Source organism: Amphiura filiformis, unplaced genomic scaffold (genome assembly GCF_039555335.1).
Source record: "Amphiura filiformis unplaced genomic scaffold, Afil_fr2py scaffold_31, whole genome shotgun sequence".
In the NCBI taxonomy this organism is placed as follows: domain Eukaryota; kingdom Metazoa; phylum Echinodermata; class Ophiuroidea; order Amphilepidida; family Amphiuridae; genus Amphiura; species Amphiura filiformis.
This window is the reverse complement of record NW_027305495.1, coordinates 65763-126710: the sequence shown is the minus strand read 5'-3', so window position 1 is coordinate 126710 and position 60948 is coordinate 65763. Positions and strand designations below refer to the sequence as shown.

The 60948-nt window shown below is 36.5% G+C and overlaps 1 protein-coding gene across 1 annotated transcript; it reads left to right on the top strand.

Annotated features, from left to right (window-relative positions):
* The first annotated feature begins 244 nt into the window (after window positions 1-244).
* LOC140143888 (ATP-binding cassette sub-family C member 5-like) lies at window positions 245-57242 on the top strand. The gene is given in 27 exon segments (XM_072165718.1): window positions 245-541; window positions 4118-4298; window positions 6138-6284; window positions 16387-16534; window positions 17642-17875; window positions 18816-18989; window positions 19966-20031; window positions 20033-20114; window positions 20815-20963; window positions 21732-21839; window positions 23289-23553; window positions 23556-23581; window positions 24881-25150; window positions 25470-25679; window positions 26177-26432; window positions 27367-27551; window positions 28332-28472; window positions 38758-38887; window positions 41870-42152; window positions 43690-43876; window positions 44831-44920; window positions 45417-45606; window positions 46149-46308; window positions 47495-47573; window positions 49297-49410; window positions 55278-55442; window positions 56464-57242. Coding segments are annotated over 26 exon segments (4164 nt in total). The 5' UTR covers window positions 245-541; window positions 4118-4125; the 3' UTR covers window positions 56596-57242.
* Window positions 57243-60948: the final 3706 nt, after the last annotated feature.

Genomic DNA, 60948 nt, shown 5'->3' with positions numbered 1-60948 from the left:
AATCACTACGCAAATCAGTGATCTAAAGTTTTGGCGTTGAAAACATTTTTTAATAAAAAACTCAATCTGCAAAGATAACCAAAATTGAAGCTTAAATGAAAATTCAGTCTTTAATTAAAACAGGGATGATGTAAAAAAGTGAAAAATATTGTCACTCGGGTAGAAAATGCCGGGTAAAATAGTTGATTTTTACGTGCTTTTGGTGGTCTACGCCCATAAGAGCATATACGTTTACTCCAGATTGCTAGTGCTGTTGTGTGTTGATCTGGTGGCGGTACCTGTTTAATTTGTTCTCTCAATCACACAGTGCCAATGACATTGACCTTGCCTTTGGCTTAAGGTATATACAGTACCAGCAGCATCTACCTGGATGTACATGTATGTGAATCATGTGATAATAAAGGAACATTTCATCGTTTATCGGTATAGGGCCTATCCCTGATTAATTATAATTAGCCAATCGATCTTGCTGACCCTGCTCTGACTACTCGGGCTCTGCTGCATGCACAGCACTATCACTATCGGTACATAGGTAACTCAGGTAAGCTTAAAAATTTAAGTTCAAAACATGTTAAACCTGATGAGCTCTGATACGACCATGCCGTCACAGATACTGTGATGCCGTGGTCTCCCCGTTTTTAAAGGGCTGTGCAGAAATTATGACCCCTGGGAGGGTAAGCATGGTAAACTCATGAGTAATCTTTATTTAACATTATGACATCTGATTATACCATACTGATTCGGGCCTAGTACAAATGTAAATGTCAGTATGTTATCAAAAGGATAGGACCGAAGGCATGCAGGCAGGTCTAGGTATTAGGGGTGACAATAATTAGCAGGTAAACTATATGATTTACCCATATGATATTGGCAACATTTCGCTTTTCTTTGTTTTGCCCCCAGGTTGGTTTTACCTCGCATTTAAGGAGTATTTCGTGATCCTAGCATCCTCTTTTTATGACATTTTTCAGTACATATCCACGAAAAAAGCCTATTCCCAAAATTTCAGTTGATTCCGATTTTGCGTAATGCATGATTATGTGTATTACTCTGCTCCATAGACAATGCGTTGTAATTTCGTTCTGGTGCACCAGAACGAAATTCAAATTTCACGATATCTTTGCAAAACGAATTAATCTGCAAGAAATATTTTGTGCATATACATTATGTAGCCAGAGGTTTCCAGTGATATAAAAATCTCAACTTTTTTTGAGAAAAGTGGGGGATGAGGTTGTGGATCACGAAATACCCCTTTAAATTAAATTTAACAAATTTTTCAATTACGGTATATTTCTTTTGGAAATTAAAGGGTCCACAATGTACAAGTATTTTGCCAGATTGATGATGACATGATCCGGGGGCTCACTCATGTAAAGGTGGTACAGATGTGCAGTGGTCAAGGGTCCCTTTTTCAAGCTCTCCAACAGTTCATTATTCACATTTCATTGACTCATAAACTCTGAAAAATTTTAGCTCTTGATGTTGAGCTCAACTTTGGAGAAAAAATAGAATATTTATGCTAAAAAGCCTATTGGTCCAATTTTAGCTCCAAGCTTAATCTGGCCCGATTTTAGTACACAGACCCCCACAAAAATCTTGAAATTTCAGTTCATCAAGCCTATTTTGCCCAAAAATCAGTTCTTATTTAAAGTAAAGTTCAGCACTATTACTGTATTAAATACTGTGTGCAATAATTCAGTGACTGTTCCCATTATACTCTTGATTTTACTGGGAAACCAACCAGCATTGTTAAATTACCCAATGTCATTTAAACCATGTATATTAAATGCTGATGAATGTAAAGATTATAAGATAACTTTTGTATTGATGATCAAACAACCATTGTTATTGAATGGTTTTGAACCCTATTCATTCAGGGCCTATCCCACAACCTATTCATTCATCTCATTCTCAATCCCATCATCCTGTCTCAACTGTCTCTATAACCATGCTGTTTCAAGTGCTAACAATTCATCTCAACAAACCACTCCATCTATTCAGTCTCCATCAATAACTATTGACCATTGTACTAATTGTACTTGACCATTGTACTTGAAACTGGACCTTTGTCTAATCAAATGCTTGTAACTTTGCTTCTTGTTAAAAATTGAAGTCACATTGGATTCAATGTGGTGTCAAAATGTGCATGATTAGATCTATGAAAAAACAAATTTACCCCAATATTGTTCAGTTTGGAAATTGTGATTATTTTTTCAAGTGTAATGATACTTTATTGGCGCAGTATAATTCTCATGTAAATAATATACCAAATAATATTCATAACAATTTTTCAATTATTAATTTGTCTAAAGCTGATCATTTTTGTGGCACCTGTTCTCGTAAAATTAGAGCATCTCAGATTCTCAGCCTATTGTTTCTTGTACAATGTATACATTGTTCTCAGTCTTCATTTTCATATTTTATTGTGTACATATTGATCACAACTCTAGTGCCTCTTATTGGTGTAAGTCTTGCTTCTTTAGAACTTGTCTATATGAACTTCCTTTTGTGAAGAACCATTTATTGGCTTTATAATTGTAATGTATCTTAGGCTGTAGGCAGACGTTTTATTAGACGTAAAATATTTGATGTAACATATCTTCGTTATTTAATCTATTGCCATTCTATTTCCTGTAATGTTTAAGTTCTAACGAATGTTTGATGACGTAAAATCGATAATATATTTCTACCAAATATTATACGTAACATAATATCGATTTTACGTTATCAAACATTTGTTAGAACTTAAACATTACTGGAAATAGAATGGGACGTACTAGATTAAATAACGTAATATGTTACCGTACATCAAATATTATACGTCTAATACTCGTAATCTGCATACAATTGCTCACTTCAACATGCAATGCCTGCGCTACAAAGTTGATCACTTAAGGATTTTGCTTAATCAGAATCAAATTGAAGCCCATTACAATGTAAATACTGTATTTATGTAACTTTTGCTTCCATGCACTGCTTTTATTTTTATTAACTTCTATTATTATATTGTGTGCTGTAAATTGTCACTCAGGGCCCCCTTCATGGAACAGACTTAATTCCTTTTACATTGTGTAATCTCTGTGCCAATTTGGATTCACTATTAAGCTTGAATGAGTTCAAGAATGCCCTATAGTTTTGTATGTATTTAAGGGGTGGGGTATGAACATTTGGACAGTATTTATTGTGGGACATTAGAGCACATCAGACATTTTGATTTGCATTCTGAATATGAAGAATGTCCTTCTGATATCAAATAATTTTGATTTTTTGAAATTCGCAATTTGATATTTAACAGTACTTGAAGTAAACTTTATAAATCTGATGATTTATACTTAAAGTGTATGTAGGTGGGATGAAAAGCCGAGGATCAATTGAAAATTTTGACCTTTCGTATTGAAGATATGGATTTTTTTCCCAAAACACCAAAAAAAGGTCTTTTGGGGAAAAAAATCCATATCTTCAATATAAAAGGTCAAAATTTTCAATTGATCGTCGGCTTTTCCTCCCAGCTACATACACTTTAAGAATATATCATTAGATTTATAAAATTTATTTAGAGGACTGTTATATCAAAAATTTGAAAAATATCAAATTTTAATAATTTGTCATAAAATTTGTATTATATCGTGAATTTCAAAAAACGAAAATTATTTGATATCAGAAAGACATGCTTCGTATTCAGAATGCAATTCGATACGTCTGAGGTGCTCTCATGTCCCACAAAAAATACTGTCGAAATGCCATAAACGCTCATTCTAGATCCCTTAAGTCATTAATAAGGAACTTATTATAGTCCTCCTCATTAATTTGTTAATTTGAACTTGTTCTATACATTTCCATGTTTGTATTATTGCATATTCTTATAATGTTATTTGTGTATGTTATATGTTATCAGGGCTTCCAGGGAGACCAGTACTTTTGTATTGATCATTGATGGAATTTTCCTGAATAAATAATGAATAAATAATAATAACCCCAACCAAAATTTAAGTTGAGTGCACCCACAGGGACATGATAAGCCATCACAACCCGACTTCATGCTTACGCCATAAAGTGTGCTAAATCAGGCAGAGCGAATGATCTATGTTGACCATACGCATTATATTATATTTTGCAGTGCAAACAATGAATTCAACCAAGCCAATGCGCCTAAATGATGACACCAATCATGACGATGACAACCATGGAAACAGAAGAGATTCAAATGGATCATATCAGGAAGCTACACATGCTGTGTATAACCCAACTTATACCAAAATCAATTCGCCCAAGAAAAAGAAAAGGAAAACAGATACAAGGTATGGCAGACTTATACAAGTATTGGGACCCGCCATGAGTATGGGTATGGGTCCTGAGCCATGAGTACGGGTACAGGTACGGGTCCCAGGCCATGGGTACGGGTCCCTAGCCATGAGTATGGGTACGGGTCCGAACCCAAAATAGGGTGCGAGTACGGGTACGGAATTTATCATGGTATACGGAAATTGGGACTCGAGTAAGGGTACGGGTATAGGTCCCAGTATGGGTATGGGTATACGGGCCATGAGTATGGGTATGGAAATTGGGACTCAAATACTTATATGGTCCCATTATGGGTATATGGGTACAAACAAAGCTTATAATTTGAAATTCACCACAAAAGACAATTACTTGAAGTGTTTAAACATAATAAATAATAAAAATAGAAGTTGGTGATAAAGAAATCGATAGAAGATGGAGATAAAGAATACCTGAAGGACAATCTTCTAAAATCTTTTCAATAAAAAAAAAAGCTGGAATTAGGGACGACCTCCAAAGAAATTTGAGGTCGTTGCACAGTTCCATCTCGACATTTTTCATTGAAAATAAAAAAATAGTTATCAATAGTCAACCAACATAATAGTCTATCTATTTTGGAAATAATAATAATGCTTATTTAAGTTTTAAAGGGATCGGATAGCAAAATTTGCAGTTTTGTGGGACCTGAGAGCACATCAGACACACCAAATTGCTTTCTGAAATGTCCTTCTGATATCAAATAATTTTGATTTTTTGAAAATTGGCATATCTATACATGTACAGTGTCTGTTGTATTTCTCTGTATTTTCCACCCAAGCCGGTAAGCATGGCATTTGGCAATGGCCAATTCTGAATTATATTGACCCAATTTCCCAACTACATTATTATGCTTTTTTAAATTTTTTATAATGATGCCCACTGTTTTGTAGGCAAAATAATTTACTGGGTGTGCATTTTGGGGCAATGGGCAAGTTGAATTTACTGGGTCTGCAAAATAATTTACTGGGTGGGCAAATGCCCATCCAGTTTCCTGTTATTTATCTCACTGGTTGTAGGCCAAGTCAAAATGAAATTAGAATTTGGTGTCGCGGAAATGGAAACAAATCTGTACCCACACAGAAGTCTTTTACCTAAAGCTTCCAAAGAAGGGTCTGAAGTTATCAATATGTCGGTGACTGGAGTTAATTAATATGTTTAAATATGGATGTAAAATTGGACAAATAAAGAAGCAAAATGCTTGGCTGTACATATTCATTTATACCCATCGTTCTGATCTCTGTATAATTTGTGAACCTGATGTAGGCATATTTTATAAAGCTGAGTACTATTATTTTGTGTCACTTTATTTTTGGCAGAAGGTTATTTCTAATGTTTATCTTTTGTTGAGTAAGCAGATAGATGATGTAAATAAAGTTTTAGATATGAACCTCAATGCCTAACTGTTAACATTACTACGTATACAATACATCTCCGATGTGTTGACTGTTGATTTTACAAGATACAGACATTTGTTCTAAGTTCATAAATGCCTGATGCATCTTATGTAATGTGCAAGAATAACAACTAATATATCTTTATACTAGATTGTAAAATTTCTGAAATGTAGGCTATATATTGATATGTTTTGTTTGCTTCAGTAAAACAAATGCAATACAAAGATTGTACAGCTGTACGGAGTTCCAATTACTTAAAATTAAAGCCAAAAAAGTAACTTTAATACAATTGAAACATTTCCATAAGAAAATAGATTTTTTACTGTGTGGGAGATTAAGGTCACATCTTCCATAGGGTGTGTATGGATTTCAACTGGAATAATTAAAATGTGTACGGTAATATCTTTATCAATTTGAATGTTGCAGGCCTCCAATAGACAGAGCTAACTGGTTGTCAGTCCTCACTTTTTCATGGGTTACTCCACTATTTATCAAGGCATGGAAAGGAACCCTGAAGACTGAGGATCTAACAGTTCCTTCTCGTAAAGACTCAGCCAAGAAGAACAGTCACAGGTTTGTAAAACATAATTTATTTTATTGTGAAATAATACAAATTTCAAACCTGCCTCCAGAAGACATGAGTGCATCATATACATGTAAAAGCACAAAGTTGAAGTGATATTGATTTCAAGACTCATTTGCTTTTTACTTGTTCCATACAATGTATGTATCATGTCTTAACTGGAGGCAGATTTGAACTAATGACCTTTCGTGAAATGGTCATAATACATGTAATTTGTTTTAGAATTGAACAGCCTAAGTCATAGACTCAAACATGTACTTTCGAAGTTCTTGGTACATGTGGGTTGGTGGTAGGCAGGGCCGGATTTACCATAGGGCCAGATGGGCCCGGGCCCAGGGCCCCCAAATTTTTGGGGCCCCCAAAATTACCCTGTACAATGTGCATCTTCCATTTTAGCCGAAAATGCTTTGTTTTCCCCTAAAATAGCCTACAAAAATTGCAGCTTTAATTTGGGCTAAAATAGCCTATACCGGTAATTAAAATTTTTCGAGCGCTTCGCGCGCAAATGTCCTAGTTAGATCTTGAGTTAGCCACTTGAGTGCACATGCCTTCCTCACAGTGCGTTTGGGGCCTACAAATTTTGTCCTGGCCCAGGGCCCCCAAATAGGTAAATCCTGCCCTGGTGGTAGGGGAACCTTGTGTATTCCTGGATGGTCTTTGTGCTACAATCATGCTGAATGGGTCAAAATATTTCAACATGGATCCAAATTGTTGCAAAGGTACTCAAAAAAACATACAAATTAAATGAAGAAATGTGCCATGATTGACAAACCACCGGCACTCAATGAGCTTTATTAAGTTATGCATCAGATAATTGTATGGAGGAGAGTGAGTGTGTATTGTGAACGATTTTGATTTATTTCAACCCATTGTCATCCTTTTTGTTCCATTCTTATCCCTTTTCCAACCATTTCCTTCCTTTTCCATCAGTTTACACCAGTTTCCATATGTTTAGATCCCGGCCCCTGCACTTTGTGCATCCGCTGGTATTCATGCTCGTCGAAAATTTCACGAAATAAGAGGTGTTTTCAGATGAAGAAACGCGATTCGCGAAACACACAAAAACGGGATGTTTTTTTCAAACCATGTATTCGCAAAATTGAAAAAAAAATGTATTTTCATCGAAATATCACTTCTCTTGCTTTTACCAGAGAAGAGGTAATATTTTATTATATCTTCTGTGGTTTTACAAAAGTATTGCAGTTTCACAATTTTCCGTTTGGCGCATATCCGGTGTGCACCCGGCCAAGTGATTGAAGTTCATACATTTAGCCATGGGACCTGTGAGCCAACCCTACGCGTTTTTGCCAGAAAAGGGTATATTAGACTTATCGTTCGCGTTTGATCGAAAATAGGGGTATTGTCGAAGGGCAAATAATTCGCAAAATCGCTAAAAAGAGGGGTGTTTTTCCCCTGAAAACTTCGCGAAATGAGATGCAAAAGGGGTGTTTTTAAAGTTCACCGACAAGCATGAATAACTGCGGATGCATGGAGTGCGAGGACGGGTTTCGATACAATACAAGATTTACAAATACCCATTAATGCATATTTGTTGTTTCCGCTTTCTGTATTCAGGGTTTAGAAATTATACATGTATAATGACAATTTAATACTATCCTTTAAAAAATATGAACATTAACATTTTATTAATTATGCAATGAGATGATATTTATATGTTACAATACAATGAAATTATACAGCAAAAAGGTTACTTACACCAATAAAATTATATGGTCTTATGACTCATATAGTTAGAAATAACAGCTACAATTGTTGGGTGGGGGCTATGCTGACTAGACTCAGGGGATGAGGCTGTTGGATTGGGTCACAGACCTTTAATAGCCCTGATCGTAAAAACATAGCCTTTACTCAGTGCAAAACAATTAAGGGCGTCATCTCAACATAAATGTGTCTTTGTATTGTGTACTTCAAATAGGTACCATTAGAACTCATCTCCCATCAAAACTGAGACTGACAGTGGTGTAGGTGCTTGTGGTGCCCAGGGCTAAGGATACTTAATGACGCTCCCCCATTCTTGAAACAATTGCACACGGAACGCACGGAAATTTGCACCAATAGGGTCGACCACTAATTAATTTTGGTTATAATTAAAAGGGCATTTTGTGATCCACAGCATCATCCCCCCCCCCACTTTTCTCAAAAAAAAGTTGAGATTTTTATATCACTGGAAACCTCTGACTACATAATGTTTATGTACAAAACATTTCTTGAAGATTAATTCGTCTAGCAAAGATATCCTGAAATTTGAATTTCGTTCTGTATACCAGAACGAAATTACAACACATTGTTTATGGAGCAGTGTAATACACATAATCATGCATAACTAGCAAACGGAAAATTGGAATCAACTGAATTTTGGGAATAAATAAGATTTTTTCGCTGATATCTACTGAAAAAAGAGGATGCTAGGAATAGGATCATCGGACTTAAATTGATCTCTCAAATGATTTTTTGCTGAAATGTGTGTGAAGCGCGCAAAAATTTGACTTTCATCGCTTGGAGAAATCTTTTTTTCCCGCATTGGTTTTGGGCTTTGTGATATACCGTATTTAGTCAAATGAACGCCCCGGGTGTTACATTTTCCCAAAGGGGCATTTATTTAAGGTCAATTTTAGAACGATAATTCCTGTTAAAATCATTAGGTAAACTTAAAATTCACGCTAAAATGACGAACTATGAACTAGAAACACGGACTTCTGCTTCACTTCCGGGTTTCCAATCAAGATTTTCGCCAAAAAGTGACGCTATTATCGACCATGTGAACAACTTGGTAAGCTTACTACACAAGATAGCATGGAAATATCGACATTTTTTAAACATCTTGGTTGAAAAAAGTGGTGGGGGCATTTATTTGAGGGGGGGGGGCGACTATTTGACGAAATACGGTAGTATTTTTTTTTTTTTTTTTTTATCTATACTAGACTAGAAGTGTACATCTCATATCAAAACCGCTGCAACAATGCAACTCAAAAATTTTGAAGCGTATTGTAATGGTATTTATAAGCCTCAATCTAAGATTGAAAACAGAACATGAAAAATCGGACCATGCCTCTTTAAGGTCTGAGACTACTCCCCATTCCAGAAAAATACAGAACTAATCTTTTTGGATTAAAAAAAATATGATCCTGTTTTGCCAAATGAAATATACATATAGCTAAATCATAATCCTTTAGTTTGTCCTAACTTGCAATAAAAGTCAAATTTTCATATTTTTGCAATTTGAAGGATAATGGTCCAGAAACATTCAATTTTGCACGTGTTCTTACAATTGTAGTCACAAAATTGTAAGACTTGGCACAAGTTTAAGCATGGAAAATGTGTTTTCCAAAAATTAGAATGCATAACTTATATAGTCTTTGTTCAAGTCTTTGGGCTTGATTGTCACAAAATACGAAAAAGGTCGAAAAACGCCCTAAAAGTGCATGTTTTTGGCCCTTATTTCCAAAAATTGACCAAAAAATTTGACTTTTATTGCCAGTTAGGACTAACTTTAAAGGATTAGGATTTAACTATGTTTCATTTGGCAAAACAGAATATTATTTTTCTAATCCAAAAAAATTGGTTAGAATTTTTCTGGAATGGGGAGTAGTATATAGATCTTGTTAAAGTAGATTTGTCTCCAGCTTTGACATGAAAATTTCCCAAGGTAGAGATAGATTTTAATTAAATTGCATTTTGTTGCAAAACAACTGGGATCAATGGGAATACAAAAGTACACTGGAATAAGTGATTAACATCACTGTCAGTGTTCAAAATAAGCACTTATGATCCTAGCTCTTCTCCTCACTGGGGACAAGTATATGAGCTATGTACTTATCTCCTGGACAACTACTTTATTTACCTCCAAAATTATGATTTACGACGTATAAAATATAAAACTTGACGTTAGATGTTGACTTTTGACTTCATGTTTGATTGTAATTTGTATCCTTTTATAAAGCGAGATCTATATATTAGTAAAAATTTTGACTACTTATTTTTGAGTGTGTATAGTCAAAAGGAATCAGAAAATGTATAGTTTGACCTATCTAGGACGTACTGTTCTTGAGTTATAAAGGTCACATTTTTGGCTCCATGGGGTCAAAAACATCAGTGCTCCAATTTTGCTAAAGAGGTGTCAAATTGTTTGTTTTGATAAATCACTTCAAATAAGGATAGGATTGCACCATCTTGGATATTTCATTACATAGGTACAGCAAAATAGGTCATGGTCAATTAGGACTCAATGGGACTATCATGATGACCATTATGACTATTAAAGTCAGCTGAGGATGCCAGGAAAAGTTTTGATTGTGTATTTGTTGTTTTAGGTTGGCCTGTATTGGGACAAATGATGTGACCATGGGAAATCCATGGTCTAGAGTCTAGACAAAAGATTAATCTATTGTTTGTGTCTATAACAAATTATGCCCAGTGTAGGGCAGAAAGATAAAGTGCAAGGAGAGTTTATTTGATGCCATTGACCTTGAGTGCTTGACCTCATATCATAATAAAGGACTGGCACTATGGACCACACTGGCCTCATCACAATGGCATAGTTCACTAACCTCAATTAAATAATCATAATGCAAAGTTTGACCTCAAGTTGTAGAGTATGATCGAGTTTTGTACCCAAATTTTAAAATGTCATTCAATGAATGTACAGATGTATTGTGCCCCTGATAGATGAGCATGTTGTGGATCCTACTGTCTGTCCTACACCACATTTCGCCATAATATATTCTAGAAACGCTTGCTGTTAGAATAAGAAAATTTTTAATTGTAATTATTGGACAGGTCACGGCGACCCTGTGACCTTTCCGGAAAAAGCCGAGTGGCAGGTTTTTCAAATAAATATTTTCTGTGTAAAAACTGTACCATCAGATAGGTAATGGAATATATGAATATTAACTGTACATCTATCACAACAATTTTTGATAACAACTTTGCGTCACAATTGATCTAGTATAGAAGGTAGATAATTTATTTCAATCTTATATACGCCATTTTTTTGGAATTAAGTGAAAATTAATTCTGTAAAAACTGTATTTTTTAATGTAATTTTCACATTAGACCCGACAAAAGATTACCGTTTTGTTGTTATGATAATCTAATCTTTTGATTTTGTAAATAAAATTAGGGGTCTAATGTGGATTTAGGATGCAAACTGGAACAATCCAATGCCTTGTCAAAATCATTTGCTTCAAAATGGAGTTCGGATGCACTTCGTAATACAACTTCCGCCACTGCGGAAACCACATGCACAGCAGAGCACATGGCCGATATCAAAATCGATTTTATGTATTGTGTATGTAGGCCTATTCATAGGACCCTCGTATTAATTGTCTCTATGCGCTTGAGAATTCAACAATATAAATAATGGTAGCTTTATTATAATACACATTAATGTTTTAAGCAGATAAAATTCCAAAATATGATGCAGTAATGAAGTTGCGATTTATTAATATTATATGTATAAATTTTCACGATGACACTATCAAGTTCTTCGTGGTCGAGCGGTCTAAGGCGCTGGACGTATGGTATACGTGATACTAGCCAAAGCGGTGAGACGTGAGTTCGAACCCGCCTCTGCCAAACTTTAAAAGAATTAAAATTAAAATTTTACTTTTTAAAAATTTCATATTGGGGAAATGTGACTGGGAGAATTTATGTATGGCGTGGAGTGGTGTGTGTCTGTCCAATTACAAAATAGAGAGTCGGTTTTTATTATTTATTTGAAAAAATATAAGGCCCCCTATGGGTTAGAAAAAAGTCATGAAAGAAAACGTTCTAGTGGACCTCGGACCTAACAAGATTTTTTGGTAACATTTTGAAAAAAATTTCCTTCATGTCGACTTTTATTCAATTTTGACTATATTTCAACAATAAAATGGGACCATACAATTACCCTGTGGAAGACACCACATAGTGCAAATTTCAAATAGGGTTACCTGAATGGATGACTGCATTTACAGTCTACATGTACACCCCCTGTGTGGAAGATTAAGGTCCCCCCTTTGCATGCCAAATTTTTGGGATCACAATTTACAATCCTTAAATGGTCTTGATACATGTTGTGAGCGCAGCGAGCAGGAAAATTTGCATATTTAAGCTTTTCTGTACCGTTTTCCTAAGCCTTTTTGAGCATGTTTTATTTAAAAGGCGCCCCATGAATGTGTGCCAAAAATCACTCCCCCCCCCCCTCTCGGCTTGCCAAAAATTGCTTCCCCCTCTTTGGGCTCACCAAATATTTCTCCCACCCCCCAAATTTTACCCTCCCACCAGAGGCAGGGCTCATAATTATTGCACAGCCCCTAACACACTCAATACCTACATACTTGTTTGCAAAAATTATGAAATTTTGGGGTTTGATTTTGCTCCTTATTTTGTCAATAGACCTTTTTCCCAGACGTCTCCAATCAATCGATATTGGGTGCAGCATTTGAGTCATCTGGACTTGGTCTTGGACCTCAAAAATCTTGTTCTCAAAAAAAAATCAATTAATTAGGGGCTGTGCAATAATTATGAGCCCCCCCGGGGGGTAAAATTTCCAAACGGCTCGCCAAAAATCGCTTGCCCCCCCCCCCTCTCGGCCCGCCAAAAATCGCTTGCCCCCCTCTCGGCCCGCCAAAAATTCTTTGCCCCCCTTGAACATGCCAAATTTTTGGGATCCCATATTGCAAACCTTTTTGGTCTAGATGTATGTTGCGAGCGCAGCGAGCAGGAAAATTTTCATATTTAAGCGTTTCCGTACTGTTTTCCTAAGCCTTTTTAGAGCGTTTTATTAAAAAGGCACTCCATGAATGCGTGCCAAAAATTTCTTGCCCCCCCTCTCGGCTTGCCAAAAATGGCTTGCCCCCCCTTTCAGCTCGCCAAAAATTTCTTCCCCCCCCAATTTTACCCTCCCACCAGGGGCAGGGCTCATAATTATTGCACAGCCCCTAACGCACTCAATACCTACATACTTGTTTGCAAAAATTATGAAATTTTGGGGTTTGATTTTCCTCCTTATTTTTGCCAATAGACCTTTTTCCCCAGACGTCTCCAATCAATGGATATTGGGAGCAGCATTTGAGTCATCTAGACTTGGTCTTGGACCTCAAAAATCTTGTTCTCAAAAAAAATATCAATTGATTATCTATTGTTGTTCATCACTATAAATTTTAATGAATGTTGAAACTCACAATCACTCATATATACGCCCAACATGAATGTGTACTGTACTGCCAATCTTTTATATTTTGACTGTATTACATTTAAATGGCTTTACTTATTAGTGAGAATTCATGCGTAAAATTGAAGAAAAATATACGCCCTAAATAATATATAAAATGGCAAAATAATGCAGTATTAATACCATTATCACTCACAAATAATATTGATTTAAAAAAATAGAAAATTCTTCTGTAATGTATGCTGAGGTCATGAGATGATGAAAAATATTTTTATATATATTTGCCTGCATATTCATAAATATGTACAGGGTGTCACTGAAAGAACTGTATCGTCGGAAACTGACGCATAAACATATTTGATGCATAAACCAAACATAACAAATAAACTGATGTGGTTAAGGGGTACTACATGTACACCCTGCCCAATTTTGTGCCTATTTTTGCATTTTTCTCAAAATTATAGCACATTGGGGACAAGTAAGATATTATAGGGGCAAGGACTACAACTTCTGCACTGGAAATTTAATTTCAGCACAGGCAACAGTTGTGGAGTTACAGTCAAAAATGAGGGGAAACCAATATTTGATCAATAAATCAATAACTACTTGCCTTGAGTTGCTGAATTTTCAGTACAGTAGTTGTAGTCCTTGCCCCTATAATATACATCTCTTACTTGTCACCAATGTGCTGTAATTTTTGTGAAAAATGCAAAAATAGGCACAAAATTGGGCAGGGGTGTAGTACCCCCTTAAGGAATATATCATAGTTCTCACATACTTCGGCAATTGACGTATCACTCTATTTTGTTTCTGAAATGAAATAATTTTACGAAACTTCCTCATTTTCAATCCGTTCCAGAGATGTATTACCAACCCTTTTTTCCGGGGGCGGGGTTACATATAAATCAAAATGCAAATAATTAAAAGCAATAGTGAGTTAAGGGATAGGTGAGTTACCGAGAGTTAGTGGACAAGGGTTAAAATGCGAGTTGGTGGATAAGGCTGAAAGCGAGTTAGTGGAAGGCGAGTTAGTTGACAAGATGGAGTTAATGAGTCCGAAGCTTGCCATTTTTTAAAATCCATTTTCCGTGTTGTAATCCGTGTTGTAAAATTTGTAAATCCGTGTCATGAATAAAGCTTAAAATGTATAAACAATGATATTAATGTCATAATAAAGTGTTCAATATCGCGATCAATATGCTCTGATTGGAATATTCTCACGATAATAGGCCGACTATTACAATGTTTGGAGCTATATAGGGGGTTCATGTCTTGGTAATATACCTTTATTTCAGTATTATTAAACAGCATTTTTCATCATAAAAATTGACACACACAACTCAAGATTGTTTTTAACATTTATTTTCTCTTATCTTTTAACAATTTTTGTCACGTCATACAAAAATGTCATTTTCCGTGTTGTACCTCTGATTCTGTGATTTTGTCCGTTTTCTGTAAAACGGAAAACTTCGGACTCTAAGTTAATGTACAAGGGGAAAAGAGGAGGGTTAATGCATCCAGATGAATTGTACAGATAAAAAAAATCTGCCAGGGATCGCTACATGGACGCTTCTGCAATGACCAGTGAAGTATGAACATCCCCAAGGTTTTAATCTCACTGCATAAAGGGCCAGAAGGCACTTAAAAATAGCCCCTGGCAATCCTGCATGCTGAAGTTGAGGAGTTGAAATTACTTCCTTTAATTTGGTGTGTAATTTAATTGTGGAAATTGTTCTGGTATAATGCATGGGTCTAGTGTTTCTATTGAGTAACATGAATGTTTTAAGGGTATACGATGATTCAGATTCAGATTTTATTGACAAATACCAAATATAAAGGTGTAGTCAAATACAAAGAACATAAACATAAAATACATATTAAAATTAACTTTGTATACTAATGTATTGTTGGTCGAAAATTGCATTGCTCAATTCATAGCGAGCGTGTAGAAGAATTCAAATATCACAGATATACTTTTGTAGGTCCTGTTGTTCTTGAGTTATGTTTTAAAGAGGGCTGAAACAACGACACTTTTGTCAAACGTACATAACTCATTAACAACAATAAATTAAGCAAGTTTTCAAAGTATATGATTTGTAGAATGAACTTCAAAAGTGTTATTTTTCAATAATATATTAATTCAGATAATGAAAATAGATTTTTTGGCTGCTTCGACCAACAATACCTCGTATAACCTTAAGCTCGCGAAACAGTGGTTGTTGTGTCTTTTTTAAACACACATTTTGGACTGGTTGTACTCAATAAACAGTTTTAACATTTCATCACGTCAGTGCAAAAATGATGTAAGAGACACTTATTTTGGGCAAAATTAAGTTATTAATGGACTGTGGAGTATGAAAATATAGGTAATCTGCTCATTTTAAGCTATTTTACATAATTAAAATGTTAAAAACGATAAATAAGTAAATTTTGAAACAACAAAATGCTTCTCTTGCAAAATCACTTATTTACAACGTTATTGTGCTGACTATTTATTTTCCTTTGTTGTGTTCACGATTTTAATCATAGCTCAGACAGTTGGTATTGTTTTTGTATAATTTATTCGCTGTCGTAGTGCATGTTAGAATATGACCATTGCTAGGTCAACTGGCTTACGCTTTCTTTGTTACGAACCAGTGATCGAATTGATCACAACACAAAGCCTACATGTATGGCATATCAAAATCGGAACAGGTGTATGAGCCCAGGCTTGAACCAGTAACTAATGGTTATTAACATGCACTATGGCAGCGAATAACTAGCAAAAGGGAATTTTACATATTCAGCTGCTGCATTCAAAGTATTCTGAAACAGATCAGAAAAAGGAATCGTATGGGATCAAAAAGACAATGAAGGACATCATGGAATATCATCAAGACACTGATTTGTGTAGATTGCTTTTGTTCATTTCATTTTAGGCTTGAGACAAGATGGGCTCATTTACTAAGCAAGCATGGGAGTGAAGATGCGTCACTGTTCAGTGCGTTGTTATATGTCATGCGAAGCGATGTCATCCTTAGTACAATTGCTGTTATCATAGGATTCAGTTCAGCTATGGTCTCTGCCGTGAGTACTCTGTGTGTGTGTGTGTGTGTGTGTTTTTCTGTTTCCTTTTGTTTTTATGTTATCATCCAAATGGTTGCCTGCCTGGCTGTTTGTTTGGCTGGCTGTCCGGATCGAGGCAAATTCATTAATCCACTGTGCAGCTCCAACGCAAAACAATCAACTTCAAACTTGGTATGGTTATAGGATATGGTGCCCTGATGTGCTGTATAGTTTTGTGTCATGTTATTTGCATATTAATGAATACCAATGAGCTTATATACATATTTTGCCTACATTTTCATTAATCCACTCTGCAGCTTAAACTGATGGGGATTCCATAAGACCTACAGAGAGCTCTGTGACCGTATGTTTTTCGGTGGTAAAAATATGCAAATCTTAAGCAGCTAATTTGCATTATTTATGCAAAAATCATTGCAAATTGACAGCAGAGTTTGTGGACAGATTATCTCAAGATCTGTCAGTCGTATGGTTGCGAAACCTGGCGGCAGGAAAGATACACACCTGTTGATCACCTGATTAGTTTTTCTATGCACATTTAGTTTTGAATTTGCATAATTTATGTGGAACTCTACTACAATTATGGTTGGAAATGTGATAAAATCAACCTTGTGGACAAATTATCACCTGATCGCGTAACATGTACGCGTTACCTTGCGTTTGCGTTTACGCTATTCAACTGTGGTTTCATCACAGATTAACAACGCTTGGCTCCTGTACAAAGGTATAGGAAGAGTTGTTGAAGTCACAGATGTAGATGACGTCAAACAAGAAGATGTTGTGGCGCCCCCTCGGTTCCGGGGGGTCAGGAGGTTGTCCCAAACAGGGTCGATGGCTAATGCTATGCAGCGCTGCCTGCCACAAAGGGTTACAGAGCCCTTGATTGGTTCATTACATGAGTGAATGACCTGAGTAACCAATCAAAAATACTTTTAATTACTTTGTTAATTTTAGCAATTTTAAGTAATGCCCTTCTATCTCTGATTGGCTCAATACATGATATAGGCCTCTGTGCAACCAATCAAAATAGTTCTTATAGCTAGGCCAGTCATTCGATCAGTATTACACATGACCATAGGTTTAAACTTGTTGTCAATACATTTATTTCAGACTGTCGTAATGCGTAGACTCATAGCCTTCACACAATCACCTGAGCCCGACTTCGTTTACGGCTCCTTATTAGTCGTAGCATTCGTGTGTCTCCAAGTTACAGCGGCTACTACTACCGGTTGGTCTTTCTATGTGGGTACCCGTGTGGGTGGAAGGGCACGGGCAGCTTTGGTGGCGATGGTTTATCATAAGATTGCACGACTGCGGAGTTTGAAGGGTAAATCTGTCGGTGAGGTAAGCTATCAGATATTGTTGTTGGGCAGGAAAAACGTCCTGTGTGTTTGTGGCCCCTGAACATGTTTAAAACAAAAATGCCAAGAGGTTACATAGGAGGTTTTGCTTTAAAGATCAGGGGCCAATGACACAGGAGGTTTTTCCTGCCTAACGCACAAAAATATGATGGTGTAAGTTTTGATTAATGTAACAGGTTTGGGGGAGCGGGGGATTCAGTATGCCACCCCAAAGATACATATACCCTGTTTTTTTCTTGTTTTTTATTCAGATGGAAACACCCATTTAGGTAACACCATTTAAAATTCATACTCCCTGTGTGAAAGTCATGTCTTCCATAGGGGGGTTATGGAAATGGAATTCAATTGGAATAGCTCATTTGTTTGTTCATAGCAGTCGAATTGATAAAGCTTTTGACTACGATGCGAGAGGTTGCGGGTTCAAACCTTGGAAGTGGTTTAGTATACTCTCATGGAAAAATTTTGGCTTGAAATTCCCCTGAACAAGAAGCTTACTGTTAATTGTCTTGTTGTAACCCATACGAAACTTGGAGAGCTGATCCTGGCTGCGAAGGCCAATTGTTGAATGTCTAGGGTGTGCGCTTCTAAGCAGCAAAGTCCCCGAGTTGTTGTTAAATGGTTTATGGAATGATGTGGGGCTGTAGTGGTCAGGGACAACCTGCAAAGTGTGCTGAAGCTTGAGGATCAACATCTAGGCATTGTGCCTGCATGTACATGTAGGGTACTATTAGACATGAAAATTTTCAGCATTCTAGCTGATTTCAGCATTTTTTGTTATTGTTTTCAGTGTTTTCAGCCTATTTCTGAATCAAATTCACAGAAAATGTTTAAAAAATGCTTTTCAGTGTTTGTTTTCAAGACCAGTTTCCATGCCTGCACTTATAAATCATTGCACTTTTATGTTCTTTTTTTTACCATTTCAGCTCATTAATCTGTGTACAAACGACAGCCAAAGAGTGTTTGATCTCGGCATGTATCTACCTCTGGGGATCAGTGGCCCTTTTGTATGTGTGTTTGGTCTTATTGCCTCTGGTGTAATCCTTGGATGGACAGGGCTTCTTGGGACAATATGCTTTCTCATGTTCTATCCGCTGCAGGTAAGACTAGGATCAACAACATGCTCATCTACGAGGGCACAGTTCTTTAACCCTAATACATTTGCACATTCATTGAATGACCATTGACAATTTGGGTACAAAAACTCATACTCTGCAACTTGAGGTCAAATTTTGCACCATGATTGTTTAATTGAGGTTATTGAACTATGCGATTGGGATGAGGCCATTGTGGTTCATAGTGTAAGGGATGGCTTCAAAACCCAACCATCGGTTCACCGCTGGCACCCTGGCACAGCCAGAATTTAATTGTCTGCTATTATTCCAAACAGAAACCAGACCAAGTTACCATGGTAACCGGTGTTTGGGTTTTGAGCTTTCCACAAGTGGAACAAATTGTCTCATAAGATACAAAATATTTGCACAACTAAGTGGACTATAGTCTAGTATTAAACAAATATTACCAGTATGATCTGGTAACAGTTGACTGTCTGACTTGCATCTTCAAAAAAGCATAAATCGGGGGCACATTTACATAAGGCCATGAGAATGAAAGTTATAAATTTGCTTCCACCGCTTGCATGCTCCAAATCATTATTTACATAAAATGACTCTCCATCACTCAATCTTTTTTGGCGGGCCGAGACAGGGGGCAAGCGATTTTTGGCAGGCCGAGAGGGGGGAGAGGGCAAGCGATTTTTAGCGGGCCATTCGGATCTAGTGGATTTGACCTACCATCATGGTGATTTCTGCCATGAAGATATTGGTGCGATGACACTGTGATGCTATACTGTACCCCTTCACTCTTGTAGTTCATAAGCTGCTGTGAACTACTGATTGGCCCATGTGGTTCTCTTTTAGTGCCTTGGGCTCAGGCCTAGGTGCCTTTAAGTTCTTGACCTGTGTCACTCCTCATAGGCTATTTTTCATGCACTCCAGCATTATATAAAGAAAAAAAATGAGTCGAATTGTTTTAATACTTTGTTAATTGGTTTGTTTTGTGTTTATTGATATACAGGGGTTCTTGGTCCAACTGATAACTCGCTACCGTCAAGACTGCATTAAAATCACAGATAAGCGTGTATCGTCTCATGAGTGAAGTTATCACTTGCATTAAGCTTATCAAGATGTACGCTTGGGAGATTCCATTCTCAAAGCAAATAGGAGGTAAGATCACAACCCTATAAACTATGGTAGCTAACTTCCGTCAACACTGCATTAAAATCACAGATAAACATGTACATCTCATGAGTGAAGTTTCACTTGTATAAGCTTATCAAGATGTACGCTTGGGAGATTCCATTTGCAAAGCAAATAGGAGGTAAGATTACAACCCCATAACTATGATCATTATATTTTTTAAATACCAAGTTGCATGGTGTAAGAGGTATCTGTCTGATTTTATTATCTATTTATTTCTGAGTTTTAAGGCCATGTCCACATGATGATATAAATATCACTACTCTTAAACGCTGTAAGGTAATAACTCAATTTTGGCAAAATGTCAGTCGATCGAGGGTGGGGTGGCCTTTTGGGGGGTGGCCTTTGTAGGCGTGAGCCCTCCCCCCCCCCGGGTCAACGCACACCTATAATCTTCTTTTTTTTTTTGCTCTTCACCTTTTCAAACCATCGAATAAACAAATTGGGTCAACCTTTTCGGGTTGTTGATGAAAGGGCGGCAAAATTTAGCTTTTTTTGCAGCCCCCAGGGTAGGAGCAGCCACAGTACGCTACTGATACTATAATAGTAACGTCGGACACCGCTGAAGGAATTTACTGTTCTTCAATTAATAAGTTTGTGGTTTGATTTGTATAGTAATGCGACAATAATGATTGTAATACAAAATTACTGTTCCTTCAATTTTCAGCTATACGCGATGAAGAACGTAGTGTCCTGGAGAAGGCTGGCTATGTACAAGGCATAAGCACTGGTACATTACCTGTTGTACCTATCATCAGTGCAACATTTACCATCATCCTTCATACAGGATTGGGTTATGACATCGATGTACCACAGGTTTGTTTGTTTGTTTGTTTGCATATTTATGTGTTACTTGGCCACAATTAAGAAGACCTCATGCTTCGTACATGTACCATTGATTTTAGCATGTGCAATGCAAAGCAGAAATGATGTTCATGTACCTCAGAATTCCATCTATAAGCTAATATGCCTCTAAATGAGGTTTTTTTTTACAAAAGAGACAAAAGGGCACTAAAACATTACAATAGATTGGTCTTACAATAATACATGTTTGCACATCCAGTGTGAGCCACCTGAATACAGTTGCTCAAACTCCAAATAATGATTTTGTGGAGGGTGTCTGCCTTTTGTATTTTTGGTCAAAAAAACCCTCATTTAGTGTCATATATGCATGAAGACGGAATTCTATGGTATACTACATACTCTGGCTTTCAGAAAAGGATGGCGCGCTCTTGCTCGGATAGACACAAGCACCCTGTTAATGATTGACATAGAGTTGTTAATTTGCTTTAATATGGTGGGAAGAATGGGCTATTCTATTTGAAATCCACCCTTATGGAAGACATGTCCTTAATCTCATATATGGAGTGTTCATTTCAAGTCGAGTCTTATTTAAGTAACCCCATTTGAAATTCACATTCCCTGTTCGGAAGATTAAAGTCATGTGTAGCATAGGGGGTGTATGAATTTCTACTGGAATAGCCCAATGTGCTGAGGCCCTGTGGGTTCGGGTATAGTGTTAATGCTATTATCACCAAGATTTGAATTCTGATTCAAAATTCTCTTTTTATTGATTCGTTATAGGCTTTCACATACTTGGCATTGTTGAATGCTATCCGTATCGTTATTGTCGGAGCACCTTTTGCTGCCAAGGCAATGGCAGAAACACAGGTGGCCATGCCACGGGTGAAGGTGAGTATTGAGAGAGTAATAATAATAATAACAGTGGTGGCACCAGGAATTTTTTTTCGGGGTGAATTTCAAGGGGGATTCGCAAATTTTGCTCAAAATTGCAGGAAAAAAGGTAAAAATTTGGGTTATTTTCCTCAAAAATATGGCAGGCAAGAAAAATATTTTTTGGGAAAATGCCCCTTGCCCCCCTCCCCGTAGCGCCGCCACTGGTAAACGATATGAGGTTTGTTTTTACTATCCTCTACCATCTGATGGATAACAGGCAGGTCCAATATTTTGAGTAGTGGTGCGCTTGATAAGCACTTCGATAAAATATTGGACCTGCCTGCCATCTAACACAGAGTAGGGGATAGTAAAAACAAAAATTCATATTGTTTATTCTCATTCTTTGAGGATAATTTGTGTCTTGTGTAATTTGTGTGTTTGCCCACTTAGTGCTTAGCGTGCATTGTTGGCACAACACTTTTCATGCAGAACGCGAGAATCAAAGTTAACGCGTACATGGCATGATTATTCAGAGGTACACTATTTGCCCTCCATGAGCTTCACGCAAACATGGCAGAGTCGGTACTCTGGTTTTATCCATTGGCTAATTTGGAATTTCATGCGTATCTGGAAAAATTTCTCAATGAATGGGCTTTTGCATCCTTTAAGCACCAAGACTGGTTACGCAACTAAGTAATGGAATCATCTGTAATAGGGATGCAAGTCAATGAGAGGATTGGGCAATTCCATTTAAAATTCACTTTCCCCCTGTGCAAGATTTTGGAAATATCTTCCATAGGGGGAGTATGAATTTCAAATTGAATTAACACATTAGCAGCTCATATTTGAAACTCACCCTCCCTTAGTGTAAAATTCAGGTTGAATCTTTCTCAGAGGGTGTATGAATTTCAAATGGAGCTGCCCAAATGTGTTCATTCCATTTGAAAATCATACTCCCCTGTGGAAGATATTTCCAAAATCTTCCACAGTGGTAGTGTGGATTTTAAATGGAATAGAGCATTTTGTGTATAAGGTGTTGCTTTATATGTGTTTAAATCTCTGAATGGGCTCTCTCCCCAGTATATAAATAACTGCCTCACTGTGAAAAGATCATCATAAAGGGTACTGAAAACCTGCTATATAGGCAGATAGTATTTCCTTCTTGGTGCCGCTAGGTGGATAGCAATTCCCTTTTTACAAGAAGGGTGCTGGGGATAGAGTCTTTTCAGTGGCAACTCCATGCTTGTGGAACCCCTTACCATTACTAACACAATGCAAAGAAGCACTCACTTCAAATCGAATTTTTTTTCAGGCTCATTGCAAAATAATCCGGCGGTACACTATTTTGCCCCCATGATTGACACCCAATAATATGGTAGAGTCCTGCTCTTGGGTCTAGTCTGTTTGACTTTGTTATACCTTGACATTTGACATTGTGATTTTGTTATTCATCTTATTGTGCAGGAATTATTGCTAATGGAAGAAATGGAGCCCATTCAAAACAAGCCTAACAACCCAGAGAATGCCATAGAAATCAGCAACGCCACATTTGCATGGGATAAAGAAAGTACTGACTCTTCAGAGTCCAACAATGCAAGTTCAGAGAAACAGCAGCTGGAGGAAGGGAAAGATAATCAGCAACAGCAGACAAATGGAGAAATGGAGCTACAGCAGACAAATGGAGAAATGGAGATTTTGCTCGATGACAACTCACATTTAGTCACATGTCTTTTGATATGAATTTGGTTGTTAAAAAGGTGTGTATATTATTGGGTGATGATATTGTATGTTAGTCTCCTCAGCAGCCAGTTTAATTCCACTCCCTGAACAAAAAAAGTCTACCAATGGCAAATTATAATGCAGTTTGTGATTGGCTAAGAGGGCGACTATACCAACCAGTGAACAATATGCCAGATCATTTATGTCTTCGTGGCTGCTCCTCATAATTCTTCCGCCCTTTTTTCTTTAATAATTCTTTTGCCACCCCTTCATATTCCGCCGCCTCTTCTTGTTTGCCGCGCTCTGCTTTTACCCCAGGGGCTCGCGCCCCCAAAGCCACACCCCAAAAAAATATGTGCTTGTAATTAAGTTGACTACTGTATGTAAATCATGTTTTAGCCGATTGTTTAAGCTGAAAAAAATTATTTCAAGTATCGTATTTCCTCGAATAGTAGCCCTACCTCAAATAAACGCCCCCACCACTTTTTTCAACCAAGATGTTTCAAAAATGCGGATATTTCCATGCTATCTTGTGTAGTAAGCTTACCAAGTTGCTCACATGGTCGATAATAGCAGCAATGATCGGCGAAAATCGGAAACCCGGAAGTGAACCAAAAGTCAGTGTTTCTAGTTCATAGTTCGTCATTTTAACGTGACTTTTAAGCTTAGCTAATGATTTTAACGGGAATTGTCGTGCTAAAAATGACTCTAATAAACACCCCCGTTTGGAAAATGCAATGCCCCCAGGGGCGTTTATTCGAGGAAATACGGTATATGAAATGTGTTTCACAGGTATGAAATTAGTTTTGCAACCCCAAATTTGGAAGTTTAAATGAACATCCTTGATGTCAATTTTGAGCTTTAAAATAGCCTTTCCTACAACTATGCTACATGCCAAAACCATAGCGGCTCCCTGGTCCGCAAGTCGCTTGATGCGCCCCTCGCTTTGCTCTAATTGGACACCAACTTTAGGTACCCTTATTTCTGAGTTTCAAAGTTTGGCAAGTACATGTTTAATGGGCTATTCCAGTTGAAATCCATACTACCCATGTGGAAGATTTTGGAAATATCATGCACAGGGGGAGTATGTTTTTCAAATGTAATCGGTCAGGGTTAATCATTTTGAAACTCATGCTCCCCCTGTATTATGGCTTTACCTTTATCTTCCACAACTGGAGTGAGTATTTAAAATGGAAGTTACCCAATTGTCTATTTTATTTGAAACTCATACTCCCTCTGGAAGACTTCAGCTAAATCATCCACAGGGGTAGTGTGGATTTTAAATGGAATAGCCCAATGTATGATTTTTCTATTTTCTATTTTTGTTTTAAATTTAGGGTTCTCTTGTAGGTATTTGTGGCAGTGTTGGCAGTGGTAAAAGCTCATTAATTTCCGCCCTGCTAAGCCGTATGGTGAAAATGAACGGCACCATAGGACTGGAGGGTTCCATAGCATATGTCTCACAACAAGCATGTATATTCAATGCAACTGTAAAAGAAAACATCTTATTTTGGGATGATTATGATGAGGAGAGATATGCCAAAGCCATTGATGCTTGTAGCTTACAGGAGGATTTAGACATCTTAGCACAGGGAGATGAAACTGAGGTAAGATTGATTGATTGATTGGTTGATTGATTGATTGATTGATCCATTGATCTTGTTCTATTGCTTGATTGGTGGAATGAGGGAGTTAGAATTAATGTGAGTAGTGAGTTAAGTCCTTGTGTGACTGATTGGTTGAGTGATTGATTTATTCATTGTTTGTTTGATTGATTGATTGATGGATTGATCGATTGGTTGACTGATGGAGTTATTGATTGGTGGAGTGAATATACAACTGATAAATGTATACTAATTTCAACTGTCACCAGTATAGTTATTAGTTGTTAATGGTAACTGAAGTACCATTTATATTTGTTTCCAGATTGGTGAAAGGGGTATTAACCTCAGTGGTGGTCAGAAGCAACGTGTTAGTATGGCGAGGGCGCTTTACTCTAATTCGGATGTGTATCTATTAGACGACCCTTTAAGCGCTGTGGATACTCACGTAGGACAGCACATCTTTAGACATTGCATTAAAGATGCATTGCAAGGGAATGGAAAATCAGTTGTATTTGTCACTCATCAACTACAGGTAGGTTTATTAGGCCTATTAAAATATTGGTTTATAATAAACATTTCATCTTGTCAAAACCAAAAGTTCTTTACTGACCAGACAGTTTCGACCATCTTGGGCGATGGCCATCTTCAGAGTGATTCTTGTCGATCCAACTTCAACAACAGCAGTATAATAGTAAAGAATTCTGTATCATGTAATAACCTTACAAGTAAAGTATAGTAAGCACTGTATGAAGTGGAAACCAATCTGTGTTCTTTCAGTCTTGATGGTCAAAACTGCCAGGTCAGGTCAGGATATAGTTTGTGGTTTCTTCAAGAATTAAAAAGATTTCTTTGTTTGCCATAACCTGACTGCCCATGGAGACAAACTGACAACCCAAATCATGCAGAGAGGTTGGAGTGCACAATTTACCAGTTGTAAGATCACAAAGTCCACATGTACAGGAGGCGTTAATTAGGTAAGATGGTACATGCAAATTGAATTTTGTCTAAATTTTTGACTCATCCGTGCAGTACCTAGCCGACTGCGACTACGTCATACTGATGCGCGACGGTAGAATAGCCGAGGAGGGTAAACACGATGAACTGATGACAGAAGATGGAGAATATGCAAATCTAATTCGTACATTCCACATGGATGAACGCGAAGACAAAGAGAAAGGCGACGAATCACAGACAAGAGTTGGTGGGGACTTGACTTCATCAAAGGATGAGATGGGAAGCAAAAAGGACATGGGACTTGATATGGAAGAAAAACCGGAATATGACGGTTAGTAGTGGAGGTCTGGTGATGCTAGTGGTATGGGAGCTGACTCATGATTGGAGGGTTCCAGTGGCGTGTCCTGGGGGAGGGGGGTGCCCCCACACTTTGTTAAAATCAGCCAGATTTTAGCCATTAAGCCCACCCCCAGCATAACTCTGAAAGCCCCTCTGAGCCCCCTCCCCCCGCAGGAACAGATCCTGGACACGCCGGTGGGTTCTACTCCCTATTCCAGAAAAATACAGCACTAATTTTTTGGGATTAAAACAAATATTATCAAGCTCTGCCAAATGAAACATAGATCACACTAATCATTCATTTAGCACTAACTGGAGATAAAAGAAAAAGTTCACTATTGAACTAATTTCTTGAAAAGAGCCCAAAAGATGTGTTTTCTGACAATCGAGTCACGAAAATCAAAGACTTGGAACAAGTCCACGGATTCAAAATCTTGAGTATATGCCGAACTTTTGTTCTAATTTTCACTTTTTTGTGCTATTTTAATTAAATGATTGGTTATAAGACTTGATTGTCACAGTATACGCAAAAACACCCTAAAAAAGTATGTTTTGGGCCCTTATTTCCAAACATTGGCCAAATATTAAAATTTGACTTTTATTGCCTGTTAGAACTAACTAAAGGATTCAAGAAGAAGAAGATGTAGTATGCATTTGGCAAAACAGTTCAGTTCAGTTTCCCATTTTGCCCATTAATGAACTTTATCGCAAAAATTGGCCTTGAATAATGTGTCATGATAATGGGCTAAAATGCGACCTATGTTGGCTGCACATCCCCATCTGTTTAATTGTTTTGAGTACCCCCTCCCCTCCCTGAGTAGGATTCCTGACTCAGTCTTGTTTCTACCATGTGCATGGCATTTTTCAATAAGAGCCTAGCCTTATTTCCTAACATTCATTCTTGTTCTTGTGTTTCGTTATCACAGGTGGTCTAATTGAGGCTGAATCCGCGGAAGCCGGAGTAAGCAGATTCGAGACGGTGCTTAGGTATATCCGGGCATCTGGTGGGTTTATCCTTGCTTTCATCGTGATTCTCCTCTTCTTGTTGGTTGCATTTGGTACTGTATTTACCAATTGGTGGCTCAGTTATTGGTTCGAACAAGGGGATGGGGTAAGTGATAAGGAATTCATTTATGAATAAATTTGACATGTGCGATCCAATCATATTTCAGTATTTGTAAACATGTGGACGCAAATGCAGGTTAAGAAAAAATTAAAATCTTAAAAGGACTGCGTCTTGTAGTACAAAATAAGCTTTATAATGACCATATCGTGTGATGTTTTATGCACTCAAACCATTTATACACATGCTGACTGCTGTAATTCGTCAGCCGTACCACATAGCGATGTATGCAACCTTTTTTGTCTTTTTCATGAATTTTGGCAGAGTAAGTCAGTAGACAACACTCTTCAAAATGAGCAAAAATCCTAACCATGGATGCTGCTTCATTAGTGAGATAATTAATTAACCTATCTCATTTGCTTTATTTCAAATTGTCCATTTTGCATAGCGGTGTATTTGCATAAAGCTGTTCATTTACATATGTTTTTCATAGTGACGTATCTTGCCGTTTGCCCGGCCGTTCGTTCAAAATTGCTCCGATAATGCTCAATATTAATTAATTTAGGGGATATTTCTGCTATAGTTTACAGGGAAACTGAAAAATAAAGTTACAATTTTATTTGTTTAAAGTCTATATCCGTGAAGATAGAGAGATCGCATCAATTACGATTGAGATGCCGCTCCCAAATATGGATTCTGAAGAGATTTATTAAACATTTAAGTAAGTAAGTAGATAGGCTAGCTTTCACAACAGGATTCTGACGTCATCAGAACTAAAGACAAATAAAATTAAACATTAATTTATTCTATTGCGTTTTTGTTTTTCAGGGTGCATCTAATAGCACATCATCAGCGGATCCTGGTAGTATCTTAGACCACCCAGATCTATGGTGGTATCAGATTATCTATGGGTGCTCTGTACCAGCCCTCATAATAATTACTCTCTTTAAAGCAGTAGTATTCACAAAGGTTAGTCATGATGAATATAGTCTGTATATCTACCTCGAGTCAGCGGCACTAGCTTTGAAGTTCAGCGTGTGCTAAGTTGGCTTAGCATAGTTTCTTGCGTGTACATATGCGGCACGTTGATCGTGCGCGTAAAAGTGTGTACACACACCAAGTAACGCTAATCTAATGCAGAACACGCTGAACTTCAAAGCTTATAGTGCCGGTGAATCGAGGTAGATACACAGACTATAGTAGTATCTTAGACAACTCAGATCTATGGATGTATCAGATAATCTATGGGTGCTCTGTACCAGCCCTCATACTGATTACTCTCTTTAAATCAGTAGTATTCTCAAAGGTTATTCATGATGAGTAGTAGTATCTTAGACAGCCCAGATCTATGGTTGTATCAGATAATCTATGGGTGCTCTGTACCAGCCCTCATACTGATTACTCTCTTTAAATCAGGAGTATTCACAAAGGTTAGTCATGATGAGTAGTAGTATCTTAGACAACCCAGATCTATGGATGTATCAGATAATCAATGGGTGCTCTGTACCAGCCCTCATACTGATTACTCTCTTTAAATCAGTAGTATTCACAAAGGTTAGTCATGATGAGTAGGTAGTAGTATCTTAGACAACTCAGATCTATGGATGTATCAGATTATCTATGGGTGCTCTGTACCAGCCCTCATACTGATTACTCTCTTTAAATCAGTAGTATTCACAAAGGTTAGTCATGATGAGTAGTAGTATCTTAGACAACCCATATCTATGGTTGTATCAGATAATCTATGGGTGCTTTGTACCAGCCCTCATACTGATTACTCTCTTTAAATCAGTAGTATTCACAAAGCTTAGTCATGATGAGTAGTACCCTAGCAAAAATAATTTAGCTCTTGTTCCAATTTCCAGACCAATTCCGGAGTCCATCCAGCGCTGGCCACACAAGTATCCTCAGGAAACTCAGGTTTCCAGCAAAAGCGGCATTATTTCTATTGAAAAACTCAGGCATACTCAGTCCGAGTCCTACCTGAGCTCTGGTAAACACCTGAGCCTCCAAAATGTCAATCATTAAATGCTTAACAATAAACTCACCAACACATGCTGTCAATCACTGGTTTCAAGTACCATTTTACAGTTAAAATCAATAAAGGTTGTGTGGTTGCTTTCTCATTTTCTCTGCTTTAACCCAGCAATGTTACTGCTGTGTGGTAGTGTTCATGAGATTTTCATATCAGGTCTTTCATGATGAATGAGCTTTCTAGCGATAATGATCTTCACATGCATAAGGAGAATGATCTTCAAGTGCATGCATCATTTACATTGGTAACATTGTTGTTCAAAAGCATCAACTATTTATAACTCAAATTGTGGCAAATTGTGGGATAGGCTTTTACAATGTGAATTCTTAACAATTAGTGGTTTTTTAGCATGTATTGTTGATTTTAGTGTATGGAATATAGTAACAAAAGCTTATTATAGTACTGTATATATTAATCTTATTCTTAATGACTTTGATGTACTTAAATGTATTTTTTTTTTTTTTTTTTTTGTATGTGTATTAATTATTGTGAAATTGTTGGATTTAATTTTTCTTTATACTGCTATGATAATTGTTTAAACTAATGAATTGTAATGAATATAATATGATATGATATAATTTGATATGATATGATATGATATGATATAAAATAATATAAATGGTAATTAATCTGAAATAATTGGACAGAGCTCTGCCGTCTGACAGCCCCATTTAAGGAGCCATCGGTAAGAGCTAAGTCCATAAGGAAATTTCAATAGGAACAAAGTACATTAAATGCATGAAACAGTTGAAGTGAAACCCAAAGTGAAAACGGCAACATGTTTAAAGGCTCATAACTTGAAAACTGAGCCACCCTGCGTACATAAGAACTACATCATGAGATAGAGCTTTACAAAATAAAGCTTTCCTGAAAAAATTGGACAGAGCTCCGCCGTCTGACAGCCCCATTTAAGGAGCCGTCAATAAGAACTAAGTCCATATGGAGGATTTTTCAAAATATATGAAACGGAAGTATAAGCACCAACTTTAAAGGCTTGTAACTTGGAAACTGGGCCACTTGCCTACATATGAACTGCATCATGGGATACAGATTTTTAAAATAGAGCTTTCCTGAAAAAATTGGACAGAGCTTCGCCGCCAGACAGTATCATTTAAGGAAATGTCAATAGGAGCGAAGTCCATGAAATGCATGAAAAGGTTGAAGTGAAACCCAAGTGAAAGCGCCAACTTTAACATGTTTAAAGGCTCATAACTTGAAAACTGGGCCACCTGTATACATAAGAAGTACATCATGAGATAGAGCTTTTCAATAAAGCTTTCCTGAAAAAATTGGACAGAGCTCCGCCGTCTAACAGCCCAATTTAAAGAGCCGTCAGTAAGAACTCAACTGCATACATGAGGATTTTTCAAAATGCATGAAAAGGAAGTATAAGCACCAACTTTTAAGGCTCGTAACTTGGAAACTGGGCCACTTGCATACATATGAACTGCATCATGGGATAGAGATTTTTAAAATAAAGCTTTCCTGAAAAAATTGGACAGAGCTTCGCTGCCAGACAGTACCATTTAAGGAAATGACAATGTCAATAAGACTGCCCTTACCACCACCCCCACCAAGTTACATCTCTATAAGCCTCACCAGTTCGAAAAATGGCAAAAGAGTTAAAAAATAAAGAATATGCAAATGAGGTAGCTTATTTGCATATTTTGCGACAAAAATTGCATCAAATCTTTAGATTGCTCCTAACTATCATCACCCAACCAAGTTACATCTGTATACGCCTCACCAGTTCCGAAAAATGGCCGAAACTATTTTTACACAAGATAAAAAAATATGCAAATGAGGTGGCTAATTTACATATTTTGCAACAAAAATTGTATCAGATCTTACGACTAACCCCTACCACAACCCACATCAAGTTACATCGCTATAAGCCTCACCAGCTCCGAGAAATGGCAAAAAAACAACCAAAAAACAATTTTTAAGTTAAATATGCAAATTAGCTATCTAATTTGCATATTTTGCGCCAAAAATCGCATCGAGTCTGAGGGCAACCCCTTACCACCACCTTACCAAGTTACACCTCAATACGCCTCACCAGGTCCCAGAAACAAGCCTGGAAGCAAAAGGCATTTAAAGCTCACAATACAAAATGTAACCCCATTACAGCATAAGGCAATTTATAAGTCATTTTAAATGTCTTTAAATGTGACGTATAAAATTTGTCTATAACACAGGGAGATACAAAATGTAGTGATTTGGGTGCTTTTTGTTTAATTTTCACAGAAATTGAAGGATTTTGACCCTTGTTTTTGTTTGTTTGTTTACCTCAGGGTCGCTGAAGCAATTAATAATATTTATTAAATCCCTAATTACTAATTAATAAAGGACAAAGAAAGATAAAAGCATAAACATGCTTCATTTAGTAAAACAATAGTAACACCGCTGTTGTGTACAAAAAATAAGTCTATACGACAATGCACTATACCAACACCATGTACAAAAGGATGCAGGATCAAATAATTAAATCTAAACAAATAACTAATAATCAAGTGCGAAGGGCCTAATATAACTTGATATTAGAGTATAGGGCTATACGGCAGCAGTCCAGCATCATCTCAAACGTCATCGTTCATTAATACACATTACACACTTATTACGGAACAATTCACTGAGAAAATAGAGATGAGTTTTTGAACGCAAAACCTGACACATCAGTATAACATGCCAGGATAACATGCATGTCGACAATGGACCAAAATTCATTAATTTATAGGAGCATCCCGGCCAAATGATCGCTGTTAAATAACTTGGCTATGACTCGATGATGTAACTTTTAGTAGGCCCCTATGGATGATTTATAATAAAAATTACAATAACCAATATCAGCTGACCGGGCTAGCTACAACGTGCAGAGACAGAGGCCGAGAGGGTCTATAATAGGCCTAGAGTATAATGTTTTGCCCGATTCAGTCAACCTCCGTCAAACTCCGTCAAGCCTCCGTCATCTCTCCGGACTCCGTCAGATTTGGGCTCCTAAGTGGGCGCATTCTTTTGAATATTGCTTCTGCCGGTGACGGAGCTCCGTTAATGTTAAAGCATGCAATGAATGAGCACACTCCGGAAAATTGGGCTCATTTTGGGTGCATCTATTGTTTGTTGCACCGGAGTCTACGGATAATGACGGAGCAGTATTGACAAAGTTAAAGCCCCGTTCAAATAAATGTTAAAATGTAGTATATATGCCTTATTTGATCAATATGCCTACACGGCTTTCATAGGTTTGTTATTTTGGGTGTATATATCAAAAATACTATTATTTGTAGATTATTTTCATATCAAAATCATGATTTTAAAATTCGCACTTAGGATTTAAAAATTGTGATATAGACTGTATAATTAATGGGAGACAAACATAAAAACCGCGAGCAAGATATAGGCCTATAAATAGTACTATCCACGTCCACTAATATCATTTAACTTTCAAAGAAGCGATATATATATATATGAATAAATAAATAATATTATAAATGATATTAATAGGGGCCTTTACCTAATCATGCACGCGCACGCATGATACATTTAATGATTTAAGAATGCGCTAATTAAAATGTTTTTAACATCTTTCAACCGACCTGACTATAAAACAAGAGCATTTGGAGCATGTCTCATATACCTGTTCGGAGCACGAGCTAAATGATATAGGCATAGGGCCTATATTAAACAAAAGATCTAAAAAATAGGCTAAACATACCGCTTGGAATTTGCAGAATTTCTACATGGACTCTAGACATGCTAGATGCTCGACGTTATATTTCGAGACAGTGTCCACAATCTACTCCACAGAATGTCTCTAATGATCTCTTGGTTGATTGTTAGATGATGGATAACATTTATTCCTGGGCATTTATTATTACAGCCACTGATTCTTTCCTGGTAATCCGCGAGTTGGGGTACAACCGGTCATCTTTTGGTTGGATGTTTGTAGACCCATTGCTGATGTCATTGGCTTCGTTGTCAGCCTTCTTTTTTTTCGTTGCACAACCAACCCAGCTGCCAAACGCTTCATATACTAGGTAGTTCTTGGACCGTTGGACGGTGTGACTTTCCCCAAATGACATAGGCCTATTGACATTGACAGTCTAATGACAGAGTCAGTACAAAAGAGCTATTGATTGATTACGTAATTTCCCAAAGACCACCTTCATCACTTAATCAATAAGGTCAGAGACACATGCATGACACGTTGGTACTACGTATTTTAATATTTCTCTGATCTAAAAATAATGTAGACCTACTGTTATTATTATAATTATTATTTATTTATTATTATAATCATTATTATTATTATAATCATTATTATTATTATTATTATTATTATTATTATTATTATTATTATCGCGGAACATTGTTAAAAAATAGGCTTAAAAATTGTTCAGATTTTGGTGAAATTTTACAGGAAATTTAGCCTCCAGAAAAAACAAAAACAAACAAAATAAACCAGAACGACCGACCGTACTTGAAAGGTTTTTTTCCGTCACCTTACAATAAATTATACTATTATTTATTTTATTTATTTGAACATACGCCTTTATAACAGCGGTACCCGTCCAACAGACGGAGCGCACAACAAAAAAATAAAAATAAAGAAGTGAAAATGAACGTATTATTAACCGGGGTATTAACAAGAAATAGCAAGACATACTGGTATATGCATGATCTATAAAATTATAATATTTATTTCGGCTTGCTGAGACAGACGCCGTGATGGTCCATAGGGCCTACAGTATAATGTATTGAACGACTCCGTCAAACACCGTCAAGCCTCCGTCATCTCTCCGGACTCCGTCAGATTTGGGCTCCGAAGTGGGCGCATTCTTTTGAATATTGCTTCTGCCGGTGACGGAGCTCCGTTAATGTTAAAGCATGCAATGAATGAGCACACTCCGGAAAATTGGGCTCATTTTGGGTGTATCTATTGTTTGTTGCACCGGAGTCTACGGATATGACGGAGCAGGAACGGTGACACCGCGATTTACATTTACAATGCCCTGGCCGGGCATGCATGTCTTGTTGAACATAGTTAACGAATTTTGTTAATGGCCTATTCAGTGATCCCACCGCAAGTATAAAAAATAAAAATTGTTCATAAATTTCTGGAGTGAATTAGGCCTATAAATTGTCATTGAGTATTTTTGAAATGAAAATGTGCCCAAATCGAGGAAAATAGCAGCATTGACAAAGATGAAGCCATATTCAAATAAATGTAACTATTTTCACGATGCTCAATTTTATCTTTAATGAGCCTACACGGTTAGTCGCCTACCGCTAGGCTATGCATGCACATTAAAAAAAAAAATTTTTTGATGAAATAATTTTCTCCTGACTTTTCATGCACATTAATATTTTTTATTAACTATCTAACTGCTACACATGCTATGTCTTCTGAAGGTATTTAGGCAAAAGAATCTGCCTACAAGATAATTTCTGACTTCCTTTATCTCCGACTTTCGCATGATGCATGCACATTAAAAAAAAATTTCTTCCCACTTGCAGATTTTTCATGCACACTAATATTTGTTATTAACTATCTGACTGCTACACATGCTATGTCTTCTGAAGGTATTTAGTTAACTATGTGCAAAGGAATAAGCCTACAAGATGGTTTCCAACTTCCTTTTACTTCCGATTTTCGCACGATGCATGCACATTAAAGAAATATCTAATAGGCCTACAAGATGGTTTCCAAAACAATATTTCTCCTGACTTGCGGATTTTCATGCACATCAATATGTTTATTAAGCATCTTCATCTATTATAACTGCTACACATGCTATGTCTTCTGGAGGTATTTAGTTAGCTATTTAGGTCTATTTGTGCAAAAGAATAAGCCTGCAAGATGCTTTCCGACTTTGGTTTTCTCGTTACTTTTACATGGTGCACACAGTGGCACATTAATATTTTTCTTTAACCATGCACATAGACAACAGCTATACATATCCAGTACAGAGTCTTCTAACTGACATTGGCATTAAACTGTTAATTTCATTTTTTTTTTAACATGAACAAAACCCGGTGTTAGGCCTACAGGTGTTAGGCCTACAGCAGCCGACTGATATGATGATGATGATGATGATGATGATGATGATGATGATGATGATGATGATGATCAATGATTTTCTGAACTGGAAAGTTTTAACAAAGCATGCTTCTAACAACATTAGAAGGAAGGAACACTTCAAGAAATATACCAATTTGTTTCCTCTTCATCTTTGATCCAATTTTGTGAGGTCAAAGGTCACATACAAGGTCAAAGGTCGCCTGAGGTCACCAAATCTTTTAATAATCAATTTTTAACTGTGCATCACATATCCAAAAATCAGCTTGAACAGTTATATAATTAAGGAAATATGACGACTTTAAGATGGCCGCTTTCCATGTAAAGTATAGCAAAGTAGCACTTTCAATGAGTGATAACTCGTAAAGGAAGCATCTTTCTGTATTGATTCATTACTTTGATGGAATGGTACTTTGGTATTGCCAAATGTGATTGCAAATTTTAAATGATTGTTCAATATTTTCTAGATGGCTCTCTCTTGGGAAGACACTACAAAGGCTCCTGGAAATTGGCAACCACTGACAACCTTTTTCTAAAGATGTTTTTTTTTACTGGGCCTAATCGACACAATGCGATTTTATTCCACTAAGCATTGCTAAGCAGCTGTACTCATTTCAATTACAATTAATGGCCCAGTTTCAAAAGTGACAAATATTTCATCCTTCATGGTTATTTCTGCTACCTATTGTTACAGGTTCGATATTCAGCCTAACAGATGAATGCTCACTCCGCTGACTGTGATCAATATCTGTGTGCTTCAAGGAAAAAGTCGATTCAAATTTTAGTCAATTTTGAAAAGCTCTTTTTTTTTTTTTTTTTTGCTATAAGTTACGAAAATAAAGTTGTATTAAAATTATGTATTGATCGTCTACTATATTTTGTCATTTAGTTACAAAATGAATGCCGATTGCCGACCCAAATTTTGCAAATTTTCAGAATTAAAAAAAATTATTGTGCTTAATGTACAGATTTTTGTGATTGTTAGGGTCATTTGCAACAAAAAAAACAAAAAAACATATAAATTGAATTCACATGCTCTCAGGCTATTTTGAAAAGAGTTTTTTCCCAGTTTGTATAATTATGTACAAGTTATGTGTTTCATGTAAATTCCAAGTACATGTACATGGTTCCAATATAATTGATTGAATTGATCAAAAGGAAGCAAACTTAAGTGGTCATCTTTGTAGGCCTATTGTGTACCATGTCTGATTACATATAAACATCATTGACCCATGCTGAGTTTACTGGCAAACCCATTGCAATTTGCATATACCTGTAAGAAACCTTATAATTGTATTTAAGTTGTGGGCCAGGTTTAAGGTTTTATATTGATTTTATATAACCAGTTTGTATCTCCAAAAGTATGTTTCTGAATTGAATTGATGTTTAACATAATTTCAAAATAATTTTTTCTCATACTTGCTTTTTCATAAATATTTTGTGAGATTTTAATTTCTAAGCTAGTGACCCAAGCTGGTGTGTTTCGCCTTCCAAATTCATTTTTCAGAATTTCCCGTAAATTTCATGTAGGCATGAAAATAACAACATGATCGACTTAATAAATGAAAGCCTATGATAGTAACACATGATATAAGCTCGTCTTCAAAGGATTGTGGCTCTTAAATTTTTTGTCCTGTATGATTGAATAATAATGAAAAATAAAATGAACAAAAATTATCATCAGGAATAGTATGCCAAGTCTGGGCAAAAAGTTGGCAAATATATTCTTGGAATAGGTAATTAAATCTCAACAATTACAAATGATCAACTTGAAACATGTAAAAATATGACCTGAAAACATGTAATCAACATGAACCGCAAAAAATTCAAATTGAAACGGGTAAAAAAATATGAACTTGGAATCATGGTTAAATTATATCAACTTGAAAAAACAAAAAACAACAACTTGAAACAGTTAAAAATATTAACTTGAGTAGTGGTGTACATGTACCATGAATGCTGCATGCAGTAAAGTCAACTTTCCTGAGTACCATGGACTATGGAGATACATAGTGGTTTAACTGTTAGGCCTAATCAATAAGTGCCTATTGTGGAACAAGTGAAGCAAAAAGTGGGTGGGAAAGTGGGCGGAGGAAGTGGGCTGATGAATGTACAACTGTTGACAGTTATGTCACTGAGTATCTCTGGAATACTCCTGCTAGTTCCTGAGGTGCCTGACTCAGGCTTGAATTTCTTTTGTTATATGTACCAATTTCTAGAGTTAGTTTCTCAGGGCCGGTGCTGGACCTGTGCTGGAACCCATTGTTCTTTACTCTGGACGGAGCTCAGTCCAGAGCAAGAAAAGTTACCTGAGGTTAATATTTTTGTTAGGGTAGTATCTTAGACAGCCCAGATCTATGGATGTATCTGATAATCTATGGTGGCTCTGTACCAGCCCTCATACTGATTACTCTCTTTAAATCAGTGGTATTCACATAGGTTATTCATGATGAGTAGTAGTATCTTAGACAGCCCAGATCTATGGATGTATCTGATAATCTATGGTGGCTCTGTACCAGCCCTCATAATGATTACTCTCTTTAAATCAGTGGTATTCACAAAGGTTATTCATGATGAGTAGTATCTTAGACAATCCAGATCTATGGATGTATCAAACTATCTATGGATGCTCTGTAACATCCCTCTCTACCCGCCACCACTAGAGGGCCAAAACCACAAAAGATTTGCTGGATACCTGTATAATCTGGGTGTCAACTATTAAAAGGGCATTTTGTGATGCACAGAATCATCCCCCCATTTTTCTCAAAACAAGTTGAGATTTTTATACCACTGGAAACGTCTGGCTACATAATGTTTATGTATAAAAAAAATCTTGCAGATTAATTTGTGTGGCAAAAATATCGTGAAATTTGAATTACGTTCTGGTGTATCATAACGAAATTACAACACATTGCCTATGGTGCAGTGTAATCAAAATAATCTTGCATAACTCGCAAACACGAAATCAGAATCGACTGAAATTTTGGGGATGAGATTTATTTCATAGCTATCTACTGAAAACTGTAATAAAAAGAGGATGCTAGGATCACAAAATACTCCTTTAATAAATATTAATGAGCTCATTTTGATTAAATTTGATTCAGATGTTTTATAATTCTTGTTATACTATCAAATTTCAGACAACTCTAAGTGCAACAACTCATCTCCATGACGAGGTCTTCAAAAAAGTAGTTTCTTGTCCGATGAGTTTCTTTGATACCACCCCATCTGGGAGGATATTGAACCGGTTCTCTAAAGATATGGATGAAGGTAAGAATCAATCATATAATCAATCAATTAATCAATCAATCAATACCACCCAAATTGGGAGGACATTGAACAGGATTTGGAGATATGGATGAAGGTGAGAATAAATTAATACCACACCATCTGATATGTTATTGAATAGGTTTCTATAGGTGAGAATCAATCAATCAAGTCAGTTAACTGATCAATCAATCAATCAATCAATAAGTAACTTGATTAGCCATATCAGCCCAACTAATCTGCATAAGACCTTGAACTTCCAGTAGAAACCAATTTAAGAGAAAAAATTGGGTGAGTTTTGAACTGCGATTTGGGCTGACATTTTTGTCAATCCTGCAGCTGTGGTCCAAGGGAATGAGACCAGGTCTAACTTCAGACCTAGTCTAACCATGGAGATTAGTTTTACAGAGACTGAACGTTTTGGTATTTACATACCTTATTCTATATTATTGTAGATCCTGTTAAGAGCAAATGCATGTAGCTTAATATTAGATGGCTGCGGTTCAACTTTTGGACTTTGCTAGGAGTAAAGGAGGAAAAGAAAATGAGTAAAAGCATCCCTCCCTAATTCTAAACTCCATGTGTAGACCAGGTCTAACGTTAGACCAGGTCTAACTTGTTTTGTGCATATGGACCTTTAAGTCTAATGACCCTTCTGACTAATATAAGCTGTTCCTGTAGATGATTTATATCTTTTCTGCATTTTGATTTGTATTTGATCGCATGTTAAGATATTGATATAAAATTGGATGGTTTGAACCCAATGCACAAATTTATTGGTCGAGCTATGAGTTTTAAAACGTCAAGTCCAATATTTTAAAACTCATAGCGAGACCAATAAATTTTGCATTGGGTGAAAAAAACCATCCAATTTTATCATCATTATGTTTTCAGAATCTTTTTCAAAAAGACAAAATTCTAATTTGTTTTTTCGTGATTTTTTTTGGGAGGGGGTCAAAATCGACTGATCTTACATGCCTAGAGCAAAAAAAAAAAAGAATTTTTTTTTTCCGGCCTGTTTTCGGACTTTTTGGCCCTACTTCCGAATTCCATAAGTTTCTGTAACGTTTCCGTCAATGGGGATCCATTTCACCAAAATTTATGACGATTAAGTAGCGATTCAGTAAGTCTCAAAATCCATCCTAACTTTAGAACGCATTATAAAATACATTTCACTAAAATAATTTACAAATCTGCACTTCCCAGAGACCAGTACCAACACAAAGTCTAGAAAAAAATTGGGAAAAAATCCTGTGTCTCATGAAGTTACGTACTCGTTCCGAGTCGTTCGTAACTTGTGAAATGATATAATTGAATTATGAGGGTTAAAAATATGAAGTAATAAAGTGTTTATAATGATATTTGATAGGCAATAAACTGATAAAGTAAGCGTAACTTAAGCTACAAAAACAGAGTGCAAGCCTGCAGCCAGTGCTAGAGCCAAGGCAACAGTTCAGCTATGCAGTTGGGTGGACTACGGTATATTTGCCGATTTCATAAGCTTATCTAAAACCCTACCTTGTCTGTGCTAACATCGTTCACACCTTGCAGAGTCTCAAATTAGTTCAAAAAGTGATATTTGGCACTTGGCAAGTATAAATCCTCTGGTTTGGTCAGAAAATTTGATAATTTTTGATGTCCGATTGTGTGAGATTGCCAAATTCTGCAGCTTTTACGTAGTGGTTTAGCACCGGTTTTTACTAGTTTTTTGTACTTTCCAAGGATATTTCAATAAACCACATTAATTTCTTCATTTCTTAGCAGCTGAAACATGCATTTAGTGCAACGTTGATTTTCAGGCCTAGAATCATGAAATTAAACATCTCTTTCCGCGTCCGTAGAAAATCAAATTCTCCCGGTTTGACAGCAAAATAAACAAAATCGAGTTCATGAATGAATAGTCTCATACAGTGCGTTTGTGTTCTCTCTTGATCACATACGATCGGTCAATTTACAATATGTTAAAATTGGCGGCAAAATCAGCGATTTTAAAAATCACGGGGGATTGGGATCCAGGTGGCGCTAAAATTGGATTCGAAATTCATCCAATATGCTATTTTTTTGACGTTTTAAACTGTGTGGAGAGGTATAGGAAGCAAGATTCTGAAAACATAATAATGGTAAATATTGGGCTATTCCAGTTGAAATCAATACACCCCCTATCGAAGACATGACTATTAGCGTGTTTCTATTAAGCATCCGGAATTTTTCCAGTGAAATTGCTCACCGGGTAATAGCGGAGAATGACGGCCAACGGTCAATTTCTATTGGGGGATGTTATCTGGAAAATACCAGCCGCCGTGGCCCGATCATTACACTTGCCGGCGAAAGGTCATATTTTGTGTCATTGCAAAGAGTGTGGGTTGACCTTGGTGGGACCTAATACGATCGAAAAGTTTAACTTATATAATATATGTGATGTGACTACAATGTACAAAATACGGTGTATACCACCCCCACCCCACCGCAATCAAAAACACTCTGCAATCCCTTTTATTCCTTCAGTTGTCCACACGAAAGTAGGATTTTCAGGCGTTATTTCTGATTTATTAAATCTTATGCCTATTTTTTTCCGAGTGAAAATTGTACACTGTAGGCCTACTTCAAAACATAGCTGATAAAATGAAACAAATCACCTGACCGTGTCAATTTCCGCGGTCTCCCCTGTATGCGCACTCTGTCGGAACGATGTCAATTTCTATTGGCATTACCCGGATAAATTCTCCGCCATTATCCTACCAAAAGTAGGATAATTTCCCCGGAAAACTCTCGCCGCTATTATCGGGAGAATAGCGGAGAAGGTCAGTTTCTATTGGGCACAGTTAATCTCTTAGCTGGTTTTTTTCCGGATAATGGCCCCAATAGAAACACACTAATTGACTGTGAGTGTGCATTCTAAATAGGGTTACCTGCATGGATGACTGCATTTGATACCTGCAATCCATCAATCAATTAATCAGTTATCTTGTATTTATTATTTTACAGTTGATGTGCGCCTTCCATTCTTCTTGGATTCCTGGATTCAAAACATGCTGCTCATACTTTTCACCATTGGAATCGTTGCCAGTGTATATCCATGGTTTCTCATCTCTGTAGTTTTCTTGGCGTTCTTCTTTATCATAGCGGTGGCGCTTTTCAACCGCACCATCGTTCACATTAAGCGCGTAGATAACATATCACGCTCACCTTGGTTTGCACATCTTATGACGACAGTACAAAGCTTATCAACTGTTCATGCATATGGAAAATCTGATTTATTTATGAGAAGGTAAGACGAGGGGTGTTTGCTTTTTGATGTCTGTGTGTTTGTGTAGCTGTTTATTTGTTCATATACGGTAGATTAGGCTCTCTCAACTGGCGGGGAGCGCACCACTTATGGCGATTGGAGTCAGTTGAAGTGGCGCATGAAATGTAATTTTAATAATTTTTTCACATAAATCTTGAACAAAAAAGGGGTGAAAATACTCAATCTGGGCCTTTAAAAACCCTCAAAATATGTGAGCTTCTGGGGGTGCTGCCCCTGATAAATATTATGTGACCCCCATTTTAACCAATCAGGTGACTGAAATATATGTACGAGGTGTATAATAAACTCGGGCAATGAAGGACATAGACATGGAAATTTGTGTGGCAAAGGAGACACACAGGAACTGCAGGCAGCCATTCAAATGCTATTTTCTTGGCTATTCGCTCCAAACAAGATTCTACCCGGAAAATGTGTGTTGCATGTGCCTACGCCTGTCAAACGCATGCTTTAATTGCCGTGCATGCTTTACAAAAACCTTCTGGCAATTTGCTAGAAAAGTGTGAGAAACAAAAATGCACATTTTGCACATACGTTTGCAAGGAGGACTTCGTTTTGGTAGCAAGATGGCGGATCCAAGCAAAGGCGAATAAAGCAACTGGTTGCTTCAAATTACACTTTTCTTTAAAGAACAAGAACTAGGTAGTCAAGAAAGATGAAAAAAGTATACGGCAAATGCTAAAATTTGAGATACAAACCGTCAACTGGGATCACTTGTTTGTAATTACCCGGCCCTGAATCCACATTACTATATTATTGAGCATATTTGTATCTCTAAAAAGCCTCAAAATTTCCCCATAAGTTTCACAAAGAAGATCATTTCAACACTAATTTGATAATATGTATGGGCTATTCCATTTAAAATCCACACCACCCCTGTGGAAGATTTTGGAAATATATATATGCCACAGGGGAGTATGGATTTCAAATGAAATGAGCACATTAGGCAGCTCCATTTGAATTTCATACACCCTCTAATCAAGATTCAACCTAAATTTTCCACAAAGGGAGGATGAGTTTCAAACGGAGCTGCTAATGTGTTAATTCCAATTGAAATTCATACTCTCGTTGTGTAAGATATTTCCAAAATCTTCCACAGCGGTGGTGTGGATTTTAAATGGAATAGCCCAATTTTGCTCTCATGTCGTCTGCTGGGTTAGTTTTGTTAGTGGTTTGGATTCACAGGCATGAAGCAAAGATTTATGGGCTATTCCAGCTGACACCCACACCCCTGCTGTGAAAGATATGACCTTAATCTTTCTCACAGGGAGTGTGAATTTCAAATGGAGTTACCTGAATGGGTGACTCCATTTGAAATCTACACCCCTGCATGGGATATTAAGGTCATATCTGCCATGGGGGTGTATGGAATTCAACTGGAATAGCCCAGTGTAGAAGACTTTTCTTAAATCTTCCAAAGGGGTAAAAGATTCCAAATGGAATAGCCCATTTGTGTAGGGGTGAACTGACAGCATGTTGGTCTGATTATGTCTCGTTTTAGGTTTCATAGATTGCTTGACGAGAACACCGTACCAAAGATTATGTTTCACATAGCTAATAGATGGCTGGCTTTTCGATTAGACTTTCTTATGATGCTGCTGACAACGACTGCTGCAATTTGTGTTGTGTTTACTCATGGTCATATACCACCAGCATACGCAGGACTGGCATTGTCATATGCAACATCGGTAAGTGAAGTGTACAATGTATGTGTGCGTTGCATAGCTAATAGATGGCTGGCTTTTTGATTAGACATCCTCACTTGTGTAAAAAAATTTTGAATGATCAAAAAATCAATGATTGATTGAAATTTGAAATGTTTTGCAATGTTGCTGTGTCTCCAGTTCACCTCGGGGACCAATAGATTCCAACAGATCCCTTGTGAGCAGTAAATATTCGTATACTATGTTATGCACTTGATGATATGTTTAGTTGTCAGATGTCAGGTTTAATATTGACAGGCCCCGAATAGGGAATTGCCACAGAGGAGAGAGAAAACAGAGAGCGTACCACCAGTCAAAGTCCCTGTGTATTGTATACGGCGAGTTCTCACATATTCATGAGGGCCGATTGTTCGACCGTGCCGTGTCAAACAATCACGCCAGCACTGCGTGCCTTCGCATATACGCGATAGAGCGTTGCATGCTTTCGCGATTACGTGATAGACCATGAAAATACACGGTAATTGCGAAGCAGTCTTGCCTGTCGCATTTCATGGAACAATCGGCACTCATTATCGGATGATGCGGAGACTTTGACTGGTGGTACGGGCTCTGTTTTCTCTCTCCTCTGTTGGAATTACGCTACCAGTTGCCAAACTGTACATATGTATACATCTTATCTGTATTATGTTTCGATTTTGACATACAGTGGCCCTAATTACTATCATTAATTATAGTTTTAAACAGAACATGCAAGATTTGCTCAGAACTTTTTTTGTGAGTCTAGAAAAACAACAACTTGCAACCAGGCAAGTTTCTGAGTTTCCGAGGTTAGTGCACTAACTTGATCCCACCCAAAGATCAAATCAGCTCCTTAATCTATGCCAAGACATAGCTATTAAGTTCCTGGCTCCTAAAAAAATAGCCCACTGCATGACTCAAATGTCTGATAATCTGTTTCTACGTTTGTTTTTTCTATAGCTTCTTGGCTTATTCCAGTACACCATCCGATTAACTGCAGATGTAGATGCACATTTTACATCGGTAGAAAGAATTGTAGATTATATCAAGGTATGTGTAGATTTGTGGCAATAGCTAGATTGCAAAAGAAGATCTTGTATTTTATACAAAATTCTGTATTGACCTGAGGACAGTTTACTATGAGCTACATTTTCATTTGTAAATGCTTGACCTTTGACCCTATATATTGAATATTTTGATAGAATTTCTATGATCACATACAGACTGTAACTTTGTCTTTCAAACCACATGTATATATGGTATCACATAGTTGATATGTATGTAACAACATTAGCATCAAATCAGTAAACTACGGACTCTGCCAAATGACGCAAAAAGGTGGGTCTTTTGCTCCACAGCGATGCCCTCAGTTTTTGTTTCTACTTTTTGCCTGATTGTAATGCCCAATGGTGCAGGGCAGTTTACTACGAGCAACTGCCAAATCACTACGGAATTAAGCTGACGAATTCAGTTGAAATAATGGACTAACACAGTCTAGGTGTTACTTTCCAATGCTTTAACACTCTTTTGTGTGCTTTTTTTTCAGAATTTAACATCAGAAGCACCCGCAAAGGTCAAAGATCATGAACCTCCAGCAGACTGGCCCAAAGAAGGTCGTATAAAGTTTGAGAAATTGAAGATGAGATACCGTGATAATCTGCCGTTAGTTTTACAAGGGATTTCATTTGAAGCACAACCCAAAGAAAAGATAGGAATTGTTGGGAGAACTGGTTCTGGTAAGTAAAAAAATAGAAGGTCCTCAGTTTAAATCAATGGGATTTAATTTGCTCTTGTTCTCATGTGCGATTTCATTTGAAAACAAACCATTTACTGTATTGTGAGGATTTAAAACATGATTTAAATCAAATATTTTTTTTTAATCACTGATTTAAATCAACTTTAAGATTTGTTACCACTTGTTATCAATTTAAGTTACATTCTTTCTTAAGTTACTTTGTTCCTAATGCTTCTATAAACTTTGGATACAATTAAAATACTTCTATGATGTCATTTTATGTATTGCTAAAAATTCATCTTCAACAGGTTTTATCCCAAGATTTTACCAATTTTTTTTCTTTGAAATTTTCACATGTAAAAACACAATTTTGATTTTGTGTAAATACCTGGGATTGCATTCCACTGTTCTCTTTTGACTTTACCATGGGGTATAGCAGTTATTGGAAATAAAAAAAAATAAAAAATCGCCAACCCTGTTAAGTCTAGTCAGGTCTTATTTGATAAAATTATGTTACATAATGCTTATATATATCCTATACAGGCAAATCGTCCTTGGGTGTGAGCCTATTCAGACTAGTAGAGAAAGAAGCTGGTGAAATCAAGATTGATGATATCGATATCAGCGCCATTGGTCTCTATGATCTGCGCTCAAAACTAGCCATAATACCACAAGATCCTGTGTTATTCATTGGAACTATTAGGTAAGATAATAACCAGTCAGTTGTGTAGCCAGTGGGGGGGGGGGGCAGAGTACCCCCTGACAAACAATGAAAGAGGAGAGTGCTCCCCAAACAAAACAAAAAAAAAGAAAGAGAAATCAGGAAAGCAAAAGAAAAGGGGATAAGGGGCCTGTTTCACACCCAAAGTCAGCCTGATCATGGGCCAAAATAGTGTAAAATACCAAATTTTTGTATTGTCTCTTTAAAAAAAGTCCGATATAAGTATATATTCCACCGATAATATCGGGTCACAATAATGCACATTTTTATTGTGCCCACCCGCTGACCAAGAAAGCTGGCTATGCCACTGTAGCCACGATTTGTAATAAAAGAAAAACAGGTGGATGGGGTCCCTGGTGGGAAAATAATAGGGGTTCAGGATTTGCTGATAACAGGAAGATGAGAAAGGTGATGTGGGGGCACTTGGTGGACAAACTTGGCAAGTAACCATGCAGTTAAATCAAGATTAACAACATCAATATGAACTCAGTAGATTGCTCAAAGCTTCGCTACAGGGTCAGTAAGTTTCTATAATTTGGTTCACCTCAAGTTCGGTAGTGACGTCAATGCCTTTTAGCATTTGCTCCGCAAGCATGCTGACAAACTGCCCATGAACGCATGCGTGTACACTCAGCACGTTTAACTTAACGCGCGCGATTCGATACTGCGGCGAGCGAAATACGCACATACGTCACTGCCAATCTTCAGGTGAACCAAATTATATATGCTGAAATCTGAATTGAAAGTTGGACCACTCAACACATGTCTATTATACATGTATGAGCAATGTAGGCTTTGTAAAGGTGTTGCACAGTGTACATGTACATGATTCATACTACACTGAACCAGAATGACACTTAAACATTAGTGAGGGGGGGGGGAGATATTGGGTGAAGTGCATTTTGTTTATTCAAACGGGCAAATTATTTGAAATTGATGTTTGTTGCATGTTTGTGTAAACATATTGCAATTGTATCATATTCTGATGGGGGTAAAGTAGGTGTCCCAGATTGTCAATAATGGAGCAGTCTTAGGGCAGGATATTCTTTATGTTGAGAAATTGTGATCAAATTTTGAGCAACGTACAACTAGATGACAATGGTTTTGATCAGTTAATGGATATAAAAGAAGGATGAATATGATGATGTGTTTGATTTTACATTTGCAGGTACAACTTGGATCCATTTATGCAGCATAATGATAAAGAAATTTGGAGTGCCTTAGAGAAAACATATATGAAAGATAAGGTAAGGTGGTGGTATTTTCTTAGTGTTTTCTACCTTAGAGCTGGCACCAGTCCGATTCCAAGTTTATGTTACATCACAATGGACCATAGAACAGTACCTTCAAAGGTGTGGTACACCACTATCAGGATTGAGACTAACACTTTTTTGTTCATACCATCTATTGGAAACACATCTTGGGTTTTACATCGTTACTAGGATTATGATAGAAGTATTAATAGCTTTCTTCTGAGCCAAACTATCAATTTTTGATGGGGTAAAATTCAGAGGGATGAGGCTTTCAATTGGGCCATGCACTAGGCTGTATTAATTAATACGTTGATCAAGTTATACCAGAAAGTTGAAAATGTGAACTTGTTTTTCCTTTCAAAAATGCTTTCCAAGGCATGCTGAGGGAGTGTATGCACCAAAAAACAAAAACTGCAAATGTTACCAAAGTGCGGTAGAATGATGTTAAAAATATAGAACCCAGGATTTCCCATTGCTTTGCCCCCTGCCAGGTCCAAGACAGCCCCTGGACCTCCAGCTGATGGACCAGGACCCTCCAGGCTTCATCACCCGAGAGTGCTAAATCCTCCTGGATATGCCCCCTGTTTTCGTAACTTTTCATGTTCGCTTTAAATATTCAGTTGCAGTAATTTTACACAGTATTAAAAAAAGTTTCATCTCCTTCAAAGTTTTATCGCCTGGTGACCATTTAAAAAAATTGTTGTTGGGCAGGAAAACCCTCCTGTGTCATTGGCCCCTGAACATGTTTAAAGCAAAACCTCCTATGTAACCGGTTGGCAGTTCTATTTTAAACATGTTCAGGGGCCACAAACACATACAAGGTTTTTCCTTCCCAACAACGAAATGCTGGTTTTGGAGTGTCATGCCACTTGCAGCATTGATGGCAATTTTACACCACTATGCTGTCTGGCCAGCAACACCAGCATTGACCAGCAGCAAGCAGCGCTGTTGTTGCAGCAGCGTTGACCAGCAGCAAGCAGTGCTTTGCCAATGGGCTGTTCCATTTAAAATCCACACTACCCCTGTGGAAGATTTTGAAAATATCTTCCACAGGGGGAGTATGAATTTGTAATGGAATTAGTACATTAATTAACTCTGTTTGAAATTCATCCTCCCTCTGTGGAAGATTCAAGTTGAATCCTTCTCAGAGGGTGTATGAAAATCAAATGGAGCTGCCTAATGTGCTAATTCCATTTGAAATTCATACTCCCTCTGTAGAACCTTTTTCTAAAATCTTCCACAGGGGTAATGTGGATTTTAAATGGAATAGCCCAATACAATAATCACATCACCGCTTTGCCCAATGCGACAAATCACTGGGAGTTGACTGGAGCATTCCTGCTTGTGACGTATGACACAAGATACAATTTTTGACTAATGAACAAAAAGTGACAACCAGGGCTCGAAAAAATGTTAATTTCCCGGGAAGCAAACTAAATTTCCCACAATTTATAGCATGTTTTTATAAACAAAAAGACACAATTTCCCTCCAAATACCAGAATTTCCCTCCAAACACCAACATTTCCTGGGAATGAGATTCCCAAATTCCCCACTTTTTCGAGCCATGGTGACAACACTGGTTTGCATTCAGAATCATGCCATTGAGTGGCATGCTGCTGAGTGGTATGCTGCTAGGTGGTATGCCGCTTGCGGTGGAAAAACATGATATTGAAAGTAATGTCAAAACTTTTATCTCTACCATATCTTGTTTTTCAGGTTAGCAAGTTAGATAACCAGCTGGAAGCTCCTGTGGTAGAAAGTGGTGACAATTTCTCAGTCGGAGAGAGACAGTTACTCTGTATGGCAAGAGCAGTGCTACGTAAAAGCAAGGTATGTTTTACTGAGACTGACTAATTGATAATAGTTGAAATGAAAAGTTTCAAACGATTTAGGGGTAAGTTTGGTTTTGTGATTTCTGGTACTTTAATTTGACCATTTTCGTCAAGAGAACTGTGGCAACTTGGGGAAGTTCCAAGTTGTTTGGGAATGGCCCACATGTTCCAAGTTGTTTGGGAATCTCCCACATGTTCAAAGTTTTGTGGGAATGTTCCACGTGTTCCAAGTTTGTGGGAATGGCCCACATGTTCCATTTTTTATGGGAATGGCCCACATGTTCCAAGTTTTGTGGGAATGACCCACATATTCCAAGTTTGGAAATGGTCCACATGTTCCAAGTTTTGTGGGAATGTCCCACATGTCCCAAGTTGTTTGGTAATGACCCACATGTTCAAAGTTGTTTGATAATGGCTCACTTGTTCCAAGTTGTTTGGGAATGTCCCACATGTTCCACATACTTTGGGAATGTCCAACATGTTCCAAGTTTTTTTGGGAATAGCCCACATTTTCCAAGTTCTTTGGGGATGGGTCACATTAGTGTTGTATAAATGAATAGTGAATTAATTTGTTATCATTATCATATTCATATTCATATTCATATTTTATTTCCATAAAAATCAAAGACATTACAAAAATATATATAAAAACACGGTACATATGGAGGAAAAGGCTGGAAGACCAAAAAGGTCTGAAAGTTAGCCTTTCCCTGAAATCAAATGAAATTAACAAAATAAATCAACATTACATAACATAACCAAAAGACAAGGGAAGTGGAGAGGGGGGGGGGGTGCTCACGAAAAAGATTAATTATATTTAGAGATCAGTTTTGTTTTGAATTGATTACGGAAATGTTTAACAGATTTTGAAGCTTTCAGATTTTTATCTAAAGAATTCCAAAGAATGGGACCTCTTGTACGTATAGCATGATCAGAAAAGACTTTCTTATTTTTGGTTAGATTTAGGTCATTTACATATCGTGTCTTGTAGTTATGTATGTCAGAACGTTTGGTAAAATAATTATCAAATGAACAGGGCAGTTCATTTATAGAGTGCCTGTACATGAATGTACCTAATTCCAGTGTGTACATATCTTCAACTTTTAATATGTTATAATTAGCAAACAATGGCACTGTGTGGTCTCTATAGTGAACGTTTGCCACCGTTCTAATAGCCCATTTTTGAATTTTTACAATTTTATTTAAGTAAGTTTTACATGTATTTCCCCATAAAAGTACTCCATAATTCAAATAAGGCAATATTAACGTACAATAAAGTGTAAATAAAATATGACTTGGAACAAAATGTTTCAATTTATTCATGACACCGACATTTCTTGAAATTGTTCTAGATACGCAATCTATGTGACATTTCCAAGTGAGACATTAGTCTATTAGTACACCAAGGAATTTAGTTTGATGCACTCTTTCTAAAGCCGTGTGATCTAGTGTGATTTGCAGGTCTTGATTCATCGATGTCATTTTGGGTGTGCCAAGTATCATGTAATTTGTTTTGGTAGCATTAATTGACAATTTATTAGCTTTAAACCAATTGCTTACTTCCTTTAACTCTTCATTAACAAGGTTTGTCTGGCATTCTACGTTTTTATGGGAGTATAAAATGGTGGTATCGTCTGCAAAAAGGACGAATTCGAGTACTTTAGATGCATTAGTTATATCATTAACATAGAGTATAAATAGAAGTGGCCCCAGGATTGATCCTTGTGGAACACCACATATAATATCGTGTGATTCTGATTCATAAGAATTATAATAAACATATTGTTTTCTGTTACTTAGATAATTTCTGAACCATTCTAACACAATACCACGAAAGCCATAGTGTTCTAATTTATGTAAGAGTATGTTATGATCGATTGTATCAAATGCTTTTGATAAGTCCAGAAATATTCCAATAGTTGTTTTGTTTCTTTCAACTGCTGCAGTAACTTTGTCTACCATTTGCTCTATAGCCATAAAGGTGGAATGTTTTGACCGAAAGCCAAATTGTTTGGGGTTAAGGATTTGCTTATTGTCAATGTAATCCGTACATCTGTTAAAACCAACCTTTCAAGAATTTTTGAAAAACACGGTAGGAGAGAAACTGGGACGATAGTTTGAGAATGCCTCGGCATCATCTTTTTTGTATAATGGTATGACTTTTGCTATTTTTAATTTATCAGGAACAATCCCAGTAGATATAGACAAATTAAATATCATATTAAGAGGTTTGGCAATTTCATTACACACTTTTTTAATGATTAGATTGCCAATATTGTCATGGCCTCCACCTTTGTTTATGTCGAATTTATCAATTATTTTTACAATATCGGATTCAACAATAGGCTTCATATACATATTACTGGTCTTGTTTTCATTGAGATAAGCGAAATATTGCTTTTCTGTGTTTTGGATATTTGATGCAAGCTTAGGGCCTACGTTTACGAAAAAGTCATTGAACTGATTTGATATTTCTTTAGGATTGGTAATAGAACTGCCATCTTCAGCTTTAAATTTGCTCTGTGCAGATTGTTTCTTTCCTCGTCACATAATATTATTAATTGTTTTCCATGTTTGCTTCATATTATTTTTAGCATGCTCAAACTTGGTAAAGAAGTATTTATGCTTTTGATTTTCGAATAAGCATTTGCAACTTATTTTTATATGTTTTGAATATTTGAAATTGTTTGTCGTTTGGAGATTGAATGTATTGTTTATATAACATATTCTTTTTTGTTAATACTTTTTAACAATCCCTTCGTAATCCATGGCGATATTGGTTCTTTTCTTCTATTACCAGTACATTTCTTTAACGGAATACATTCGTCGTAAAGCGTATTAAAGGTGTAAATGAATTTATTATCAATATTATCAAGAATTTCACCCCATTTAACGTCGGATAGTTTTGTTTTAAATTTATCAATATTCTTATTATTATGATTTCTTTTATATATAACGTCTTTCGTTTTACACTTTTGATTTTCTACTTCAAGGTTGGTTGATAAAGTAGTTGGAAAGTGGTCACTTATGTCAGTAATCATAATTGTTGATTTGATAATATTGTCATTATTTGTAAGGATATTATCAATAATTGTAGCAGTTGATTCTGTGATTCTTGTTGGTTTATAAATAGTAGGTATTAATGAATAGGAGTAAAGAAGTTCAAGGTAATCATGAGTAGGTCTGTCACTGTCTACTTTAAGTAAATCGATGTTAAAATCACCCATAATATAAATATGTTTTTTATCCAAAGTTAACTTCTTTAAAATAGGGTCAATGTCTGTAATGAAATTATCGATTGAAGTGTGTGCTCTATATAATACTCCCACTAACACATTCTGATTAGATTTACATTCAATTTCAATAAAACAAGATTCAAAATTTGAATTGGCATGACAAAGATCTTTTCTGAGTTTATACTTTACTTTATCAGAAACATACATGCAGACACCACCTTTTTCCCGACCAGTCCTGTTCATATATTCCAAATTGTATCCAGGAATATTAAAATAATCATGAGGTTTATCTTTCAAATGAGTCTCGGAAATACCAATTACACTGAAATTTTGGTCCAATGTATTTAAACAATTTTTGAGTTTTCGAAATTTTTTGACACGCTTCTGATATTGGCATTTAGTATATTAAATTTTCCACGACTTGCATCAGGATCTGAACAGAACTGTGCAGGGGTAACATATGAGCATTCGTGCATATCACAGTTTGCACTGTTTACAATATCATTATAATTTTATTATTAAAATTGCAATCCAGTGTTAGGGGATTAAAAATCATCTTATCATATTTTTCTAGGTCTACATCTTTTATATTTTTAACGTGGGGGGACTGGTTTAAATTGTATACTTCAGCCTCAATGTCAGAATTTGAATTGTCACAATTATCAGACGGCCTACTGCAGTTCTGACAAATCCATTCCTTGGGATTTAGAACTTTCAATTGTTTTGGTTTTAATAGAGTACACTTTTTATGAACATAACCGTTACATAATTTACATGATATATCCTTGTGACATTGGTTTACAGTTTTTGAGCACTTTACACATACATCTTTAACAGGCATAAAAAACAAACAAAGAACAACAAAAAATAATGGCTAAAATTTAAATGCCAACTATGCAATGAAGAACACTAGCTGACAAATATTTGTAATAAGTGATTAAACAAATAGTTACTCAGATTGAAAGAAGAAAAAGGCCAACGACCCGGCAGCAAAAACAGCTAAATTCCTTCAGAAATAAAAGTAATGAGCCGTGATGGTGATATAAACTGATAAAGAATACATAATTATGTCATCTATTGAATTTCAATGATTTTGAGATACTTCTGTTTTGCAAGCATCCCAAGTGTTATTGATCAACAATACTAAGTTAGAATTCATGATTAATGGAAACGAGAAGGCATTTTGTATACTGGTGAATTTAAGCAATTACTGCCGCCATTTTGAAAGTCGTTGAGAAACATATTTTAGATCATAATTTTAAACAATAATGTTTTAAATAATAGTAATAATAATAGAATTATATGTAACAAACTTATTCTTTACTAGATGTCTCATAACATAATAATTGTGTTTCATGAGTCAACTAAATCGACATCTTACATTATATTAATGATATTTCTGCAAGACAAATATATAATTATGTACATTAAGCAAGCCTTTGGCCATTATGAAATGTTTTATAAATTATAGACAAATGTCTCAAGATTTCAACTCATCTTGCTGTTGGCCATTGTTTTGCCCTGATGATGGCGACTCATCTGGCTGTTGGTCTTCGTTGTGCCCCGATGATGCTGACTCATCTTGCTGCTGGTCATCGTTGTGCCCTGATGATGCATAGACACGACCTGAAGATTCTTCGTAGATTCTATGGAGTAAACTTGAGTGTGTGATAGCAACTTTTCTTCCCTTGGCTTCACCTTCATGTTTCACCAATACCATTACTCTACCGTTCCATGACCAAACTGACTTAACATGTCTGCACTGATGCATAAGATCCTGGGCTCTTTTCAGTAAGGCTTGGGTATATGGTGTGAGGAGGTCATTCGCTCCTATTTTGCTTCCTTTTAGATTTCTTCGGTTTGTCATGAAGATTTGTTTCTTATTGTATCTAGCAAACTTAACCACAATTGGTCTTGGTTTACCTGCATATGACTTTCCGATGCGGTGGGATCTATCGAGATCATCTTCTTCAAGTTGTATTTTCATGGTGTCTGTAGCTATTTTGACTATGATCTCATCTGTGTTTTCTTTAGTTTGTTCAGGGACTCCAGTTAGCACCACACAGTTTCTTCGCGTATATTGCTGTAGGTCTTCAATTGTGTCTGCCTGTTTGAACACTTTACCTCTAATATCAGCAATGTCCATTGATTGATGCATATTTTTTCTGTCCTGATCATCCATTTTACACTTAAGATCATGGTTATCTCCTTTAAGTTTGTCCACCTCTTCTTTCAAGTCAGTCACTTCAGTTCGCAAGTTTTCGACGACTGTCTCAAGATGATTTAATTTGTCCGAGACTGCTTCACTTATTAGATTTTTGAAATAAGATTTGAATTCATCGTTGCTTATCAGCTCGCTAACAAATTCCGAAGACGTTGTAGATGTCATGTCGATACTGTGATATTATAGTAATGAAGATATCAAGTACATATTAAAAGTTTATTCCGAAACTCGCTGATACTATAGGCGGTGCAGTGTTGTTTTTGACCGCCGAAGCTGCCGGGTAGTTGACCCTTTATTCTTGCCTCACGGGTATGTGTTTATCTCAATGCATTTTAATACGCTATAGGAGGTCGAGAAAAACACGTCTTCTTCGTAATCAATCTCTTGCATATATCTTATTCACAGATTTTAATGTTAGACGAGGCCACAGCTGCAATAGACACAGAGACTGACAGTTTAGTACAATCAACAATACGAGAGGCTTTCAGTGACTGTACACTGCTGACAATAGCACACAGGCTGCAGACAGTACTAGATTCGGACAAAATTATGGTCGTTGATGATGGAAAGGTTTGTTGATAGCTATATTATTCTACTTTAAAAAGATCCTCTCTTGTTTCACCTGAACTTTGTTCAGAAAGAGACTATGCAGTCACTATTTCTGTCTGTATGTGTAGGGGTGGGGATGTGTATGTATGTATAATGTGCTGATTTGAATAAAGTTTTGTTAAATAAATGCCACTCACAAAGTACTACTACTACAGAATTCAAACTTGGTAGCAAAGATCATTGGGTAAGGGACTTACGGTGACTAAAAGATATTGAGGTCAAATGTCATCTTGTGGTCAAATGAGGTCAATATGCACAAATACTTAAAATTTAATTTTCCCCCTTCAGCAGGAGATTCCTGTGCTAGGCTAATTCAACGCAAAGGATATCCCAACCACCCAGCTAAAGACCAAAGGTTTAGTCACAATGTTGGTGATGCCATCTAACATGACAGGAATACTGTGTGATTTAATTCGTATTCATAACCTCATTAATATACGCAGCAAGTGCGATCCAATCACAGATAATAACTTTTAAATACGCGGACGCAAATGCAGGTCATTGAAAAAGTATAATGACCGCGTCTCGTGACGTAGCTAAAAGTACGCTCTACAATGACTGTGTTATGTGACGTGTTACGCGTTCGAACAATTTACGCGGACGCTGGCCGCCGTATTTGGACATCGCATGATTGCGTGCTAGTGTGATTGGTCGCTAGCAGTATTTCTTTAATGGGCTATTCTATTTTTTACAGGGAAAACAACAGATGAAGTTAAAATTGTGTTCTGTTTTCAAAATAAAAGAAGAAAATGTGACGAAATTGAATTAAAAAAGTGAAAAGTGCGGTTATGAATGAGGTTAATGACTTTGCATCAGTTATTTTTTGGTATTAGAAATATCTAAACATTGTGCTTTGGACCTCGGAATATTCCTCGGTTCCAAAGCACAATGTTTAGATATTTCACAATACCCTCAAAACAACTGATGCGCAGTCATTAACCTCTAATTAATTTTCTTTTTTGTTCTCATCATGTTTCCACAGATTGCAGAATTTGACACCCCATCCAATCTACTTGCCGATTCCAATTCACTTTTTAGCATCATGGTAGCTAACATGACAAGGAACAAAGAGCCAAAAGACGCAGGTGACAAAGTATCACAGGAGGAGAACTGATGACAGTCACCAGGTATTCCAAGCAGGCCTGCAGGATTTTTTGTTTAACCCAATGAGAATTACCTGCCGATTGGCCAAAAAGAAGTTTTCATTATCAGTTGGACCAATCACCAATATTGTTAGAATAATAATTTCACCATGCAAAAAAAATGGGGTGAATTATTTGTAAAGCTCCATTTTGATTGGTGATTAAAGTGAAGATATAATGTAATTGACCAATCAGAGGCAATGTTAGATCGGCAGGTAGTGCTCGGGGGTTAGAGTACTATAGATTAGTAGATTATGGTGCAGAGGGCCGAGGAATCATCTCACAATTAATTTTTTATACTTTTACACTTTTGTTATTCTATATGCAAATAACCATTGTCCAACCACACTAAAAAATTGACTGAAACTCCTCTGAAATTCATTGGCCAGTCATTAATCCCACTGAAATTGATTCAATCCCACTGAAATCCATGGATTTAATTAACTTTATTTAATTTCAGTGTTAAAACTTGTACTAAGACTAATTTCAGGTTATGCATTATGCTATTTGGAAAACACATTTTCTAATATCTTTTATAACCAATCATCAAAATTAACATAAAACACAAGTATTAGTGGTCACAAGTTTGTCGTTTTATTTCCCGTGGAGTGCCATGATCTCAATACCATTGGTTGTTTACATGGTGTTTCCAGAACATAAATGTAATCAGATTTCCCTAAAATCTTCAAGTTTTAGAGAAAAAAAAGACATGGTGTTTGACATTTAATGGAAAACTTGCTAGTGTAATGTACACTTTATATTAAAAAAGGTAAAAATGTTAAAGTACAATTTGATTGTACAAATGTATGAGTCGAAAGCAGAAATACGTAGATGAGTACAGTATAATCATGGTACATGTACAATTTGATTGTACAAATGATTGTGTGAGTCTAAAACTGAAATATGTAGATGAGTACATATGCAGTATAATTATGGTAAAGAACAATTTGATTGTACAATGTATGCGAGTCGAAAGCTGAAATACGTAGATGAGTACAGTATAATCATGGTACATGTACAATTTTTACAAATGTATGTGGGAGACTAGACCTGCCAACCTACCGAAGTCAGAAAGAGGAACATTGAGGCCAAAACCTTGTACATGTACACAAACCAGGTACCAATGATTTCAAAGACTTGAGGTGTGCAATACTTTCAGAATGCTGGGAAGGTTTTGCAGGTCTAAATTTATCACAATAGACTAAAGAGAATACCATAGCAAAATTTTAAAGTAAAATTTGCATCATTTTCTGCTGTTTTTAGTTTTACATTTAAATTTGCCATCACTGAGTTTTTTAGAAAGCAGGATAACATTGTCCCTCTTTTTCACTTTGGAAAACCACAAACGAGGGACAGTCCCTCAAAATTAGGGACAGTTGGCAGATCTGGGAGTCAAAAGCTGACATGTGTTGACGAGTACAGTATATACTGTGCATAAACTACCAAATGTTCACAGGGCAGCTATTACATTTGCCCACTTTTGGCACTGAGCAGTCAATTTTAAAAATTGAAGTGTCTTTAGTGTGTGTAAAGTGTAATCTATTTTAAGAAATAGAAGTATAATCTTATATAATAAGCATGTATTTTTAAGTGTGTAAATATACGTTCATGAAAGTTCATGTGTTGGTATAAATCGTGATTTTGATTTAAACTTTTGATCCAAACACAAGGAAATAATTCCTACCTTGTTGTTGACATTGTTTACATGTGCTCTTTGACCTCTGATTTCATCACAGATTTTCACTTCCACTTTGTCATCAGCTGATAGCGGACTCACACGAAATATTAAATCACCAAGGCGATCCGTTTCGTTGTTCAAATGCTCAATTTTGGAACAACTTGTTCAGACTTTCAAAGGTCTACAAACCTGTTATCAGGTCAAAGGTCAAAAGAGCGTGACCTTTTAGTCATTCACTCGCTGATGAAAGATGGAGTACAATTCTGAGATAGGAATTATTACCTTGTGTTTGGATCAAAAGTTGGATCAATATAGTCAACTTTTAGAAATAAGAGTAGGATATTATTTAGTAAGCATTTTTTGATAACAGATTTCCACTTTATTTTGGGGTGTTTAATGTACATAACTTCAGTTTTTATACTTGTGACAAAATCATAATTCAACAGTAAATTTTCAGCAAAATTGTGATATGTGTACATCCATATCAAAACGATGCACTTGTAGGCTGCTACATGTGTCTCATTTCACATAATAGCTAGGAACAAATACCAGACTCATCTCAAGTGGAGGTCACTTCAAATAACCCCCAAGCCACATAGTTAAGGAATGTATCTCTGTATTCCTAAACCATGTGACTTGGGATGATTTGAAGTGACCTCCACTTGAGAGGAATCTGGTATTTGTTCCTAGCTATTTTTTGAAATGAGGCACATGTAGCAGCCGACAAGTGCATCGTTTTGATGTGGATGTACACATATATTCTATGTGTGATGCAAGACCAAACAGTAAAATATTTAATGCAACAAAAGTGCCTTTCGTCATTTTATTACTAGAAAGATATTTCATTCAGAAAATGTGTTCAATTTGTGAATAGAGAGTAGATGTGAGTGTTACACATGACCGTCCTTGCACGGCGAACCAGGTGTAAAGTTGCAATTTTAAATTTTTTTATATTTTGAAATATCATCTGTTTCAATTCCAGTGAATGTTCATTCATATATGCAGCCAATGGGCGAATAGGTCCTAGTGATTATATATGGTCACATAATGTGATGATCATAAACATCTCAAAAAAAGTAACTAACCCCCGTTATATAATGGTCATTATTCAAAAAGGGGCTATTGTATTGCAGATCTGTAAAATGCGTTGGAAGCAAAATTTATTTCTGCGCATTTTGACACCTCATTTGATACGATAGCCCAGAAAACAATAAAACACCGGTCAATTTAATGTAGTGAGGTCCAGATTTGAAAGTTGCACTTACATACAAATTTTTACAATACAAAAACACTCAGATATCATTACACAGATTTCTTTCCATTACACTGAATGCAAAATCAATAGAATTTACTGCAACTTTCAAAACTACATTGATTTAAATGTACGCTGTGACGTCAATATTTAGTCAATTGCTACAAATGAGGTGCAGAAATGTGCAGAAATAAATTCTACTTCCAACGCATTTAACAGATTTGTAATACAATCACCCATTTTTGAATAATGGTCTTTATTTAAGGGGGGTTAGTTACTTTTTTTGAGATGTTTATTACATGTAACTGTTTCAGAGCTTGACAATTGGACTTGTACAAATTGGACAAAGACGGCAAGAATGCATGGTTAATCAATTAGTCAATTATGTTGTATAAGCATTTGATATCCAAAATGTTCCTCAGGTATTAATGCATAACAGCACATGGGAGGAGGAAATTGTTTTCAGGGTTAATTGCAAGTAGATTGTCTCAAATAGAAGTACTTGCTTCTACAGATCTACATGCAAAAGGGTTTGTCAATTTTACTTAATTAGCTATTTTAATTTCCAATTTACTGGTGCCATAAGTAATTGAACGGAAAGCTTTCATAGATCTTCAAAGATCATGAGATATTCAAAGATTAAAGGTGTCACAATATAATTACGTTTCACTTATTATATTAGTTCCTGGGAAATGGAAAGCTTTCAACAGGGTTCCCGCAGTCCTTGAATTTGAAAACACCTTTTCGAGGCCTTGAAAGTCCTGGAAATTTGTACAAGGTCCTCTATAAATTGGAATTGGTATAATTTTGACAAAATTTGGGGAGTGAGAGGAGGTGTCACTCTCGTTAATATGCAGCTTTTTGTGTTGTGGAAAGTCCTTGAAAATATTTTAAAGGTTTCAAGGAGCGGGAACCCTGTTTCAATTAATTACGGGATTTTGTACAAATATTTACAATTAGTGTACGAATATCTGTTTGCTTATATATTTACTACCTCCATTTTCAGAGATTTGGATTTTGAGGCATTATTTTCTTGAATTACAATGATATATTAATATGCACATTACACAAGTATTTCACAGTAATATTTTATCCATTGTAACTTCCAGGCCACATATATACGCTTGTTGAGGAATCTCCTGGGATATTCGCCATCAGAGCTTTGTATGCATCAGTATTTTATATACTGTAAAAGTAGAAATTTTCGCAAGGTTTTTATTTTCGCGAATTTCGCGAGTGGACATAAAATCGCGAAAATAAAAACTTGCGAAAATAACCTTTTGCATTAGGTTTCTATTGTATCAATATCAAAACCGCAGAATTTAATTCTCGCGTAATTGACAAAATGTTCAAAATCGCGAAAATATCTTCTCGCGAAAATATTGACTTTTACAG